Below are 72,089 nucleotides of genomic sequence, written 5' to 3'. Positions count from 1 at the left end.
GAGAAGTCAGTGTGCTCCAGTGAATACAGCGGGCCCCAGCGGGAGCCTTCGGGTGCCTGCTTTGGGATCTGAACAGCCTGGGCAGCAGCAGCACACTGTCTACAAGCAGTGCAGGAGGTAAGCTGTGCACCAGAGGCCAACTGGGAAGGGGCAGCTTGCACTGGTGAGTCCAGCACTGACAAGATAAACTAACACCAGTGAGAACTAGATGGCAAAAGGCAAACGCAGGAACGTCACTAACAGAAATCAAGGCAATATGGCAACATCTGAACCCAATTCTCCTCTACCAACATGTCCTGGATACCCCATCACACCAGTAAAACAAGATTTGGATTTAAATTCACTGGTCATGATGCTGGTACAGGAACACATGAAGGACATACATAAAGAAATTCAGGAGAAAATGGATGAAAAGTTAGAAGCCCTTGCAAGGGAAACACAAAAATCATTGAAAGAAATCCAGGAGAATACAAAAGCCAACAAGGAGGAAATGCAAAAAACACTTAAAGAAATACAGGAGAACTTTGGTCAACAGGCTGAGGTCATGAAAGACGAAACACAAAAATCTCTTAAAGAAATACAGGAGAACTTTGGTCAACAGGCTGAGGTCATGAAAGACGAAACACAAAAATTACAGGAAAACACAAACATGCAAGTGAAGGAGCTAAGCAAAACCATCCAGGATCTAAAATCAGAAGTAGAAACAACTAAGAAAACTCAAAGGGAGACAACTTTGGAGATAGAAAGCCTTGGGAAGAAATCAGGGGACAGAGATGCAAATATCAACAACAGAATACAAGAGATAGAAGAAAGAATCTCAGATGCTGAAGATTCCATAGAAACCATGGACTCAACAGTTAAAGAAAATGCAAAATGCAAAAAGCTTGTAACCCAAAATATCCAGGAAATCCAGGACACAATGAGAAGACCAAACCTAAGGATTATAGGCATAGATGAGAGTGAAGATTTACAACTTAAAGGGCCAGCAAACATCTTCAATAAAATTATGGAAGAAAACTTCCCTAACCTAAAGAGAGAGATGCCCATGAATATACAAGAAGCCTACAGAACTCCAAACAGACTGGACCAGAACAGAAATACTTCCCGTCACATAATAATCAAAACACCAAATGTTCTAAACAAAGAAAGAATACTAAAGGCAGTAAGAGAAAAAGGCCAAGTAACATATAAAGGAAGACCTATCAGAATCACAGCAGACTTTTCACCTGAGACTATGAAGGCTAGAAGGTCCTGGGCAGATCTCATGGAGACTCTAAGAGAACACAAATGCCAACCAAAACTACTATATCCAGCAAAACTCTCAATCACCATAGATGGAGAAACTAAGATATTTCATGACAAAACCAAGTTTACCCAATATCTATCCACAAACCCGGCCCTAAAAAGGATAATAGGAGGACAACACCAATACAAGGAGGGAAACTTCACCCTGGAAAAAGCAAGATAGTAACCTTTCATCAAACCCAAAAGAAGTTAAGCATTCAAATTTAAAAAATAACGTCAAAAATGATAGGAAGTAACAATCACTATTCCTTAATATCTCTTAACATCAATGGACTTAATGCCCCAATAAAAAGACACAGACTAACTGAATGGATACGTAAACAGGACCCTACATTTTTCTGCTTACAGGAAACACACCTCAGGGTCAAAGACAAACACTACCTTAGAGTAAAAGGCTGGAAGACAATTTTACAAGCAAATGGTCTCAGGAAACAAGCTGGAGTAGCCATTTTAATATCAGATAAAATTGACTTTCAACCCAAAGTCATCAAAAGAGACCCTGAGGGACACTTCTTGCTGGTCAAAGGAAAAATACAAAAAGAAGAACTGTCAATCCTGAACATCTATGCCCAAATGCAAGGGCACCCTCTTTCGTAAAAGAAACTTTATTAAAACTAAAAGCACACATTGCACCTAACACAATAATTGTGGGTGACTTCAACACTGCACTTTCCTCAATGGACCGATCAGGAAAACAGAAACTAAACAGGGACACAATGAAACTAATTGAAGCTTTGGACCAATTAGATTTAACAGATATATATAGAACATTCTATCCTAAAACAAAAGAATATACCTTTTTCTCGGCACCTCATGGTACCTTTTCCAAAATCGACCATATAATTGGTCACAAGACAGACCTCAACAAATATAAGAAGATAGAACTAATCCCATGCCTCCTATCTGATCACTATGGAGTAAAAGTGGTCTTCAATAGCAACAGAAACAACAGAAAGCCCACATACACGTGGAAACTGAACAATACTCTACTCAATGATACCTTGGTCAAGGAAGAAATAAAGAAAGAAATTAAAGACTCTTTAGAACACAATGAAAATGAAAACACAACATACCCAAATCTATGGGACACAATGAAAGCAGTGCTAAGAGGAAAACTCATAGCCCTGAGTGCCTCCAAAAAGAAAATGGAGAGAGCATACATTACCAGCTTAATGACACACCTGAAAGCCCTGGAACAAAAAGAAGCTATTTCGCCCAGGAGGAGTAGAAGGCAGGAAATCATCAAACTCAGGGCCGAAATCAATCAAGTAGAAACAAAGAGAACCATACAAAAAATCAACAATACCAGGAGCTGTTTCTTTGAGAAAATCAACAAGATAGATAAACCCTTAGCCAGAATGACCAAAGGGCACAGAGAAAGTATCCAAATTAACAAACTTAGAAATGAAAAGGGAGATATAACAACGGAAACTGAGGAAATCCAAAAAATCATCAGATCCTACTACAAGAGCCTATACTCAACACAACTGGAGAATCTGGAGGAAATGGACAATTTCCTTGACAGATACCAAATACCAAAATTAAATCAGGACCAACTAGACCATCTAAACAGTCCCATAATGCCTAAAGAAATAGAAGGAGTCATAGAAAGTCTTCCAACCAAAAAAAGCACAGGACCAGATGGCTTCAGTGCAGAATTCTACCAGACCTTCAAAGAAGAGTTAACACCAATACTCTTCAAACTATTCCACAAAATAGAAACAGAAGGAACACTACCCAATTCCTTCTACGAAGCCACAATTATGCTGATACGAAAGCCACACAAAGATCCAACAAAGAAAGAGAACTTCAGACCAATTTCCCTTATGAACATCGATGCAAAAATACTCAATAAAATTCTTGCCAACCGAATCCAAGAACACATCAAAACAATCATCCACCATGATCAAGTAGGCTTTATCCCGGGAATGCAGGGTTGGTTCAATATACGGAAATCCATCAATACAATCCACTACATAAACAAACTCAAAGAACAAAACCACATGGTCATTTCATTGGATGCTGAAAAAGCATTTGACAAAATTCAGCATCCCTTCATGCTTAAAGTCTTGGAGAGAACAGGAATTCAAGGCCCATACCTAAACATAGTAAAAGCAATATACAGCAAACCGGTAGCCAGCATCAAACTAAATGGAGAGAAACTTGAAGCAATCCCACTGAAATCAGGGACCAGACAAGGCTGCCCCCTTTCTCCTTATCTTTTCAATATTGTACTTGAGGTACTAGCTCGGGCAATTCGACAACATAAGGAGGTCAAAGGGATACAAATTGGAAAGGAAGAAGTCAAACTATCATTATTTGCAGACGACATGATCGTCTACCTAAGTGACCCAAAGAACTCCACTAGAGAGCTCCTACAGCTGATAAACAACTTCAGCAAAGTGGCAGGTTATAAAATCAACTCAAGCAAATCAGTGGCCTTCCTATACTCAAAGGATAAGCAGGCTGAGAAAGAAATTAGGGAAATGGCCCCCTTCACAATAGCCACAAACAGTATAATGTATCTTGGGGTGACTCTTACCAAACATGTGAAAGATCTGTATGACAAGAACTTCAAGACTCTGAAGAAGGAAATGGAAGAAGACCTCAAAAAATGGGAAAACCTCCCATGCTCATGGATCGGTAGAATCAATATAGTTAAAATGGCCATTTTGCCTAAAGCACTATACAGATTCAATGCAATACCCATCAAAATACCAACTCAATTCTTCACAGAGTTAGAAAGAGCAATTATCAAATTCATCTGGAACAACAAAAAACCCAGGATAGCTAAAACTATTCTCAGCAACAAAAGGAAATCTGGGGGAATCAGTATCCCTGACCTCAAGCAATACTACAGAGCAATAGTGTTAAAAACTGCATGGTATTGGTACAGTGACAGGCAGGAGGATCAATGGAACAGGATTGAAGATCCAGAAATGAACCCACACACCTATGGACACTTGATCCTCGACAAAGAGGCTGAAAACATCCAATGGAAAAAAGATAGCCTTTTCAACAAATGGTGCTGGTTCAACTGGAGGTCAGCATGCAGAAGAATGCGAATTGATCCATCCTTGTCTCCTTGTACTAAGCTCAAATCCAAATGGATCAAGGACCTCCACATAAAGCCAGACACTCTGAAGTTAATAGAAAAGAAACTGGGGAAGACCCTTGAGGACATCGGTACAGGGAGAAAGTTTCTGAACAGAACACCAATAGCGTATGCTCTAAGAGCAAGAATTGACAAATGGGACCTCATAAAATTACAAAGTTTCTGTAAGGCAAAGGACACCATCAAGAGGACAAATCGGCAACCAACAAATTGGGAAAAGATCTTCACCAATCCTACATCAGATAGAGGGCTAATATCCAATATATAAAGAACTCAAGAAGTTAGACTCCAGAAAACCAAACAACCCTATTAAAAAGTGGGGTACAGAGTTAAACAAAGAATTCTCACCTGAAGAACTTCGGATGGCAGAGAAGCATCTTAAAAAATGCTCAACTTCATTAGTCATTAGGGAAATGCAAATCAAAACAACCTTAAGATTTCATCTTACACCAGTCAGAATGGCTAAGATTAAAAATTCAGGAGACAGCAGGTGTTGGAGAGGGTGTGGAGAAAGAGGAACACTCCTCCACTGCTGGTGGGGTTGCAAATTGGTACAACCACTCTGGAAATCAGTCTGGCGGTTCCTCCGAAAAGTGGGCACCTTACTTCCAGAAGATCCTGCTATACCACTCCTGGGCATATACCCAGAAGACTCCCCACCATGTAATAAGTATACATGTTCTACTATGTTCATAGCAGCCCTATTTGTAATTGCCAGATGCTGGAAAGAACCCAGGTATCCCTCAACAGAAGAGTGGATGCAAAAAATGTGGTATATCTACACAATGGAGTACTATTCAGCCATTAGAAACAATGAATTCATGAAATTCTTAGGCAATGGATGGAGCTAGAGAATATCATACTAAGTGAGGTAACCCAGACTCAAAAGGTGAATCATGGTATGCACTCACTAATAAGTGGATATTAACCTAGAAAACTGGAATACCCAAAACATAATCCACACATCAAATGAGGTACAAGAAGAAAGGAGGAGTGGCCCCTGGTTCTGGAAAGACTCAGTGAAACAGTATTCAGCAAAACCAGAACGGGGAAGTGGGAAGGGGTGGGTGGGAGGACAGGGGAAGAGAAGGGGGCTTGTGGGACTTTCGGGGAGTGGGGGGGCTAGAAAAGGGGAAATCATTTGAAATGTAAATAAATTATATCGAAAAATAAAAAAAAAAATAGACATTACCTAAGAGAAAAGAAAATGTTTCAATCCCTATTAGCTTTGGGTGTCTAGGTAATTTTTTTAAATCTTTTTTTCTTTTTTTTTCTTTTATTTGATATATTTTTTATTTACATTTCAGATAATATCCCCTTTCCTGGATCCCGCCTAGCCAAAAGTCCCATAAGTTCTCTTACCTTCCCCTGTTCCCCAATCACCACCATCCTGTTTCCCTATCCTGGTATTCCCCTACACTGCTACACTGAGCCTTTCCAGGACCAGAGGCCTCTCTTTCCTTCTTCTTAGGCATCATTTGATATATGAATTGTTTCTTGGGTATTCTGAAATTCTGGGCTAATATCCACTTATCAGTGAGTGCATACCATGTATATTCTTTTGTGATTGGGTCTCCTCACTCCAGATGACATTCTCCAGTTCTACCCACTTGCCTAAGAATTTCATAATTTCCTTGTTTTTAATAGCTGAGTAGTATACCATAGTGTAAATATACCACATTTTCTGTATCCATTCCTCCATTGAGGAATATCTGGGTTCTTTCCAGCTTCTGGCTATTATAAATGGGGCTGCTATGAACATAGTGGAGCATGTGTCCTTATTATATGCTGGGGAATCCTCTGAGTGTATGCCCAGGAGTGGTATAGCAGGGTTCTCTGGTAGTATCATGCCCAGTTTTCTGAGGAACTGCCAGACTGATTTCCAGAGTAGTTGTACCAGCTTGCAACCCCACAGCAGTAGAGGAGTGTTTCTCTTTCTCTACATCCTCACCAGCACATGTTTTCTTCTGAATATTTGACCTTAGCCATTCTGACTGGTGTGAGGTGAAATCTCAACGTTGTTTTGAATTGCATTTCCCTAAGGATGGTGAACATATCTTTAGGTGTTTTTCAGCCATTCAATATTCCTCAAGTGAAAATTCTTTCTTTAGCTCTGTGTACCCCATTTTTAAAAGGGTTATTTGGCTCCCTGGAGTCTACCTTGTTGAGTTTTTTATATGTCTTGGATATTAGCCCTTTGTCCGGATATAGGGTTGGTAAAGATATTTTCCCAATTTGTTCATTGCTGTTTTGCCATTTTGTCTTTTTTCTCTCTCTCTCTTTTTTGGTTTTTCAAGACAGGGTTTTTCTGTGTAGTCTGGGTTGTTCTGGAACTCACTCTGTAGACCAGGTTGACCTCAAACTCAGAAATCCACCTGTCTCTGCCTCCCAAATGCTGGGACTAAAGGCGTGCGCCACCACCACCCAGCTCATTTTGTTCTTTTGACAGTGTCCTTTGCCTTACAGATACTTTGTAATTTTATGAGGTCCCATTTGTCAATGCTTGATCTTAGACCATAAGCTATTGGTGTTCTGTTCAAGAACATTTCCCTTGTGCCCGTGTTCTTAAGGGTCTTCCCCAGTTTCTTTTCTATCAGTTTCAGTGTTTCTGGTTTTATGTGGAGGTCCTTTATGCACTTTGACTTGAGCTTAGTACAAGGAGATAAGAATGGATCGATTTGTATTCCTTTGCATGCTGACCTCCAGTTGAACCAGCACCATTTGTTGAAAAGGCTGTATTTTTTTCCCACTGGATGGCTGTAGCTCCTTTATGGAAGATCAAGTGACCGTAATTGTGTGGGTTCATTTCTGGGTCTTCAATTCTATTCCATTGATTGACCTGCCTGTCACTGTACCAATACCATGTGGTTATTAACACTATTGCTCTCTAGTACTGCCTGAGGTTGGGGATACTGATTCCCCCAGAAGTTCTTTTATTGTTGAGAATAGTTTTAGCTATTCTGGGTTTATGTTATTCCAGATGAATTTGGGAATTGTTCTTTCTAAATCTATGAAGAATTGAGTTGGGATTTTGATGGGGATTACATTGAATCTGTATATTGCTTTTGGCAAGATGCTCATTTTTATTATATTAATCCTGCCAATCCAAGAGCATGGAAAATGTTTCCATCTTCTGAGGTCTTCTTCGATTTCTTTCTTCAAAGACTTGAAGTTCCTGTCATATAGATCTTTCACTTGTTTGGTTAGAGTAGCACCAAGATACTTTATATTGTTTGTGGCTATTGTGAAGGTTGTCATTTCCCTAATTTCTTTCTCAGCCTGTTTATCATTTGAGTATAGGAAGGATACTGATTTGTTTCAGTTAATTTTATATCCAGCTTCTTTGCTGAAGTTGTTTATCAGCTGTAGGAGTTCTCTGGTGGAGGTTTTTGGGTCACTGAACTATAGTTATCTTAATCATCTGCAAATAGTGATAATTTGACATCTTTCTTTCCAATTTGTATCCTGTTGACCTCCTTCTATTGTCTAATTGATCTAGCTAGAACTTCAAGTAGTATATTGAACAAGCATGGAGAGAGAGGGCAGCCTTGTCTATTCCCTGATTTTCGTGGGATTGCTTCAATTTTCTCTCCATTTAGTTTGATGTTGGCTACTGGTTTGCTGTGTATTGCTTTTATTATGTCTAGGTATGGGGCTTGAATTCCTTTTCTTTCCAACACCTTTAACACAAAAGGATGCTGAATTTTGTCAAATGCTTTTTCAGCATCTAGTCAAATGACCATGTGGCTTTTTTCTTTGAGTTTGTTTTTGTAGTGGATTATATTGATGGATTTCCACATATTGAACCATCCTTACATCCCTGGGATGAAGCCTACTTGATCATGGTGAATGATTGTTTTGATGTGTTCTTGGATTAGGTTGGCAAGAATATTATTGAGTATTATTTCATTGATATTTATAAGAGAAATTATTCTAATTACTCTTTGTTGGATCTTTGGTTTTGGTGTCAGTGAAATTGTGACTTCATAGAACAGGTTGGGTAGTGTTACTTCTGTTTCTATTTTGTGGAATAGTTAGAAGAGTATTGGTGTTAGGTCTTCTTTGAAGGTCTGATGGAATTCTGCATTAAAACCATCTGGTCCTGTTTTTTTATTTTTTTTTTTATTTTTTTTATTTTTTTTTTTTTTTTTTTTTTTGGTTAGGAGACTGTCAATGACCACTTCTATTTCTTTAAGGGTTATGGGACCATTTAGATTGTCTATCTGATCATGATTAAACTTTGGTAGTTGGTGCCTGTCTAGGAAATTGTCCATTTCATCCAGATTTTCCAGTTGTGTTGAGTATAGGCTTTTGTAGTAGGATATGATAATTTTTTGGATTTCCTCAGTTTCTGTTGTTATTTCCCCCTTTTCATTTCTGATTTTGTTAATTTGGATACTGTCTCCATGCCCTCTGGTTAGTCTGACTAAAGTTTTATCTATCTTTTTGATTTTCTCAAAGAACCAGCTCCTGGTTTTTGTGGATTGTTTGTATAGTTCTATTTGTTTCAACTTGGTTGATTTCAGTCCTGAGTTTTATGATTTCCTGCCTTCTATTCCTCTTGGGTATATTAGCTTCTTTCTGTTCTAAAGCTTTCAGGTGCGCTATTAAGCTGCTAGTGTATGCTCTCTCCACCTTCTTTTTGGAGGCACTCAGAGCTTTGAGTTTTCCTCTTAGCACTGCCTTCATTGTGTCCTATATATTTGGGTATGTTGTGCCTTCATTTTCATGAAACTCTAAAAATGGTTTTGATTTCTTTCCTTATTTCTTCTTTGACCAAGGTATCATTGACTAGAGTATTGTTCAGCTTCTATGTGTATGTGTGGGCTTTCTGTTATCTTTGTTACTATTGAAGACCACCTTTACTCCATAGTGATCTGATTGGAGGCATGGAATTGGTTCGATCTTCTTATATCTGTTCAGGTCTATTTTGTGAGGAATTATATGGTCAATTTTGGAGAGGTACCATGACGTGCTAGAAGAAGGTATATTCTTTTGATTTAGGATGAAATGTTCTGTAGACACCTATTAAATCCATTTGGTCCAAAACTTCTGTTAATTTCACTGTGTCTCTGTTTAGTTTGTGTTTCCCTGATCTGTCCATTGATAAGAGTGAGGTATTTAAGTCACCCACAATTATTGTGTGGGGTGCAATGTGTGCTTTAAGCTTTAATAAAGTTTCCTTTACAAGTGAGGGTGCCCTTGTATTCAGAGCATAGATTTCTATAATTGAGAGTTCTTCCTGGTAGATTTTTTCCTTTGATGAGTATAAAGTGTCCTTCTGTGTCTTTTTCCTTGACTTTTGTTGAAAGTCTGTTTTATTAGATATCAGATATCAAGCTTGTTCTTGGGACCATATGCTTAGAAAACTATTTTCCAGCCTTTACTCTGAGGTAATGTTTGCATTTGACAAAGAGATGCTTTTCCTGTATGCAGTAAAATGTTGGATCTTGTTTACATATCCAATCTGTTAGTCTCTGTCTTTTTATTGGTGAACTGAGTCCATTGATATTAAGAGATATTGAGGAATAGTGATTGTTGCTTCCTGCTATTTTTGATGTAATTTTTATGTTTGTGTTGTTATCTTCTTTTGGCTTTGTTCAAAGGAGTTTAATTTCTTGCTTTTTCTAATGTATATTTCTCTCCTTTTTTGGTGTCTTCCATTCATTATCTTTGAAGGGCTGGATTTGTGGAGTGATACTGTGTAAATTTGGTTTTGTCATGAAAACCTTCGTTTCTCCATCTATGGTAATTGAGAGATTTGCTGGATATAGCAGTCTGGGTTGGCGTTTGTGCTCCCTTAGGGTCTGCATGACATCAGCCCAGGCTCTTCTGGCTTTCATAGTCTCTGGTGAGAAATCTGGTGTAATTCTGATATTTCTACTTTTATATGTTACTTGAACTTTTTCCCTTACTACTTTTAATATTTTTTTGTTTCGTACATTTGGTGTTTTAATTATTATGTGATGGAAGGAATTTCTTTTCTGGTCAAATCTTTTTGGAGTTCTGTAGGCTTCTTGTATGTTCATGGGCATCTCTTTCTTTAGGTTAGGGAAGTTTTCTTCTATAATTTTGTTGAAGACATTTACTGGCCCTTTAAGTTGGAAATCTTCACTATCTTCTATACCTATAATCCTTAGGTTTGGTCTTCTCATTGTGTCCTGGATTTCCTGGATATTTTGGGTCAGGAGGTTTTGCATTTTTCATTTTCTTCGACTGTTGTATCAATGCTTTCTATGGTATCTTCTGTATCTGAAATTCTTTCTTCTATCTCTTGTATTCTGTTGTTGATTCTTGGATCCATGACTCCTGACTTCTTTACTAAGTTTTCTATGTCCCAAGTTATCTCACTTTGTGATTTCACTATTGTTTCTACCTCCTTCTTTAGATTCTGGATGGCTTTGTTCAATTTCTTCACCTGTTTTGTTGTTTTCCTTTAATTCCTCAAGGGCTTCTCCCTGTTTACTTGTATTCTTCTGTGTTTTTTTAAGGGAGTTATTTATGTCCTTCTTGAAGTCCTCTATGAAGCCCTCCATCAGTCTCCTGACTTGTGATTTTAAATCCAAACCTTGCTTTCCTGGTGTATTGGGTTATCTTGTGGGAGAATTGGATTCAGATGGTGCCATATTTTCTTGATTTCTGTTAACAACATTCCTACATTTGCCTTTTGCCATCTGATTATCACTGGTGTTAGTTGGTCCTGCTGTCACTGGTTGGTGCTTGTCCCTCTTGTTTGACAGCAAGCCTATCTCAGCAAACCTGGGTGACCTGCTATCCCCTGGCACAGATTGCTGTGGTGCTGCAGAGCACCTGGATGCAGGAGGAGTCCTGGTGGGGGTGTGTCCCAAGAGATCCTCTACTTTTTTGATCCCTGCTTATCAGTCTGCCCCTCCACATTGACACAGGAGCAAAGATGGCAACCCTTTTCCCCAAGTGCAGGACTCACTCTAACTGCCTCCCTGCAGAGTGGACATCCCCCAGCAGGGTAGGTGCCCAGATGGCTGGCTGTGGATCTGCAGAGCTCTTTGGTGCAGAAGGAGTCTTGGCAGGGCACATTCCATGGGATCCTTCACTCTGGTGATTCCTGCCTACCAATCTGCCCCTCCACACAGTCACAGGAGCAAAGATGGTGGCTCCCCACCTCCAAGCAAGGGAATCCCTCCAACCACCTCCCTTCAGGTCAGATGCTCTTTGGCAGGATAGGTGCCCAGATGACTGTGGGGCTGCCCAGCTCCTAAGTGCAGGTGGAGCCCTGGCAGGCTGTGTCCAGAACAACCTTTTACTCTGGTGTTCCCTGTGTATCTGGCTGACCTGACAGCTTGGTCACAGGAGCAAAGATGGTGGCGGCCTCACCTCTGAACACAGGACTCCCTCCAACCTTGGGACTCCCTGCAGGTCAGATGTTCCCTGGCAGGGTAGGTGCCCAGATGACTGTGGGACTGTCCATCTCCTAAGTGCAGGTGGAGCCCTGGCAGGCAGTGTCATGAGTGATCTTTCACTCTGGTGTTCTCTGCGTACCTGGTTGACCTGTCTGCTTGGTCACAGAATCAAAGATGGTGGCGGCCTCCTTTTATATCTTTTTGATACTCTATAGCTTTTGGAGTGATCATAGTCAGCCTAAGAGGTGTGTGTGTGTGTGTTTGTGTGTGTGTTTGTGTGTATACTTACATGTCAATTTTGTAATTTTAGATAAATGTTTTGATTATAGATTTTAAAAATATCATTTATGTTTTTTTCCTAACTCTTCTTTTTCTTGTATTGGTTTTATTGTCCTCACCATAGATAAAGTGACTCCATTATTCCCAGTATTCCATTTGTAGTGGATTTGTCCTATTAATCGACCTGCTACTACTCTCCCCATAATCTCTCTTTGTAGAGAAATTTTAATCTAGAAACACAGTTCATCTGGAAAGAAATGCCTTCTAGCTCTATGTGATCAGGGTAGAATGTACCTTTACTCTAAATTACTACATGATCTGGCTTGAATAGAGATAAACCCTCAGTTCACATCTTTATTGCAAATATTGAAAGGCTAGTTTATAGAGGGAGGCAGCCATGCTGAAAGTGACATCTAATTGAGGTGCAGGTAGGTTTGATAAGAGAAAGAATTGACAGAATGAGTCAAAGATAGGATATGCCCAACTCTCATAAGAACAGACAGGAGAGGATACTTAAGAGCACAGTGCAGAGAAAGAAACAGGATAAAGAGATACACACACACACACACACACACACACACACAGAGAGAGAGAGAGAGAGAGAGAGAGAGAGAGAGAGAGAGAGAGAGAGAGAGAGAGAAACAGAGAGACAGAGAGACAGAGACACAGAGATAGACAGAGACACAGAGAATCAGAGAGACAGAGACACAGAGAGTCAGAGAGACAGACAGAGACAGAGACAGAGTTCTTGAGAAAGGAGGCAGTTTTCATAGCATAGCAGTTTTAAGAAAATGAGAAGGAATCAGAATATTAGATCAAATTTCCAGAATTAGTTTCAGAACAAGCAGAGCAATTCATTCAGAAGGTAAGAAAAGCCAGTTTGAATCAGTCAGCTTGGAGAGGAGATTGTGCCAGAACAGCTGAACTGAACCAAACAGACAGAGTTCAGAAAGAGCTAGAAAGGTTTAGATTATCAACAGTAAGCACTACAAATAAAAATTACATTTGGCAAATAAAAGTTACTTTTAAACATTTTTATTTTTTGCTTTATTTCTCTAGGCAAAAATAGCATAAAATTATATTGCTTTTATCAATTTTCCTATATTGTTAGCTCACCATAATGCTTATTAAGTTTAAATCATAGTTTTGGATTTATGAGAATCTTTACTTACTGAGGTAAAGGCCATTCAATGTATTTTAACTAATTTATTTAACACTTCCTTGATAGAAATTTTAGTACAATGAAAGAAATTTAAATGGACACTCATATCCTAAATTTTATTGTAGACTGCAGACATTGACCTTCATAAAATTGCCTACTGGTATTTTCCCAGGTGACAACCATATACTACAGAAGCAATAGTTGTTTTATAAAGCTGATGATGTAGCTTATTACAGTAGTTAGGGTAAAGACCTGAGTTCAGGTTACCAGACCCTATCAAACTTTAGACACAATAGCTCCCACATCTATAATCTAAGTATTTCTCTGATGAAATGAGATGTAGGGACAGAAGATTGAACAGCACTCCTGGTCAATGTGAAAGAGAGTCACTGACCCTGCCTCAAAACTGGTAGAATGTGAATACTCACACTTAAATGTGACCTGCCCGGGTGTATCATGGCATCTGCTCAGCTTTACAACACACACACACACACACACACACACACACACACACACACACACACACACTCATGGTTCCCAAAGGTAACCTCAATTATAGAGAAAAGACAATTCCCTGTTTGCCTGTCCCCTATTGCTTTGATAAGATTCTTTGATTTTTTTTTCATTAACTCATTTTCCACAAATTTCCCATTTCTTTGTCATGAATTCTTTCTCTAATGTGACCTAGGTCCTCTGAAATTGTCAATACTATGGAAAGACTAAAGAGTTTTTTTTTTTCACAGTTAAAGATACAGCTAATTTAAAACTGCAGATATATATGTCTCAGTATTTTTTATATCTTAAACTTTTTTGAAAGAGTATTATAGCTTTAAATTTTTTATTTAAGTAATGACATGCTGTACACTAACTTTTGTGTGTAGTGAGCATTGTTCTTTTTATTATAAATCTTAAGCAACTTTTTTCATGTGTCCAATGATGGTTTTTTTCTTCAAAGTAGTTTCCCATGAGAAAATATACTTAAGCAGCACATATTCTGAGCCCACTGTCTACGCAATGTACACGTGATATCAAATAAATATCACAGTATATGCATATATATAGTGATGAGAAATAGAGCATGAAATAGAATAGCAGGGACCAAATATTCCTTTTGTCTCTATTATGTAGCACACTAAAGCAAGAATTTATCTTTTCCAACTGTGCCAAAAATGGACAACTTTATTTATCTTAGTAAGAATGTAAACAGTATGAGAGAACTAACCCATGCTAGTATATTTTCATGTATTTAATAACTTTCTGATATACTGTATACATTTTCTCAAAATATAATAATTTTTTATTTTATGCATTTGAATTTGTTATTGTATACAAAAAATCCCAGAATTTTCTGTATGATAACCAAGAATGTTACTAATGTTCCACAATTTAATCCCATATTTTTGCATCTATTTTCAAGTTATTCATAAGAAGAATCACATATATACAAACCTGGGTAGTCTATTTTCATGGCCTAGGAATGAAAAGTTCTAATGTCAATTGATACAAACTTGAGAACCTGTTCAAAATATTTTATTACTTTTCTTCAAGTGTTTTTGTACAGTATTAATCTTTTGTCAAGAGTTTATTAATGAAATCATAGAGAAGTTCAAGATGGCAAGTGAGTATGTCCCTGGATGTTTCTTCTTGTAGAGCTGTGCAGAGCTTAATGAAGAGAATAACAAAGGGGCCAACTTACAGTTTTGCTCTGGGGACCAGATATCATGCTGGAAAGTTATAAATTGAGTAGAATGTTGAATCTCTAAAGGACTGATGTTAGTTCTCTGGTACAAACTCAACAATTTAACTCTCAAGGGACTCATCGAACATGGAGACTATCTTAAAGAAAAAAAATACTTTTCTATGATTCTAATAAATTTTCTCAAAAATTTTGACCTTGAGACTTCAGAGACTCATAAGATAGCTATTTTCTTTTTTGTATGAGACAAGAATCTTTGTGAGACCCTCAAAGAGTGTTGTTCATGTGATTTTCCCCAAGGGAACTTCTTGTAGCAAGTGAGATGCGTTTTCTGCACTGATTGTAATTACCTGCTTCATTATTAACAACTTTGGCCCTTTGTGCACAGTGTGGAGGTTACCATGAATTTCAGTGTCAGGGAAGGCTCCAGGTGAACCAAGGTGAGCACTGAATAATATTTATCTTGACATTTGGTCCTCATTCCCACTGCTATATAAATAATAAATTCTGAAAAAAAAAGTGCATGCATTTCACTTTTCAACCTTAAATGTTTGCAAACACTAAGTGAAAGGAAGGATGTTTTATATGAGGAAATTGAAGTTTCCCAGCATCTTTCTGGAGTGTTATACATAGGATATAAGGAGAAAGAGGAAATAGGAATTTCTCAAGACTGTATATAACTCAGGCATAGACAACAATAAGTCTAGTTCTGCCCTTGGAGTGAAAAATAATTTATGTGTTAATATTGCCTTCTACACTTACAGATGCCACACATGAAACAAATGACTATGGAAAATGATTCTTCTGTTTCTGAGTTTATTCTTATGGGACTGACAGACCAACCTGAGCTCCAGCTGCCCTTATTTGTTCTGTTCTTGATGAACTACACAGCCACTGTGATGGGTAACTTGAGCTTAATGAGTCTCATTTCCCTAAACTCAAGCCTTCACACCCCCATGTACTTTTTCATCTTCAATCTGTCCTTCATTGACTTCTGTTATTCAATGGTCTTTACCCCCAAAATGCTGATGAGTTTCTTTTTAGAGCAGAACAAGATCTCCTTCAGTGGATGCATGACTCAGCTGTTTTTCTTCTTATTTTTTGTGAACTCTGAGAGTTATGTGTTGACAGCCATGGCCTATGATCGTTATGTGGCCATCTGTCAGCCACTGCTCTACAAAGTTGTTATGTCGCCTGGGATCTGTTGTCTGTTGATATTTGGTACTTATTTGATGGGGTTTGTTAGTGCCTTGTTCCACACAGGTTTTATGATAAGGCTAAACTTTTGTGATTCTAACATCATCAACCACTACATGTGTGACATCTTTCCTCTCCTTCGGCTCTCCTGCAGTAGCACTTATCTCAATGAACTCGTGAGTTCTGCTGTGGTAGGTACAGCTATTATTTTATGTTGCCTCATTATCTTAATCTCTTATGGTATGATCCTTTACAATATTATTCATATGTCATCAGGTAAGGGTTGGTCCAAAGCCTTGGGTACTTGTGGTTCTCACATTATAACTGTTAGTTTGTTCTATGTAACTGGGCTGCTTGCTTATGTCAAGCCATCATCTTCTGAGAATGTGGGCCAGGGAAAGTTTTTCTCAGTATTTTACACATTTTTGGTGCCCATGCTGAATCCTCTTATTTACAGCCTTAGAAACAAGGATGTCAAACTTGCTGTGAAAAAAACATGGAAGAGATTCACATGTTAATTTACCCATTGATATGTTGCTTAGGCTTATCCAATCTAGTTTGATGTGTTTTTCTCCTATTCTCTTGTACTTATAGTGTGCAAATTCTATTATTTTCTCTGCTCTTGTCCTTCAGCCTAGATAGAATTTACACTATACAAATATATCCTTTCTTTCCTCCATGTACAATGTATCTATGTTTATGTGAGGGTATGACACATCTTTAGATTCAATGTGTTTAGCATGATGTCATGTCTACTGCCTCTATAAGATTAACAGCTTTTGCATTTTTCATTTTATATTACCTTCAAATACATATTCTTAGTACCTTCCTATGGAAAAATAATTGTATATTTATTTTAAAATTATATTTATGTGTGTGAGCATCCCTGAGTTTATGCGTACTATGAGAATGCAGGGGTCTGAGGTGGAGAGAAGAGGTCATTAGATTAACCCCATTAGTGGGGTTACAGGAATCTGCAACTACCATGTTAATTCTGGGAATTGATCTGAGATATTTTGTAAGAAAACTTAACTGCTGAATTCTCTTCCTGACACCGGTTGCAATTTTCCCTCAGGTATTGAAATAGTTGGTATTCTGTGCTTTATTTCTAATTTGGTTTCTTTTTCTGTTTTGTTTGTAAAATTTTGTCATTTTTCCTTATTTACAGGGCTTATTACCTGGACATTCATTCAAAATTATGAAAAGACAATTTAATTGTGTTCTTATTCTAAAATTTTAACTTCAAATAGATAGTAGAAATTTTTAAGTTACTGCAATATGGTTTTGCTTTTACAGAGTTAATTATTTGCCTTTTTTTAGTTTTTTTTTTTATTATCTGTGTTGGATAGGAGATACTCTCTGTAGTTAGTGTTCACTGAAGAACTCCTAGAAGCATTGAGGTTGAATGTCTAATGTCCCTTGGCAAAGCTCCCTGCTCATCTTGTAGTTAGCTTTGTTTTACAGTCTGTTTTCCTCCAGAAGCTGTATGCTGATAATATGGTATTAGGCAGTGCCTTATGAAGACGATAGATTTTGTAAATTTCCTGAGTATTATAAGCACTTGACTTATCTCCAGGAGGGAATATTTCAATTTTATGAAAATAATTACAAAATAATAGATATATAATGCTTAATGTTCTATGTAACTTGGATGTTTGCTTATGTCAAGCCATCATCTGCTGAGAATGTGGGCCAGGGAAAATTCCTCTCTCAGTGTCATGAATCTAAAGTGAGCAGTCTTTTTAAACAGGCTTGTATCACTTTGGTGCTCATAAGCAACCAAGGGTAGCAATGATAATAGCCTTTTTTCTTATTGGAGTTTCTTGGATTTCTCTAGCCAATAACACGTGAAAGGCATTTTAAACTTGACCCTGAGATTATTATTTAATTGACCCTGACGTCTGGAAACAGCATAACAGCTGCCTTTTCTTTGGTATGTTAACTTGAAATATAGTTATATTTGAGTTTATTAATTTTTTTCTTATGTATTAAAACATTATTATTTATGTACAGTTTAATCAAGCTTTGAATTGCATTCATGTAATTTGAAGTACACTTTGCCTTGTTTGTAAGTTGAAATTATCTATCATAAAATGAGGATATGTTGCTGTGACAAACTGATCTATGGGAGCCTTGCCATAAGAGGTACGTTAACAACACAATTCTTGTACATAAAGCTCAAGGAACATCAAAAAAGGCAGACATAATGATCTTAAGAGGAGCCTTTCTGCACCTCTACTTTTCAAAGGCATTGTCATGATCACGTGTAGTGCCAGTCAAGTCCTTGAGACTCAAATGTGAAGGTAGGACTGAATGAATCTGGCAGTTTTGGATGCTGGGTCATCAGGGTTGCCTTCAATTCTGGCCAAGTAGATATTTTTGCCATCAGTGCACACTCATTGACCTTAGCTTACATGGTCTACATATCCTAGTATGACTTTACTCATAGTAAGTTTCATGGTGCAGTGAAGGCTGAGAATGGAAACTTGTTATCACAAAGAAAGCCATCGCCATCTGCTAAAAGTTTGATACTATCAACATCAAATGATGGAAAGCTCAGTGACATAACCTTCTGGCGTTCCTATCCTCAATGCATCCAACATGGAACTGACATGCAACCTGGAAAAAACTTCCAACTATGATGACATCAAGCAGTTGTTGAAGCAGGCTTCAGAGGGCCCACTAAAGGACATGCTGGGCTTTACTGTGGACCAGTTTGCCTTCCACAAATTTAAAAGTGAAGTACATTTTTGTTGTCATTTTTAAAGGCACCAGTTTGAAAGGGTTAATTTGTAGTTCTGTCTTTAATACGTAAACTACACTGTATCATAAGTACTCATTAGTATATGCATTTTACCAATGTATATAACAAATAATAGTGACATCAGCTTATGAATGGGAATGGGCATGAGGGAAGACAGAGAAGGAGAAAGGGATGCCATTCTATTTCTTTTCTTTATTTTTTACATAATAGGTCAACTGACTTATGCATTTAATGCCTCCTTTTACTGAAAATAGAATTTTCTTCTAAAATATATCCTAATTATAGTTTCTCCTGCAACCATTACCATTTGGATCTATTTTCTTTCTGTCTCCTTAGGAAATAAAGGTTTATAAGAGATAACAACAAAACATAAAAAACAAAATATGATTTAAAAATTCATTACATCAAGCTTGGAGAAGGAAAATACACAAAAGGAAAAGAGTCCCAAGAGAAGTCACACAATCAGAGACCCACTCATTCACACACTCAAGAGTCCTTTAAAAACACTAAAGCCATAAAGTATGTGCAAAGGAAATGGTGCAGACCAGTGCAATCCATGGGCATAATTATCAATATCTGTGAATTCATATTAGCTCTGTTTGGTTGATTTAGAAGACTGTTATCTTGGTGTCTTCAACCACATCTAGCTCTTACACTCTTTCAGCCTCCTCTTCTGATGGGTTCTCTAAGCTCTGTGGGGAGATACTTGATGGAGACATCCCATTTAGAGTATAGTCCAAGGTCTCTCTGTCTTTCTGTCTCTGTCTCTGTTTCTCTCTCTCTGTATAATGTCTGACTGTGGGTATATGCTTTTCTTCCCATCTGCAGATGATCATAGCTAAATAAGACATTGATATATGAGTATAGCATATTTATTATCATTATTTTTATTAATTTAATTTTTATACTAACATGTGTTATTCTCCCCACTCTCTGTCTACCCTCTGACTATTCCACATTCCTAACTCCTCACCACACTCCAGTCTCCAAGTGGATGTCCCTACCCCAACCTCTAAACTCCCTGGGGCCTCCTATTATTATTTTTTTAACACCAATAGTATTTGCTTTTACATAGGTTTCTGGGATACTTAGACTCTGGTTCCTGATCACGTAAACTGTGTTGGGTATATATTCTTTCTCATGAAGTGGGCCTTAAGCCAAATGAGATATTGGTTGGTTACTTCCAAGAACATTGCTCCAATATTGCTTTAGCATATTTTATAGGCAGAATAGCATCGTAGGTCAAAGATTTTATGGTTGCATAATAGTATACATTTCTCTTATGGAATCCTAAAGGGTATGTTCCTGTATTAATGACAGTAAAAGACAGGGGTGAGGGATCTATGTAGGTGCTAGCTTGATATTAACATATTCAGTGACTTGTGTGGGTGTTGTCTTCAACAATGTGGTCTTGCTGTAAGTTTGGCAACAGACAGGGATGTTTGTGAATTTCCATAGTGACTCTTTGGCCAACAAACCAATCGAATGTTCTTGTACTGAAAGTTTTGTTTGATGGCAAAATATAGTTAATTGAAGCCCTCCTGTTATTTGGAGACTTGATTAGGATCAACTTCATATGCTTTAGGAAGTTTCCACTGCACTAGATTTCTATTCCACCACTTAAATGTTGCTCAGTTACATCTGTTTCTCCCCATATTTCTTACACCTATCTACCTGATCCTCCCATTCCAATTTCCCGCACTCCCAGTCCACTCAGAAAAATCTATTGTATACATCTCTCCCAGGAAGTTCTATGTATCCATCTAGTGTCATCCTCTATAGATAACCTTTCTTCATTTGTATATTTTACTTGGTTATTTATTTAATAGCTAATATCTACATAAATGGAATGCATACCATATTTATTTTTTTGGTTCTGTACTTTTTATAATTATAACCATTATTCTACTAATTGTATTATGTCATTTTTTGACAGCTGAATAATGGTCCTTTATGTAAATGTACATTTTCTTTATCCATTCATCTGTTGAAGAACATCTAGGTTGTTTCAAATTTCTGGCTCCTGTGAGTAGAGCATCAGTGAACATTCCAACAAGACACTTTGGGCACCTACCAAGAAGTGGTATAATTGGATCATGAGGTAGATTGACTCCATATATTCTAAGGAACCAGCATAATGATTTCCATAGATGCAGTACAACTGTGCATTCTCACCAGAAATATTGGCATGTTATTCTTACTCCACAACATTGTCAACATGATTGGTCACTTGTATTATTGATCTTAGCCATTGTGGTAGGTGAAATCATATAGTAGTTTGATTTGAAATTTCTTGATGGCTAAGAATGTTGAATATTTTTAAGTGTTTTTATTTATTGATTTATTTATTTACTTATTTACTTATTTATTTATTTTGTACCCAATCACTGGCCCCATTCCTAATCTCCGCTCCCACAGTCCCTTCACTCATCCCCCTCTCCTTTTTCCTCTGAGAGAATGGAATGGAGGCCTTCCATGGCTATACCCCGACCCTGTCACACAAGTCTTTGCAGGGCAAGGCACATCTTCTCCCACTGAGATCAGACAAAACAGCCCAGGTAGAAGAACCTTTTTCAAAGGCAGGCAACAATTTTAGGGTATTCTGAATATTTTGGTTAAAAATCTACTTGCTACTGAGTGTATACCATGTATGTTCTTTTGCATCTGTATTGCCTCACTCAGCATGAGTTTTCCTAGTTGCATCTGTTTGCCTGAAAAATTCATGATGCCTTTGTTTTTAAAAGCTGACTAGTATTTCATTGTGGAAATGTACAACAATTTCTATATCTATTCTTCTACTGAGGAACTTCTGGGCTGTTTCCAGCTTCTGACTATTATCAATAAGGCTGTTATGAACAAAGCAGAGCATGTGTCCTTGTGATATGGTGAAGCTTTATTTCCAATATGCCCAGAAGTTATCTGGGTCTTCAGGTAGAAATATTTCCAATTTTCTGAGGAACCACCAGCTTGATTTCCAGACTGGTTGTACCAGTTTGCAGTTCCAACAACAGTGGAGGCATGTTCATCTTTCTCTACATTCTCATGAATTTTAAGTTTGCTTTTTTTAGCATGTTGATGTTCTAGGTCACTCAGGATGATCAAAGAAAGTCATTCCTCAATGAAATATGGCCTTTCATGCAACAGGAAGGTCAAAGTTTGATGAGCTGAACCTCATACAACAGCACAGACATTTATTTATCATTACACAAAAGTTGTTTTTTTTGGCAAAACAATTTCCTCACATCAAAGCTCCTAATCTAATATATATGTAGAAGTACTTTGACTCTGAGAATAATTCTAGAAAACAGTGATTGTTTTATGTAATCTACAGAGTTGTTTTCCTAAAGAAGCTTTACAGCCATTATATGACTTAATCTAAAGATCATTCTTGCACACCTTTCTAGAATTATTCTCAGAGTCAAAGTACTTCTACAAAATAACAGTTCATTTGGATAGTTAGAGTAGACACATGGGAAAACAACTATTTCATTCTAACAGTTACCTTAGATTGAATAACTCTGCTAGAATTTCACTATCATTTGCCCATATAAGATCTCTCCAATTTTTAAGTAGGTACTTAGTGCTATGAACATTTTGCTCAGGACTGTTTCATTGTGCCCCAGAAGTTTGTGTATTTTATTTATTATTTGTCATTCAACTGTAGAAAGTCCTGAATTATTATTCATTTCTGTCATGATTCAGTTTCCAAGAGCTTGTAAGTTTTCTGTTGTTTCTCTTGTGGTTAATAATCCATGGTGGTTTAATAGGAGGAAAGAAGTAATTTCAATTTCTTCTGGATCCCCTGAGACATGCTTTGTGTCTGAGTATGCACTAGGTTTTGAGAAAGCCTCATGAGGTACAGAGAAGAAGGTATATGCTTTTGTCTTTTGGTAAAATGTTTTGTACTTACGTTAGGTCTATTTGATTTATAATTTCTGTTGTATCAAGAATTTCTCTGGATTACCTATTGATGGTAACAGTGATGTACAGAAGTCTCCCACTATCAGGGTGTGAGGGTCAATAAGTGATGTAAGCTATAGTGGTGTTTAGTTTAAAAACTTGGTTTTCCTTGTGTTTGAGATGTAGATTTTAATAGTTGAAATGTCAGTTTGGTCCCCCCCTTTGGTGAGTTTGTAGTGTCATCTGGATTATTTTTTTTTTGAAGTCTATTGTGTTTGAAATTAAAATGGCTTCACTTGCTTCTTAGGTATATTAATTTGGAATATATTTCTCTAACTCATTAACCTGAGGTAATATCTCTCCTTGATGTTGCTTAGATGCAAGAAAACAATGAATCCTGTGTTTTCACACACTCTGTTACTTTGTGTCTTTTATTTTGAGAATTAAGACTTTTGTTGAGAAATATAAATTAGCATTTGCTTATTCTTGCAATTTTGTTGTTGTGGTAGTTGTTATTAGTGGTGGTGGGGGTGGTATGTGTGTGTGTGTGTGTGTGTGTTATAGTTATTTGATTTTGCTTATCTGAGATTATTTCTTGTGTTTTCATGGTTGTCGTTAATATCTTTATGTTGGAGTTTTCTTTTTGTATCCTGTGGGGCTGGATTTGTATGTAGATATTGCTTAAATTTGGTTTTTATCATGAAATGATTAATTTTCTCCATCTATGATGATTGAAATCTTCATGAATGTTGTGGTCTAGGCTAACATCTCTGGTGTGTTAAAAGTTGCATCTCATTTGCCCAGGCCCTTATGGCTTTTATAGTCTGAATTGAAAAGCACAGGGCCAGGTTTATTCAATGAAGAATTCTTCCTTCAGAGAATATTCCTCAAATTATTTCACAAAGAGGAAACTGAAGGAACATTGTCTAATTCTGTTTACAAAGCCACAGATACCCTAATATCTAAACTACTCAAAAATCCAACAAAAATTATAGACTAATTTTCCTTATCAACATAGATGAAAACTTTTCAATAAAATACTTGCAAACTTATCATCTTTCTATCTTTTAATTAATGAATTTTTTTATCATTAAGACATTGTGTATGTGTATGTATATGCCCACACACATTTATGTGTGTGTATGTGTGTACTTATGTGTGAAATTCTAAATTAACTTATTTTCAAAGTGACCTCTCAATTGGTTCCAGGAAAAATATTCCACATTAAAAGAAGACTCTGAGGATGCTTCTTGTCTTACATTTATGGCTTACATGTCAGAAAGCTCACTATAACATGTTGACCATTAGACTATGCCATGACATATTCTCTGTCTTTTATATTACAAAATAAGAATGGCCAGTATTCACATGTAGTGTTTTGAATTAAGTAATACATACCCAATAATTATTCTATTCACCATCTTTGATATAAGTTAAGTGTTATAAACTGAAGTTCCAAGAAAAAATTGCATCTGTGTTAGAGATTCTATAAGACTGGGAGAATGTATATTGTGGAAAGTTTCTAGTCCAGAGCCATACTCTCTTGGTCAACATTTACCCCTCTTAATATCCATTTCTTGTAGATGCGTTTGACATGCCATTCTTGGGGCCATTACTAAAGCAGGAGAATTATGTTGTTTATGGAGATCTGAAATTTTCCTGGGTGAGAAGGGTATAGGGAATCTGTTTAATGTGCAAATATTTTCATTTTTCAAGATAAAAATGTTTTGGAAATGATTTTGTTCCTCCTTCTTGACAGGAGGCAGAGGGAGGGACGGATCTGGGTGGGAGGGGAAAGGGGAAGGGCAAAAAGAGGGGAAGGATCACTTATAAAAGACACAGGAGAGAAGTCCAGAGGGTCAGGAGAATTAAGAGAAATATGTAGCAGCAGAGGTGGATGCAGGGGATGGAACCACTAGAAAGTCCCAGATGCCAGGAATGCAAAAGGCTCCCAGGAACCTCCTGTGGGGATACATTAATGAAATGCCTTACAGCTGGGAGATAGTACCTGAAGAGACTATTCCCAGTAGATAAACATGGTCCTTAATTGAGGTATGGGACCACCTATGCATTAGAACATTTTTAACCCTGAATTCTTCCTGTCTAAAAGAAACAGGGAGGCAAAAGTGGTTAGAGACTGAAGGAAAGACCACCCAGATATCACCCCACCTTGGGAACCATCACATCCATAGGCACCAAATCCCAACACTATTGCTGATGCTAAGATGTGCTTGCAGACAAGAGCCTGGTATGGCTGTCCTCTGAGAGGTTCTGCCAGCACCTGACTAGACAGATGCAGATACTCACAGTTAACCATAGGACTGACCATGAGGACCCAATGGAAGAGCTAGTGGGAGGACTGAAGTAGTTGAAAGGGATTGCAACCCCATAGGAAGAACAACAGTATCAACTAAGCAGACCTCTCAGAGCCCCCAAGGACTAAACCACCAATCGAAAAGTATCAATGGGTAAGTCCATGGCTCCAGCTACATATATAGCAGATGACTGCCTTATCTGGAATCAGTGGGAGAGTAGACACTGGTCCTTTTGAGGCTTGATGTCGCAAAGAAGTCAGATGATAGAGGAGTGAGGAGGGTGCGGATTGGGGGGGGGCAAGCACTCTCTTAGGGGGATAGGAGAGAGGGTGGGTAGTTTCTGGAAAGAGGCACTACAGGGCAAAAACATTTGAATGAAACAATAACATAATTAAGAAAAAAGAAAAAATGTTTTGAAGATAGAGAGTTGATTAGCTAAATTTTTGTTGCTGTGATAAAATACCATGTTCTATATAACTTACAGAAGAAATAATTTATATTAGCTTATGGTTATAGAGGTTTTATGCTCATAAAGGTGGAAACAGCACAGAAACAGGTCCCAGGTGTCACAGCAGGAGTGGGAAACTGAGATCTTATATTTTAAACTACAAGAATAAAGCAAAAAGAACAACTAAGCAAGATTTTGAACCTACTCTCAAGTGACATAATTATTTCATCAAGAACACATCACTTAGTCTTCTCAAAACAGTGTTATCAACTCGGGACCACATGTTCCAATGCCTGCAATTAAGAAGAACATTTCTCAATTAAATCTTCATACAGCTCAAGGAAGTTAATGTAGAAAGTTATGCAAAGAGTCATATTATACACAGAATCAAGAATAGAGAGAATAAACATACCATCACTTGCTTGCTTACTCTCTTAGACCTTTTTTCCATTCACAGTGTTTGTGATACTTATGGAGTAGTGTTGTCCAAAATGGGTTGTCTTCCTATATTAGATAACAATCACGACAAATAGACATGTCCACCGGCCAACATGATCTAGGAAGTTTTCTTTAAGATTACCTCCTCAGATAAATCTAGATTTTGCTAGTTGAAAGTTAAGACTAAGGAACACCTAAGTGAATATGAACAAAATCCATTGTATGCGTATGTGTTTTAAAGGGTAAAAAAATCTGTAAAAACAAAAACAAAACTTTATGCTGTGATTAAAATATCCTTTGCAAATAACTCTCATAATTGGTATTATGAAATTTTTCTGATATGTACCTTTTTTCTTTTTTTCTTTGATTTATTTTTTATTTACATTTAAAATGATTTCCCCCTTTCTGGCTCCCCACTTCCTGAAAGTTTTATAAGCCCTCTTCCCTCGCTCTGTTCCCCCATCCACCCCGTCCCACTTCCCTGTTCTGGTATTGCCCTAGACTGCTGCACTGAGCCTTTCCAGAACCAGGGGCTACTTATTTGTATTTCACACCTAAAATGTCAAAATTAGCATTCCACATGTAATCCATTTATTAAAATGTCATAATTCATGATGAATGTTCTAAAAATTATGCATTGCATTAATCTTTTATGTTTGTCATTATGTACATTAAAAATACAGATAATATTGTCTATCTTGGTTTTAATTTGTTAAAAAGATGTGAAACTTTTTGGGGTTTCTTCTTCCTGAAAGTTGTGTAAGTGAATCAAATACATTTACCAAAACTCTATTCGATCTGAGACATGTTAAGAACATGTAAGGTGATATACTAAATTTTTCATTATTGCAATATCATGTAAGTAAAATTAACCAATATGAAATTGTAAACCATCTGAATGATCACTTTTTTAAATTGTGGTTGTAATCCCCAAAACATAGTTTGAATATGTTTTCTCCAAAGATATACATTTAAGTTTTAATTTTCCCCCGGAAATTAAATCACATTGGGAATACACACCCATATATTATTAACATGAGAAATATTTACACGAGTCAAACTTGAGTTGTGAAAATATTGTGGTTATTTTCACAGAGGAGAGGTCATAGAATCTGAATACTTTGTAAGAAAAAAAGCATGGAAATACTTTTTAAAACAAAATGTTTACATCATTTAGTTTACCGCTTAAACTCTGTAACTTTGTAGGATTACAAAAGACAAAAACCTAAAATATGAAAAATCAGCTGTGTCAGTAAACCAACTACTTAGTAACACACTTTCAAGGAACTGGTCATGAAATCAAGATTTAAAACAACAGCAAAAATGACAACAACAACAGCAATAACGGTAGCAACAACAACAATAAAATTATCTTAGAAATGTCCTTCAGAAAGTAACTTTTCTAATCTATGTAGACATACAATTGAATTAATATTAATCCCTTCTTAAAGGGATTTATACTAAGTAGATGATTATGACAAGGAGGGAACCTAAAACTTGTTAGCAATTTCGAATTAGTGTGTTTGAATAAGCTGATTGAGATTTCAGCACAATTATGTAATGGGTAAACATAGTTTAGATGCACATGCGAGAACAGGCAGTACTTGTCTTTCTGCATTTATTGAAGTCACAGAAATAGAAAGTAGAATCATGCTTACCATGGGAGTGGAGTAAGCTGGATAGGACGAGGGTGATACTGACCCCCAGGTAATGTCTCAGTTATGTTACATACACAAAATATATAGTCCATGTATATGTAACGTAATCCAAATTTGCTTAAAATTTTTCTATACCCATAAATTATGAAAAATATTTAAGCTGATGAATAGGTTCATTTACATGGTTTAGTCACTTTTTCTGTCTCACATAAAATATGCTGTTTGTGGTTTCCTCTTTCTTTGTTGCTCTTAGTTCCTTCCTACTTCTCCTCCTCTCTGAATCTTCTCCCTTTATAATATATACCTGTGTGATGTAACCTATAGATAGATAGAATTTTTCAATTGAAATTAAACATAAACTAAGCAAACATTTTCATTCATAGTTCTATACAGTGATTATAAAGGAATTTGTAGATTTAACTATTAAATTCTTAATCAAGAATTGCCAAGCAGTAGCTGTTTCTACCAAAAGAAACATGATGTACTCAATTATGCTTAGAAAAAACATCTAATTATTAACAGTGGATATATTATTTTGAAAACAATACATTATAAAATTAGCTTGTCTAAGAGATATATATCTTGAATAATTGGACAAAATGAATATACCATTTCAAAGTAATCCACAGTTAGATAGAGCAAACATTACCAAGGACATGGTAATGTCTCTGAAGCACGGGAGACAGGGCTATAAAAATATTGCATCTATGTTCCTTAAATTGTCAGTTTTCAAACATTTTGCTGCTTTATATAGATGTTCTGATCCTAAATTTAGATTTATAAACTATCACATAGTGTGGCCTAAGCAATGTGCCTATCTGCACATTGTCTCCTAATCTGCATATGTCATCTGAGCAGTGAACACAATTTGTATTTATTGTGAAACTCTGTATTCTAGTCTGAAGAATTTAGTTTACATAATTTAATCCCAATGGCTGTGACTTTCTACAGGATTCCTGATTGTGCATATTGATGTACTGGCACCCCACTTTGGGCTTTCTGACATTTATTCACATTTCTAGAGAATTGTGGTCTATGATCTTAGAAATTAATCTCTTTGCTTATTAAATTCTACAAGGTATACTTTAAAGAAATACTTATCTTACTTTGAAAAAAGTACATTGTCTACAAATATCCAAATTTTCAAAAAAAAAATCTGTCATCTTGACTGTATTCCCAGAGGCCTTCTGGCACTAGGAATATTCATATGAGACCAACCTGCATCCCCTCCTGCACCCCAATTCCCTGTCTGTCAATATGTCAGTAGAGAGGCCAGTAGTGGTGAGATGCATCCAGAACCCTGCACTTTATTTTCTGTCCCACAACTCAGCTCATGTTCCCAGAGGCCTGCCGGAATCAGCAACAACCAGATGGCTAAAAGTCAATGTAGTAACACAACTAATAAGAGCCAGGAAACTATGGCGCCATCAGAGTCCAGCTAACTCACTACAGTACACTCTGGGAATCCTAACACAGACAAAACTCTAGAAAATAAACTTAAATATAATTTTCTGAAGATAATAGAGGCCTTTAAAGAGAAAATGAATATTTTTCTGTATATTAATTTTCAGTAATTTTATTTATTTACTCATTCATTCATTCACTTATTTATTTACATCCCTAATGTTGGTCCCCCTCCTAGTTCATCCCAGTTCCTTCCAGTCTCTCCTTCACAGATTCCTCCCAAAACTCCATCCTCCTCTTCTCTGAGAGGGTAGAGCAACCCTGGGTATACTTCTACCTTGGAACATCAAGATTCTGCCAGATTAGTTGCATCCTCTCCACTTGAGCGCATACAAGGTTACCATGGACTCAGCTGCATATCTGCTACATATCAGTAGGAGCCTCGTTCCAGCCCTTGCATGTGCTTTGGTTGTTTATGCAGTCTCTGGTAGCTCTCAGGGATCAGGTTAGTTGACTTTGTTGGTCTTCTGTGGTCTTGGGGTTTCCCCCATTTCAGTGCATTCAGTCCTTTTGTCAGCTCTTCTATAAGTATGCCCAACCTCCATTTAATGTTTGGCTATGGGTGTCTACATCTATTCCAGTCTCCTGCTGGGTAGAATCTCTCAAATGACAGTTTTTCTAGGCTCCTGTTATGTTAGCAAGCATAACAGAGTATCATTAATAGTAAAAGGGATATTTGCTTGCCCATAGGATGGGTTTCAAGTTAGGATGTTTATTGGCTGGTCTTTCTTTAAGTATCTATTTGCTCCAATTCTGCATTTCTTTTTAGACAGGATAAATTTTGGGTCAAAATTTTTGTGGGTGGCTTGATGGCCCTATCTCACTACTGAGGGTGTGCCTGGCGACCAGAAGTAGCTTCTTCAGATTCCATGTCCCTACTGTTAGGCATTTTGGCTAAGGTCTCCTGTATTGATTCCTGGGATCTTCTCCTATCCCAGGTTTCTGGAACTTCCTAAAGATTTTCTCCTCCTCCACAACTGCCAAATTCCATTAATTCTCTTGGTCTTCTGAGCCTCCCTCCTGCTACACCACACACCTATTTCTGCCTGCCCATTCCACTCCCTCTACCCTCTCCCTCCTTACCTCCCTCTGCCTCCTTTGAATATTTTGTTTCCCCTTCTTATTATGATTCAAGCATCTTTGTTCTGGCCTTCCTTCTTGTTTAATTTCTATGGGTCTTTGGGTCTGCTACATATCTGTCAGGGCTTTATTCCAGCCATAAATTTACCAGTGAGAAAATACCATGACTGTCCTTTTAGATATGGGCTACATCACTCAGGATATTATTTTCTAGTTCCGTCCACTTGCTTGCAAAATTTGTGATACCCTTGTTTTTAATAGCTCTTTAGTATTCCATTGTGTAAATGAACCACATTTTCTGAATCCAGTTTTTGGTTGAGGAACACTTGGGTAGTTTCCGGTTTCTGGCTATTATGAATAAAACTGCTATGAACATAGTAGAATATGTGTCCTTGTGGTATGGTAGAACATCTTTTGTGTATATGCCCAGGAGCAGTATAGCTGGCTCTTCAGATAGAACTATTTCCAATTTTCTGAGAAACTGCCAAATTTCCAGAGTGGTTGTACAAGTTTGTACTCCCATCAGCAATGGCGTAGTGATCCTCTTTTTCCACACCCTCTACAGCATGTGGTGTCCCTTTAGCTGTTGGTCTTGGTCTTTCTGACTGGAGTAAATTTCAAATTCAGGGTCATTTTGTTTTATATTTCCTTGATGAGTAAGGATGTTTAGTATTTTTTTAAGAGCTTCTGTACAATTCAAGGACTTCTTTCGTGAATTGTCTGTTTGTTCTATGCTCCAAATTTAATTGAGTTCATTGGTTTCTCATACTAATAGGATATAATGAAGGCAGTGCAAAGAAGAAACTTCATAACACTAAATGACATCATAAAGAAAATGGAGAGATCTTATAATAGTATCTAAACATCATACCTGAATGCTCTAGAACAAAAAGAAACAAATATAGCCAATATCAGTAGATAAAAAAATTATCAATCTCAGGCCAAAAATCAATAAATTAGAAACAAAGAGAACAATATAAAGAATCAACAATACCAATAGTTGGCTCTTTGAGAAAATAAAAAGATAAACCCTTAACTAAAAGGTAGAGCATGAATATCTGTGGGGTGCTAAGCTGTGCACAGACAGCTTGTTCCCAGGGAGAGCTCTGGCTTTGAACCCCAGGGCATGCCCAGCAGGTGCTTGTTGCCTGCAAAGGGACAGCAGGTTTTTGTCTATGCCCCTTGGGCCTCAGTTGCAACAACAGCCTCCCACAGGCCACTAGTCACATAGGAGCAGCACCAAGCCCTCCCACATACAAATAAGGTTTCCCCAAGCTCTAAAACCAAACCAATGGGAAGTACACTGTCAGACACTGAACCACTCCAAAATTGTATACAAGAATCTTATCCGCATTAAAGGTGTTAAAGAACTACTCCATCATCTGAGAGCTTCTGTCATAAGAGTTGCCACACTGCCCTTTGGGAAGAGATCTGCTCTCCTGAGGCACTGAAGCCCCTTAACTAAAAAATGGATAATGAAAATGTGGTACATATACACTATGCAACATTACTTAAGTGTTAAAATCAAGGACATAATTAAACTTGCAGGCAAATGGATGGGACAAGAAATTATCATCCTGATTGAAGTAATCTAGATCCAGAAAGACAAAGATGGTAAGTGCTAATATAGGCTATCAATGCTACATTCCCCAGAATAAAATAAGTAACAAGGAGGGCCCATGGGAGCATGTGTGAATCTCAAAGAGAAGGGGAATTGCAATATACATCAGGGGTGTTTACAGGGAGAGAATTGTTTGACAGAAGGGTTAGGGAGAGGAGCAAGAGGTATTAAGTGAGAAGTAGAAGGGAGAGAGAACAGGAATCTCTGGGATAAGCTAGAAACCTAGGATGATAGAAACTCCCAGGAATTCATGAGTGGGACATGTGCTAAGATCTCTAACAATAGAGGATATGAATATGAAGAGTCTACTGTTCAGATTTTGTCCTTTAATCTCTATTGTAATGATAAGTGATTTACCTGAAGACCCAAGTAGCCCTTGAGACTCTGTCCTCAAGTTAATTCTGACCGATGAATAAAGTTGCCAACAGCTAATAGCTGGGCAGAAGAAACAGGTGGGGTTAAGGTTTAGTGATCTTGGGAGAAGGAGCAAGTAACAGCCATGGAATTGATGAAGAATTGCAGGAGAGGAGAAAGGATGAGTTAGTTGAGCTGAGCCGAGTTAGTTGAGCAGTAACAATGTGGCTATGTGGGCTTAGCAATTTGAGATAAGAGCATCCTAGAAGGAACAATGAAATGTAGGAAGCAATAACTTGGGGTATGGATAGGGAGGTCTATTATAACAGGATGGAGGGTAGTCTTTTGCCTAGATATTGTGCCGCCAAACGCAGTTTTAACACATAATGTGCTAATCTTTATATCAAAACCACAACAAAATATCCCTAAAATTTTATTTAGTAATTTTATTATTTTTACAGCATGAATCCCAACAAACTTTTATAAGGGAGAAATTTACAGTGAGTCTACAACTCATGTTACTCTCCTTTTTCTGAGTCTGATTTATAGGCATACTTAAGAATATGATGATATAATTATAAATAATCAGAGCTTATGTGGAGAAGTGAGTATAAACTCAGGCTGATTTGAGAGATTGCTTCTATCTTTTCAACTTCTCTGTAGAATTTATTTTTGTACAGTATTAAACAACTAGTCTAATGTACATAACTGCAAAGATACCCATAGGAAAATTACAAATGGCAGATGAGCATGTCCCTAGACACTCTTCTTGTAGAGTTCTGAAAAGCATAAGGGAGAAAGACAAAGAGGAAAGCTCACAACTCTATAAAAGGAACTAGGGATTCCTAGTGGGAAATCAAAATTCACTAAAACTTTTGAATCTTAAAAGATCCAAATATTAGTTCTGTAGCAACGAATACAGACACAAGCTCACTATCTCTAGGCACACATCCAGCAGAGACGTAGTCATAAAGAAGAGGATAACTGTTTGTGGTGGTAATGATTTTTCTCACTAATCTTGGCCTCAAATTAGATATTCTCATTTGAGTAAGGCAATGCTTTGGAGACTTAAGCAATTTTGCTATTTTATTTTGTGTCTATGAAAAATACATTTGCCAAGAATTTCAAATGAAAGTCTTCTAGAAGTTCATAACCAAATTTGTGGTGCTATCCATAATTTTCTTTATTATTGAATATTTGATCCTCTCAGTACTGAATACAGGGAGGCTCTAAGAGTTACAAAATGAAAGAAGGCTTCGGGAGAAGAAAGGCATGCATAAAATCATCTTCGACTTGGCATTGTATCTTCAAACCTGAAGGTATGTAAATTATAAACACTGCATAAAAGTTCTTGTGTATTGCTCTTTTCAGGTTTTAATTGGTAGTAAAGACACAGGAAAGAGATGAAATTTCTATAACTAATTCAGATGTTTATTTGCATACTTTCTGGATAGATATATTACAGTGAGTATAAAAAGGAAATAGAGGATCCTGAAAAATTAAAATGAGTTCCTGAGAAAATAAAATGAGTTCCTGTGAATCTTTCTATGACTTGCTATATGTATCTTCAACCCAAACGATGTTACACACGAAGTAAATAATGATTGAAAATCGCTCTTTTGTGTCTGAATTTATTCTTATGGGACTGACAGACCAACCTGAGCTCCAGCTGCCCTTATTTTTTCTGTTCTTGATGAACAACACAGCCACTGTGATGGGAAACTTGAGCTTAATGAGTCTCATTTTCTTGAATGCAAACCTTCACACCCCCATGTACTTTTTCATCTTCAATCTGTCCTTCATTGACTTCTGTTATTCATATGTCTTTACCCCCAAAATGCTGATGAGCTTCTTTTTAGAGCAGAACACAATCTCCCTCAGAGGATGCATGACTCAGCTGTTCTTCTTCTGCTTCTTTGTGAACTCTGAGAGTTATGTGCTGACAGCCATGGCCTATGATCGCTATGTGGCCATCTGCAAGCCTTTACTGTACAAGGCTATCATGGTACCTAGGATCTGTTGTCTTCTGATGTTTGTTTCATATTTGATAGGGTTTGCTAGTGCCATGATCCTCACAGGTTTAATGTTTAGGCTCAACTTTTGTAATAACTACATCATCAATCACTATATGTGTGACATCTTCCCTGTCATTCGGATCTCCTGCAGTGACACCTATGTCAATGAGCTTGTGAGCTCTGCTGTGGTGGGTATAGGTATCATTTTATGCTGCCTTCTTATCTTAATCTCTTATGCTATGATCCTTTTCAATATCCTTCATATGTCCTCAGGTAAGGGTTGGTCCAAAGCCGTGGGAACCTGTGGGTCGCACATCATTACTGTTAGCCTCTTCTATGGATCTGGGCTCCTTGCTTATGTCAAGCCACCATCTGCTGAGACTGTGGGCCATGGAAAATTTTTCTCAGTGTTTTATACATTTCTGGTGCCCATGTTGAATCCTCTCATTTACAGTCTCCAGAACAAAGATGTCAAAGTTGCTGTGAAGAAAACCTTGAAGAGAATCACAAGTTAACTGAACCAGTGGTGCTTTACAGAGCCCTGTCCTCAGTGGATTTCTGTGTCTTTTTCATTATCTATCCTTTGTTCTTTCTGCTTCTCCTTACATTTCCACAAAGTCAGAATGATATCGATTATATCATTTTTCTTCTCATTATGAATTGTAAATATGTGTGTACCTGTTTTGGGACTTAATATGCTTAGATTTATACAGGTGTTGTGCTATGTAATCTCACATATATATATATTCTTAGTAATTCCTTTCTTTCTAACTTTTGGAAACTATATTTATAACTATTCTCTTATTTGATGGTATTATGATCTACAGATATATTTAATAAAAAAATTATGAGAAAAATTGTAGGCTTGGAATAACTCCCAAAATTTTAGTTATTATCCCAACTCTTTTTGAGGAATTTTACTTCAAAGCTATGATGGATGTCTATAATTTGTTAAAATAAGGTTTCAATCTTATAGATATTTGATTATGCATTAGGACAATTTCTCTGGCAAATTTCTCAAATCTTTCAATTATGATAATAGATGTTAATGTCTAGTGTATTTTCTGTGTTGCCTCAAATAGATACTATGCTGTAAAAACAAAAGCAAAAATAAAAATAAAAGTAATAATAAGTAAAAATAAAACAGATAAGGTTACTTCTGGAAAACAAAACCTTCTTAATGCTTAGGGATATAGTTGATAGATGGTTTTGTTTGTGGTTTCAATTCAAATTCAAAAGGGATTTATTCCAAAATAAATCTCTACTTCTGCTTATCTATTTATCTATCTATGCATCTATCTATCTATCTATCTATCTATCTATCTATCTATCTATCTATCTGTCTGTCTATCTTGTGTGTTTAAATATATGCCACTGTGACATTTGTAAGGACATAACAAATGATAACAGATCCAATTTAGAACCTTTTGTATCTTATGAAAAGATGAATAGGGGCAGGAATAGAAGAGATTGCTTAGTGAATAAAAATGTTCTTCTCGCAGAAGACCCAGGTTTAGTCTTCAGCACCCACATTGTCGCTCACCACAGCTGTTTGTAACTGCAGTTCAAGGGGTCTCAATGCCTTCGTTGGGCCTCGATGTGTGACAAGCATATATTATTTTTCTGCCTTTCTATTTGACCTTTCTAACATTAATGTGCCCTGAGAAATGGCTTCGTAGGTAATGCAACTTGCCAGATAGTTGAAAGAGACATCTCACTTTTGTTTTTTACACATGCACCATGGCTAGTCTGTGCATGAACACAAATCCACCCACATCTGCAGTATAAAAATGTGGAAATGATATGAACAAGAATTAGGTGAAAAGTAAAAACTATTTGAAGTCAGGGGAAAAACTATCACTTTTATTCTGTCCTAAGATAATTACTAAACATCGTTCTCGTGACATAAATCATGAAATAGGATATTTAATTTAAAGTATTGTTAGAACTCTTTGGCTATTAGTCTGAAAATAAGTTTTAGTGAACTGTTCTTTATATATCTATGATATCAAATTTGTTATATTGTTGCCATTAAACAAGCAGGATATATTTGTGAAAAATTTTCACAAGTATTTTTGTTATCTGTTGCTCTTTACTACAATAAATAAAATGTAAGTGATTATTTTCATTTCTGTGTGTGTTTGGGATAGAAGATGTGCCCCTGATGTCACACATTTATCTGATGAATTATTGACAGTCTATGGCTATTGAAGGGAAAACGCATGCTTTTATTTACGAGTGACCACTAATTGGTTCCTAATGCCTTAGTGGATACCTAACATACTAGTATACATATGTGCAGCATTAAGTGGATTCAGGGATTATTAAAACAATAAAAGTACATAAATAAAAGACATAAAACTGGAAGCAAGAATAACTGAGAAAATTAAGTGTAGTTGGAGATCAATAGTATTGGATCGATATATATCAATATATACAAGGATATACCCTGTATAAATGAATGAAACTTTCATAGGATAAAATATTATTTTACAAAATAATTTTGAGACAAAAGACAAAGAAAAGATGCAAAATATTTTCAGTAAAATTCAGTTATTGGGGTTACATTTAATGGCATTTCAATTGAAATTAGGAAAGGGGAAAACATTTGAAATGTAAATAAAGAAAATATATAATAAAAATAAATAAATAAAAAATTAACTAGTAAGTATTCCAAGAATTACAAAAAGAATTCAAACTTGAAAAATAAAACAAGAAAATATTAATAATAATTTCCTAAAATTTAAAATAAGAAACCATACCATATGGGAATATTGCAAATAATAGAACACTAAAAATATTAGAAAATTTCAGTCATTTCTCAGGGGAATGTAAATGATAACAAATAATTGGCTGAGAAATTGTTACTTTCTGACAGAAGTCAGCAGTGTTATATCTCAATTTATCTTCTCCTTCATTTTCACTCTTAACTAATCTGAAACACACATCGTTGTTGTTGACACTTATTCGTCACTCTTCTTGTGTTTAATTTAATGTATTGCTATGTCAAAACATTATACTTCGGAGTCTCACTTTCTGATCTCTACTGGTATCTATAACATATTCGATACTGTCAAAGGCATTTTATTGTCTCCAACTGACATGTGTGGGTGGTGGGGAGGAGAGACTGGCATAGATTTAGGAGCCAAGCATGCTGTTTATTTTCTTTTCTACACAGGGCAACTGCACCACAATAAAAGTGTATTTCATTGAGAACTGACCAGTTTAGAACACTGCTGAATCTGAACAACAAAATGAAACAGGAAAATAAAACATTTACCCAGTGTCTATTCTTATGTTTAATACATTTTACATACATTATGTGTACCATCTTCATAACAGCAGTGAGATATCATTTTGTTTAATTTCATTATCGATTTTACATAATTAGCCCTAAAAGACGTATATAAGCAAGAACTTTACCATTAGTTCAAAACTCAAGCACCCCTATTTTTCTATTTTACATGCATGCATACAATATGCATATATATATATATATATAAATCAAGGGTCAAGAAAATGTATACTTTCTTTTTTTAATATTTTATTTTTTATATTCTTTGTTTACATTCCAAATGATTTCCCCTTTCCCGGATCCCCGCTCCCTATATGTCCCATATACCTTCTTCTCTCCATCCCTTCTCCAATCACCTCCCTCCTTTTTCTCTGTCCTTATATTCCCTTCCCATGCTAGATCAATCCTTTCCAGGATCAGGACCCTCTCCATACTTCTTCATGGGAGTCATTTGTTATGCAATTTGTGCCTTGGGTATTCAGGGCTTCTGGGCTAATTAATATCCACTTATCAGAGATTGCATTCCATGTGTATTCTTTTGTGATTGGGTTACATCACTTAGGATGATATTTTCCAGATCAAACCATTTGCCTAAAAATTTTGTGAATTCATTGTTTCTAATTGCTGAGTAGTATTCCATTGTGTAAATATACCACATTTTCTGTGTCCATTCCTCCTTTGAGGGCCATCTGGGTTCTTTCCAGCTTCTGGCTATTATAAATAATGCTGCTATGAACATAATGGAGCATGTGTCTTTATTGCATGCCGGGTAATCCTTTGGGTATATGCCCAGGAATGGTATAGCAGGGTCCTCTGGAAGTCTCATGTCCAGTTTTCTAGGAACCTCCAGACTGATTTCCACAGTGGTTGTACCATCTTACAGCCCCACCAGCAGTGCAGGAGTGTTCCTCTTTCTCCGCGTTCTCGCCAACACCTGCTGTCTCCTGAGTTTTTGACCTTAGCCATTCTGACTGGTGTAAGGTGAAATCTCAGGGTTGTTTTGATCTGCATTTCCCTAATGACTAATGGTGTTGAGCACTTCTTAAGGTGCCTCTCGGCCATCCGAATTTCTTCATGTGAAAATTCTTTGTTAAGATCTGTACCCCATTTTGTAATAGGGTTATTTGGTTCCCTGGGTTATAACTTCTTGAGTTCTTTGTATATATTGGATATTAGCCCTCTATCAGATGTGGGGTTGGTGAATATCCTTTCCTAAATAGGAAGAAGAGGAGTGAGTATAAACTTAGGCTGATTTGAGAGACTATTTAAAAAAATCAAAAATCCTTTCAAAAGCTTTGTAGAACTTATTTGTATAATGTGAAACCAATGATTTGGTGTGTATTCTTGCAATTAGAGGTGTCCATAGAAAAGCTGTGAATGTTAACAGATGAGGATGTTCCTGGACACGCTCCTTATGGAGTTTTACAAACTGTAATGGCTATTCCTGGTTGTCAACTTGACTACATCTGGAATGAACTACAATACAGAAATGGAAGGTTCACCTGTGATCCAGATATTGATGTTGGGCGATTAAAGTTTCTGATGTGAATTTTGATATGTAGATCTTGAGGCATAGCAGCTATGAATCCCAGGAAACTAAGGCAAGGATATCTCTAAGATCAAGGTCAGCCTGGGACAAAACAAGTCCCAGATTCAGATGTGCTGGTACATACATTTAATTTGTGACACAGCTTCTGCTGGAGACCTGCATAAGGACATTGGAAGAATGAAGATTTACTCTTCTTTGCCTTCATGAATTTACTTTGCCAGCACATCTGTTAGAATCTAGTAGCCTTGTAGGGCTGAGCAGCTACTAGATCTTTGGACTTCCCGTTCATAGCTGCCCATTGTTGGGGAGCTAGACTACAGACTGTAAATCATCATAACAAATATGCTTGCTCTATAGAGAATATCCATAAGTTCTGTGACTCTAGAGAACCCCGACTAATACAGTATTTGGCACTGGGATTGGTTCAAGAGTAGCAGAAGTATAAGGATCTTTAAGAAACTGGAGTTGGCTAAGAATTTCATGAATTCATTGTTTCCAATGGCTGAATAGTACTCCATTGTGTAGATATACCACATTTTTTGCATCCACTCTTCTGTTGAGGGATACCTGGGTTCTTTCCAGCATCTGGCAATTACAAATAGGGCTGCTATGAACATAGTAGAACATGTATCCTTATTACATGGGAGTCTTCTGGGTATATGCCCAGGAGTGGTATAGCAGGATCTTCTGGAAGTGAGGAAAAAAAAAAAAAAGAAACTGGAGTTGGTTTAATAATTCACCAGCACCTTCAACTACTGAAACCTCTCAAGAAACTTTCTCTCCTGAGAGTTCAGAAAATATTGAAGGCCCGTGGTGGAAAATATATTTCAAACTTAAAGAAGCTAATGCATTTTATTATCTTTTTTAATTAGATATTTGCTATATATTTTTTTATTCGATATAATTTATTTACATTTCAAATGATTTCCCCTTTTCTAGCCCCCCCCTCCCCGAAAGTCCCGTAAGCCCCCTTCTCTTCCCCTGTCCTCCCTCCCACCCCTTCCCAGTTCCCCGTTCTGGTTTTGCCAAATACTGTTTCACTGAGTCTTTCCAGAACCAGGGACCACTCCTGCTTTCTTCTTGTATCTCATTTGATGTGTGGATTATGTTTTGGGTATTCCAGTTTTCTAGGTTAATAACCACTTATTAGTGAGTGCATACCATGATTCACCTTTTGAGTCTGGGTTACCTCACTTAGTATGATGTTCTCTAGCTCCATCCATTTGCCTAAGAATTTCATGAATTCATTGTTTCTAATGGCTAAATAGTACTCCATTGTGTAGATATACCACATTTTTTGTATCCACTCTTCTGTTGAGGGATACCTGGGTTCTTTCCAGCATCTGGCAATTATAAATAGGGCTGCTATGAACATAGTTATTTGCTATATTTACATTTAAAATGTTATCCACTTTCCACAATTCTCCTCAGAAAATCCCCTATCCCATCCCCTCTTCCTGGTTTACCAATCTTCCTGGCTTACCAATCTACCCACTTCCCTGACATGGTATTCCCCTACACTGGGTCATCGAGCCTTCACAGGACCAATGACCCATCCTCACATTGATGTCTGAAAATACCATCCTCTGCTACATATGTAACTTAAGCCATGGGTTCCCTCAATGTGTACTCTTTTGTTGGTCCCTGGGACCTCAGGGGTACTGCTTGGTTCATAGTCTTGTTACTCTAATGGAGCTACAAACCCCTTCAGCTCCTTTGGTCCTTTCTCTAGCTCCTCCATTGAGTACCCTGTGTTCAGTTCATTGGTTGTCTGTGAGTATCAACTTCTGTATTTTCAGGCACTGGCTGAGCCTCTCAAGAGACATTTATATCAGACTCCTGTCAGCTAGCACTTCTTGGCATCCACAATAGTGTCTGGGTTTGGTAACTCTATATGGGATGGATGCCCAGGTGGGATAGTCTCTAAATGATCTTTCCTTCAATCTCTGCTCCACACATTGTCTCTGAATCTCTTCCTATGGGTATTTTGATCTCCATTCTTTTTTTATTGGATATTTTCTTTATTTACATTTGAAATGTTATCCCCTTTCCTTGTTTCCCCTCTGAAAACACCCTATCCCATTCCTGCACCCACAGTCACTCCTGCTTCCCTGTCCTGGCATTCCCCTATACTGGGATATAGAGAGTTCTCAGGACCAAGGGCTCTCCTTCCTTTGATGTCCAACAAGGCCATCCTCTGCTACGTATGCAACTGAAGCCATGGGTCCCTCCAGGTGTACACTTTGGTTGGTAGCTCCTGGGAACTCTGGTTGGGAGCTACTGGTTGGTTCATATTGTTCTTCCTCCTATGAAGCTATAAGTTCCTTCAGCTCCTTGGGTCTTTTCTCTAGCTCCTCCATTGGGGAACTTGTACTCAGTGCAATGGTTGGCTGAGAGCACCCACCTCTGCATTTGTCAGGTAGTGGCAGAGCCTCTCAGGAGACAGCTATATTAGGCTCTTGTTAGGAAATGCTTGTTGAAATCCACAATAGTGTCTGGGGTTGGTGACTGTATATGGGATGGAACCTCAGGTGGGGCAGTCTCTGAATAGTCTTTCCTTCAGTCTCTACTCCACACTTTGTATCTCCTTCCATGGGTATTTTTGTCCCCCTTCTAAGAAGGACCAAAGTATCCATACTTTGGTCTTCCTTCTCCTTGACGTTCCTTTGGTCTTCGAATTATAACTTGGGCATTCCAAGCTTCTGGGCTAATAGCCACTTATCAGTGAATGGATATTGTATATGTTCTTTTGAGATTGTATTACCTCACTTAGGATGATATTTTCTAGTTCCATCCATTTGCATAAGAATTTCAGAAATTCATTGTTTTTAATAGCTGAGTAGTATTTCATTGTATAAATGTACCACATTTTCTGTATCCATTCCTCTGTTGAAGGACATCTGGGTTCTTTCCAGATTCTGGCTATTATAAATAAAGCGTCTATGAGCATAGGGGAGCTTGTGACCTAATATATAACCTGTTGGAGCATCTTCTGGGTGTATGTCCAGGATTGATAGAGCTGTGTACTCAAGTAGTAGTATGTCAAATTTCCTGAGGAATCACCAAACTGATTTCCAGAGTCATTGTACCAGATTGCCATCTCACCAACAATGGAGGAGTGCTCCTTTTTCTCTACATCCTCACCACCATCTACTGTCCCCTGAATTTTTGACCTTCGCCATTCTTATTGTTGTGAGGTGGAATCTCAGTGTTGTTTGATTTGCATTTCTATGATTATTATGGATATTGAACATTTCTTTAGGTACTTCTCTGTCATTCTGTCTTCCTCAGCTAAGAATTCCTTATTTCTCTCAGTACCCCATTTTTAATAGGTTTGTTTGGTTCTGCGGAGTCTATCTTCTTGAATTCCCTGTATGTATTGGATATTAGCCCCTTTATCAGATGTAGGATTGGTAAAAAAAAAATTTCCAATCTGTTGGTTGCCATTTTGTCCTATTGACAGTGTTCTTTGCCTTATAGAAACTTTGCAATTTTATGAGGTCCCACTTGTCAATTCTTGATATTAGAGAATAAGCTATTGGGGTTCTGTTAAGGAAATTTTTCTCTGTGGCAATGTGCTTGAGGCTCTTCTCCATTTTCTCTTTTATTAGATTCAGTGTGTCTGATTTTATGTGGAGGTCCTTGATCCACTTGAACTTGAACTTTGTATAGGGAGATGAGAATGGATCAATTTGCATTTTTCTACATGTTGACTGTCAGTTGGACCAGCACATTTGTTGAAAATTCTGTCATTTTTCACCTGGATGGTATTAGTTCCTTTGTCAAAGATCAAGTGACCTTAGGTGTGTGGGTTCATTTCTGGATCTTCAGTTCTTTTCCATTGGTCTACCTGCCTGTCACAGTACCAATATCATGCAGTTTTTATCACAATTGCTCTGCATTATAGCTTGACATCAGGGATGGTGATTCTACCAGAAGTTCTTTTATTGTTAAGAATAGTTTTCACTATTTTGCTTTTTTTGTTATTCTTAATGAAATTGAAAATTGCTCTTTTTAACTCTAAGAAGAATTGATTTGGAATTTTGATGGAGATTGCATTGAATCTGTAGATTGCTTTAGGCAAGATGGCCATTTGTACTATATTAACCCTGCCAATCCATGAGCATGGGAGATCTTTTCATCTTCTGAGATCTTCAATTTCTTTCTTCAGAGACTTGAAGTTCTTGTCATACAGATCTTTCACTTGTTTGGTTAGAGTCAAATCAAGGCAGTTTTTTTTTATTATTATTTGTGACTATTGTGAAGGGTGTCATTTCCCTACTTTCATTCTCAGCCATTTTACCTTTTTAGTAGAGCAAGGCTACTGATTTGTTTGAGTTAAATTTATATCCAGCCACTTTGCCGAAGAAGTTCTTTATCAGGTTTAGGAGTTTTTGGGGTCTTTAAGTATACTGTCGTATTTTGACTTATTCCTTTCCAATTTGTACCCATTTGACCTCCTCTTGTTGTCTAATTGCTCTTGCTAGGACATCGAGTACTATTTTGAGAGAATAGACAGCCTTGTCTAGACTCTGATTTCAGTGTGGTTGCTTCAAGTTTCTCTCCATTTAGTTTGATGTCGGCTACTGGTTTTCTGTGTAATGCTTTTACTATGTTTAGGTATGGGCCTTGAATTCATGATCTTTCCAAAACTTTTTTTATGAAGGGGTGTTGCATTTTGTCAAATGCTTTTTCAACATCTAGTGAAATGATCATATGGTTTTTTTTCTTTGAGTTTGTTTATGTGGAGACTTATGTTGATGGATTTCTGTGTATTGAACCATCCTTGCATCCCTGGGAAGAAGCCTACTTGATTGTGGTGAATGATCATTTTGATGTTTTCTTGGATTTGGTTGGCAAGAATATTATTGAGTATTTTCACATAGATATTCATAAGGGAAATAGGCCTGAAGTTCTCTTTATTTTTTTGTGTGGTTCATGGATCAGAGTAATTATGGCTTCATAGAACAAATTGAGTAGTATTCCTTCTGTTTCTATTTTGTGGAATAGTTTGAAGAGTATTGGTATTAGGTTTTCACTGAAGATCTGGTAGAACCCTGCATTAAACCCATCTGGTCCTGGGCCTTTTTTTGGTTGGGAGACTATTAATGACTACTTCTATTTCTTTAAGGGTTTTTGGATAGTTTAGATTGCTTATCTAATCCTGATCTAACATTTGTACCATGTACCTGTCTAGAAAACTGTTCATTTCATCTAGATTTTCCAGTTTTGTTGAGTATAGGCTTTTGTAGTGATTTTTTTTTTTAATTTCATCACTGTATGTTGTTATGCCTCCCTTTTCATTTCTGATTTTGTTGATTTGGATAATGTCTCTGTGCCCTATGGTTAATTTACCTAAGAGTTTATCTATCTTGTTGTTTTGTTTTTTTTTTTCCACAGAAGTAGCTCCTGATTCGTTTGATTCTTCTATAGTTTTTTTTTGTTTGTTTGTTTCTACTTGGCTGATTTCAGCCCTGAGTTTGATTATTTCCTTCTGTCTATTCCTCTTCTATGTACTTGCTTTTTATTCAAGAGCCTTCAGATATGTTGTCAAGCTGCTAGTGCATGCTCTTTCCCATTTCTTTTTGTAGGCACTCAGAGCTATGAATGTTCCTCTTAGCTCCATTTTCATTGTGTCCCATAAATTTCAATATGCTGTGCTTTCATTTTCATTAAATTTGAAAAGTCTTTAATTTCTTTTTTATTTCTTTCTTGACCAATTAATCATTGAGTAGAGCCTTGTTCAGCTTCCATGTATATGTGGGTTTACTATTATTTTTGTTGTTATTGAAGACCAGCCTTAGACCATGGTGATCTGGTAGGATGCATGGGATTATTTCAGTTTTTTATATCTGTTGTGGTCTGTTTTGTGACCAATTATGTGGTCAATTTTGGAGAAGGTACTTAGTGGTGCTGAGAATTAGGATATATTCATTTGTTTTAGGATAAAAACTTCTATAGATATCTGTTAAAAACTATTTGGTTCATATATTCTGCTAATTTCACTGTGTCTCTCTTTAGTTTCTATTTCCATGATCTATTCATTGATGAGAGTAGGATGTTGAAGTCTCCCACTATTATTGTGTTAGTTGAAATTTGTGCTTTGAGCTTTAATAAAGTGTCTTTTATGAATGTGGGTGCCCTTGCATTTGGAGCATAGATACTCAGAATTGAGAGTTCACCTTGGTAGATTTTTCCTTTGATGTGTATGAAGTGTCCTTCCTTATCTTTTTTTAAATTTTAGGTTGAAATTTTATTTTTATTCGATATTAGAATGGGTTTCCAGAATGCTTCTTTGGGCCATTTTTCTTGGACACTTGCTTTCCAGCCTTTTACTCTGAGGTAGTTTCCACCTTTATACCTGAGGTGAGTTTCCTGTATGCAGCAAAATGTTGGGACCTGTCTAGGTATCTAATCTGTTAGTTTGTGTCTTTTTATTGGGGAATTGAGTCCATTTGTATTAAGAGACACTGAAGAAAACTGAGTGTTGCTTCCTGTCAGTTTTGTTATTAGAGGTAAAATTATGTTTATGTGGCTATCTTCTGTTTGGTTTGTTAAAAGATTATTTTCTTGCTTTTTCTAGGGTGCAGTTTCCATCCTTTTGTTGGTGTTTTCCATTCATTATGCTTTGAAAGGCTGGATTTGTGGATAGATATTGTATAAATTTGTTTTTGTCATGGAATACCTTGGTTTCTCCATCTATGGTTTTTAAGAGCTTTGCTGGGTATAGTAGCCTAGGTTGACATTTGTCTTCCATTGTGGTCTGTATGACATTTGCCCAGGATATTCTGGCTTTCATAGTCTCTGGTGAAAATTCTGGTGTACTTTTGATAGGTATGCCTTTATATGTTACTTGACCATTTTCCTTTACTGCTTCTAATATTCTTTCTTTGTTTAGTGCATTTGGTCTTTTGATTATTATGTGATGAGAGGAATTTCCTTTCTGGTCCAATCTCTTAGGAGTTCTGTAGGCTTCTTGTATGTCCATGGGCATCTCTTTCTTTAGGTTAGAGAAGTTTTTTTTCTATAATTTTGTTGAAGACATTTACTGGCCCTGTAAGCTGAAAATCTTCATTCTGTTCTATACCTACAATCCCTAGGTTTGGTCTTCTTATTGTGTCCTGGATTCCCTGGATGTTTTGGGTTATGTGTGTTTGCATTTTGGGGGGGGTTGCCTTTTGCACTTTTTTTTTTACTTGTGTCAATGTTTTCTATGGTATCTTCTGCATCTGAGATTCTCTCTTTTGTCTCTTGTATTTTGTTGTTGATGCTTGCATCTATAATTCTTGATTCCTTTCCCAGGCTTTCTATCTACAGAGTTGTCTCCCTTTGTGATTTATTTGCTGTTTCTACTTCCATTTTCAGATCATGGATGATTTTGTTCAATTCATTCACCTGTTTGGTTCTGTTTTCCTGTAGTTCTTTAAGATATTTTGTGTTTTCTATTTGAGGACTTCTACCTGTTTACCTGTGTTCTCCTGTATTTCTTTAAGGGAGTTATTTATGTCCTTCTTAAATTCCTCTTTCACCACTGTGAGATGTGATTTGAAATCCATATCTTGCTTTTCCAGTGTGTTTGGGTATCCAGAATTTGCTGTTGTGGGAAAACTGGGTTCAGGTGAAGCAATGTTGCCTTGATTTCTGTTGGTAACATTCTCTTGTTTGCCTTTTGCCATCTGGTTATCTCTGGTATTAATAGTCCCACCATCTCTGGATGGAGCTTGACCTACCTATGAGCCTCCACGCCTGTCTCCCCACCCCTGGGAGACCAGTTCTTCCCTGGCATGGAGGGCTCTGGCACAGCCCAGTTCCTGGGTGCAGATGGCAACTGGAAGGACTGTGTCCCAGATGCTCTGCCACTCATGTACCCTTTGTGTTTCTGATTGTATCTTCCTTGGACAGTTTCAGGAGAGAAAATACCTGTGATTATCTTGATCAACCAATTTCAATTGGCCATGAATTAGATGACCAAGTGTACTAAAAATTTTACAAGTTGGGGGAAAAATTGGGAAATGATTTTTCTGGCTTGTTGCTCTTAGTATCTCTGGAAAAATTGATGAAAGAAAAGACTGAGCTCTATGATAAAATTGAATGGCTCCATATGCAAATGAACAATCTAAAGACTTTTAAATGAGCTCTTGAAGAGAAACTTCTGTCCAGTAAACTCAGTGCTGAGTTGCAGAAAATCAAACTGAATCTGTCATTATAAGGTTGGCTGAATTACATCAAAAATTCAAGTCACAACCTCAAAAGATGTCAGCAGTTAAAGACATTAATAGGCAAAGAATGGGATCCTATAACTTGGAATGGAGATTTGTGGGAAGATCCTGTGTAGCTGAGAACTTCGAATCTTCAGATTTTCAAGGGTTTTGATCACCTGAGGAAGTAGTACTCCTAACCGTACTCTTGAAATAATGACCTTTCACATGAGGAAATTAATCCATCAGAGTCTGATAAACTAGAAGTGACTTTCTCTGAAGAAAATGCTAGACAATACTAATGTTCTTCAAGGCCCACCAATAGTTTCTTCTAGACTTATAACCAGACTAATTCAAAACAGGCCTCTAGAGGAGAGGTAGAAAGTGTAGTCCATGAAGAAATGCACTACACTACTAAGGAGCTTAGTGAGTTTGCTAATTCATTCAAGCAGAATACTGGAGAATATATTTGGGAATGAATTTTAGGGTGTGGAATGATGATGGTGGAAGGAACATAAAACTAATTGGGCTGAGTTTATTCACATGAACCTCTGGGTGGAGATTCTAGGATTATGATAGAAGCTTGCATGGTTAAAAATAAGGTTTCAGAAGTTTGTTTGAGTGGTTGGCTAATTCATTTATCAAAACATGGCCTACTAATAAAAATGTAGGAGATTCCTGATATCCCTTGTCTTAGTGTTAATGAAGGGATTTTACGGCTCAGGGAAAATGTGGATTCATTGTGTAAAACCTAATCCTCCATAATAGGAAGGCCCACAAGATATGTCCTTCAGGAATCCTATCAGACACAAATTGGTGAGAGGGGCACGAACAAATTTGAAGAGTTTTGTCTTTGTTCTTTTCCTGTGCCAAACCTTAGAGTTGGAGATGCTTCTGCTGCTCAATTAGATGAATTAAATACAATGGGTTTAATTGGGCCTGGAGGTAGCAAGGGCCAGGTGCAGCATTAAATTGCCAAAGGCAAAGTTATAATGGGCAGCATATTGAAAATAAAACTTATAATGACCTGGCTTATAATAATCAGCACAGGAGAGGTGAAATTTATAATGACATGACTTGTATGGTTCTTTGGTACTGGCTAATCAGTCATGGTGTTTCCAGGCATGAAATAAAGAGGAAGCCTACTGCATATCTGTTTGATCTGTATAAGCAGAAAAATTCTCAAAAAAAAAATAAATAAAAGAAAGACTATATTGGATCATGGCGAAAGGCATTCTTGGCCAGTGAATCAGTTTCCAGACTTGAGCCAGATTGCAGACTCAGAATCCCTTAAATAAATGGGTAGCCAGGTTCTCCTGATAGAGAATCTTGACAAGACACCTAAAAGTTTTGCTGTTAGCCTTTTTCCAGTTCTTCCTGAGAGGGACCTATTGCTTTTTACAAAGGTAACTGTATACACTAGAGGAAAGGAAATAATCGGATTTTCCATGGTCTGTTGGATACTGGTTCTGACTTGGCAATGATCCCAGGAGATCCCAAGAAACAATGTGGCCCTCCAGGTAAGTAGTGGCTTATGGAGTAAGGTGAGTCTGAGAGTTTTGACTGATATCAGACTCCCAGTAGGTCCAGTAGATTCCTGACCACATCCTGTGCTCATTTCTCCAATTCCAGAATGTATAATTCGGATAGAAAAAACTTACAAATTTGCAGAATTTTCGCATTGGTTCTTTAACCTGTGAAATGAGGGCTATTATGGTTGGAAAGTCTAAATGGAAGCCATTAGAATTGTCTCTGCCAAAGAAAATAGTGAATCAAAAACAATTTCACATTCCTGGAGCAATTGCAGAAAGTATTGCCACTGTCAAGGACTTGGAAGATACAGGGGTGATGATTCCCACCACATCTCCCTTTAACTCTTCTATCTGGCAAGTGCAGAAGACAAATAGATCATGGAGAATGACAGTTGACTATCAAAAACTATATCTGGTAGTACCTCTGATTGCAGCTGCCGTACCAGATGTAGTTTTGTTACTTGAGTAAATTAGCACATCTCCTTGTAGCTGGTTATTAACCTAGCAAATGCCTTCTTCTCAGTACCTGTCCATAAGGACCACCAGAAGCAATTTGCTTTCAGTTGACAAGGCCAGCAATGTACCTTTATAGTTTTGCCTCAAGGATAAATATATCTCTCTCCCTGTGCCATAACTTAATTAGAAGGGATCTTGATCATCTGTGTCTTCCACAAAATATCACATTGATGCAGTACATTGATGACATTATGCTAATTAGTCCAAATGAGCAGGAAGTAGCATCCACTTTGGACTCATTGATAACACATATGTGTATCAAAGGATGGGAAATAAATCCAACCAAAATATAAGGACTATCTACCTCAGTCAAATTCTTAGAAGTTCAGTGGTGTGGGGCATGCAGATCAGATATTCATTCTAAGGTAAAAGATAAGTTTTTGCACCTAGCCGCCCCCCCCCACCACCAAGAAAAAAGCACAATGTTTGGGAGGTCTATTTGGATTCTGGAGATACATTCCTCACTTGGGTGTGTTACTCAGGCTCCTTTACCAAGCGACTTGGAAAGCTGCTAGCTTTGTATGGGTCCTGGGAAAGAAGAAGGCTCTTCAACAGGTCTAGGCTACTGTGCAGGCTGCACTACCACTTGGACCATATGATCCAGCAGACCCAATGGTACTTGAAGTGTTAGTGGCAAATAGAGATACTCTTTGGAGCCTCTGGCAAGCCCCTGTAGGTGAATCACAGAAGACACCTTTGGGATTTTGGAGCAAAGCTCTACCATCATCAGCAGACAATTACTCTCCCTTTGAAGAATAGCTCTTAGTCTGCTATTGGACCTTAGTGGAAATTTAATGATTGACAATAGGACACAAAATTACCATGAGACTTGAACTGCCCATCATGAGCTGGGTATTATCAGACCCTCCCAGTCATAAAGTAGGACATGCACATCAGCAGTCTATTATCAAATGGAAGTAGTATATATGTGATTGTGTCCGAGCAGGTACTGAAGACACAGCAAGTTACATGAAGAAGTAGCTCAAATGTCTATGACTTCTACTCCTCTTACAATGACATTTGCTCCTAAGTATGCACCTATAGCCTCATGGGGTGTTCCCTATGACCAGTTGACTGAAGAAGAGAAGACTAGGATCTGGTTTACTGATGGCTTTAAATATTATGCAGGCACCACCTAGAAGTAGACAGTTGCAGCATTACAACCCCTTTCTGGGAAAACCCTGAAAGATACAGGTGAAGGATAATCTTCACAGTAGGCAGAACTTGGGGCAGTATATATGGTATTACAGTTTGTTTGGATGAAGAAATGGCCAGATGTCTGATTGTTCACTGATTAATGGACTGTAGACAATATCTTGTCTAGACAGTCAGGAACTTGGAAAGATCACAATTGGAAAATGGGTGAGAAAGACATATGGGGAAACCGTATTTGGACAGATCTTTCCAAATGGGCAAAAGTATATGAAGATATATGTGTCCCATATGAATGATCAACAAAAGGTGGCTTCAGCTGAAGCCAACAGCAGAAACCAAAACTGAGCCCCAAATATGGCACCATTCCTCTAGGTAGCCAGCCAGCAACCTGGTGGCAGGCTCACTACACTGGACTACTTCTTCCATGGAAAGGACAATGTTTTGTTCTTACTATAGTAGATACTAATTCTGATTATGGATTTTCCTTTGTTGCATGTAATGCTTCTGTATAAACCACCATCTGTCAACTTACAGAATACCTTATCTATCCTCATGATATTCCATCCATGATTGCTTCTGTCTAAGAAACTCAATTCACAGTTAGAGAAGTGAGACAGTGGGCCCTATAATCATGAAATCCACTGGTTTTACCATGTTCCCCATCATCCTGAAGCAGCTGGTCTGGTAAAAAGATGGAATGGCTTTTTGAAGATAAAGTTACAGAGTCAATAGGTGGCAGCATCATGGAGGGCAGGGGTAAAGTTCTTCATAAGGTAGTATATGCTTTGAAACAGCATCTGATATTTGGTACAGTTTCTCCCATAGTCAGGATTCATGGGTCCAGGAATCAAGGGATGGAAAAGTGTCCACTTACTATCACCCCTAGCGACCCTCTAGAAAAGTTTTACTTCCTGTCCCCACAATCCTAGGTTCTGCTGGCCTAGAAGTTTGGTTATAGAGCAGGAGTGGTCCTACCAGAAGCCACAACAAGCATTCTACTGAACTGGAAGAGAAGATACACCCCCCCCCGGTCATTTTGGGCTTGCAAAGCTCTTAAAGAAACAGGCTAACAAAGGAATAAAAGTGTTTGGAGGGGTGATAGATCCATATTAACAGGGGGAAATTGGATTGCCTCTCCATGAGGTAAGAAAGATTATGTTTTGAGTACAGGAGATTTCTTAGGCATCTCTTAGTATTAACATGTGCTGTGATTAAAGTCAATGGGAAATTACAACAGCCCAAGCCAAGAAGGATGACAAAGGACACAGACCCTTCAGGAATGAAAGTATGTACTACTTCTCTAGGAAAAGAGCCAAGACCTGCTGAGGTGCTTGCAGAGTATGGAGGAAATACAGAATGGGCAGTAAAAGAAGGTAGCTATAATTATCGGTGTAAGGCCATGTAATCAGTTGCAGAAAGGAGAATTATAAAGTAATGTGAACGTTCCTGCTTTGTTTTGTTAAGAACACATTTGTATAGCTATTTGTGCTTTCTTCCAATTTCTTTAACACCAATTGGTATTTAAGTTGAGATACTAAAAGAGTGTTCCCAAAGCACATTGGCCCATTGTAAATTTACAAATCCATTTGTGATTGTTAAGAGGAATAGTTATATCATCTTAGCCATATTTGTGACCTTGTTATTATTTCACTTTGACATGAGATACTATTTGTGGCAAGTTGACAAGGGAGGATTGTAATGGTTATTCCAAGCTATCAATGTGAGTATATTAGGAATGAACGACAATCTAGAATTGGAAGGCTAACCTATGATCCAACTTTTGAGGTTGGGAGATATATGTTTCTGACCTAGGTCTTGGCATGGAGACCTTGAGGCATACTAGCTATGAATTCCAGGAGACTCTGAGTTCAAGGCTAACCTGGGCTAAAACAAGTCCCAAATACAGGAGTGGTGGTACATACCTTTAATCTAGGCCTAGGCTTCTGTTGGAGACCTACATAAGGACGTTGGAAGAATGAAGATTTTTTTCTTCTTTGCCTTCTTGAATTTATTGCCAGCACATCTCTTATAATCTACTAGACTTGTGGGACTGAGCAATTACTAGATGTCTTGACTTCCCATTCACAGCTGACCATAGTTGGGGAGTTACACTACAGACTGTAAGTCATCATAATAAATGTCCTTAGTTATATAGAGAATATCTGTAAGTTCTGTGACTCTAGAGAAACCTCACTAATACACAAAGCACGGAGGAAAAAGACAAAGAGGAGCACTCATAACTCTGACAAAGGGATTAGGTATCCCTTGAGGGAAGTAACAAATTGACTAGAACTTTGAATCTCCAAAGATCCAATGTTAGTTCTGAAATGGCACTGAATCTAATTTCCCCTTTCACTGAAATGGCACTGAATGCAAGCACAATTTACTAATTAAGACTCTCCAGACACACATCCAATAGAGAGAAAATCATAAAGAAGAGAATAATTTCTTGCAATCCTAATGAATTTTCTCAGAATTCTTGGCTTTGGAATACATATTCTTATTTGACTGAGACAAAGTTTTAGAGACTTACATAAGATTGCTATTTAATTTGTGTATGTGAAATGAAATTTGTGGAGAAAATTTCAAACAGAAATTCCATGTGTACCTCTGCTTGGAATTCATAAACATATGTTTGTTGATACCTACAACTTTTTTTTTAAATTATTGAATGATTGGTCCTCTCAGTACAGTAAGGAGAAAGGTTCTAAGAAATCCAAAGAGCAAAGACGCTCCAGGTGAACAAAGGTAAGCACAAAACTTTCCTTGTCCTGACTATGTATATTGAAACTGAAATTTATGAAAATTATGAATGCTGCATAAATGTCCTTATGCATTACTCTCTTCAGTTTTAATTGTCAGTAAATAGTAACCAATAAGGAAAGGGATGGAACTACATTAAAAATGCATGCCTTCTGCATAGATACACACATTTTTTATGAGGATAGAGAGGAAATAAGGGCTCCACAGAGTTGACATGAATAGTTGCAGATCTTTGTATGATTTGCTGTATGCCCCTTTGACACTAATTAAAAGCCAATAATTTAAAAGCCAATAATTTAAGCTTATCCCTCTGGAGTCAAAGATAAATTGCTTGGTAATATAACCTTATATTCTTACAGAGGCTATCCATGAAGCAAATGGCTACAGAAAATGATTCTTCAGTGTCTGAATTTATTCTTATGGGACTGACAGACCAACCTGAACTCCAGTTGCCCCTGTTTGCTCTGTTTTTGCTGAACTACACAGCCACAATGGTGGGAAACTTAAGCTTAATGAGTCTCATTTTCTTGAATTCGAACCTTCATACCCCTATGTACTTTTTCATCTTCAATCTGTCCTTTATTGATTTTTGTTACTCATTTGTCTTTACCCCCAAAATGTTGATGAAGTTTTTTTTAGAGAAGAACATCATATCCTTCAAAGGATGTATGACTCAGCTGTTTTTCTTCTGCTTCTTTGTGAACTCTGAGAGTTATGTGCTGACAGCCATGGCCTATGATCGCTACGTGGCCATCTGTAAGCCTTTACTGTACAAGGCTATCATGTTACCTAGGATCTGTTGTCTTCTGATGTTTATGTCATATTTGATGGGTTTTGCTAGTGCCATGATCCTCACAGGCTTAATGTTTAGGCTAAAATTTTGCAATAGCAACCTCATCAACCACTACATGTGTGACATCTTCCCTCTCCTTTGGATCTCCTGCAGTAACATCTATGTCAATGAGCTTGTGAGCTCTGCTGTGGTGGGTACAGCTATCATTTTATGTAGTCTCCTCATCTTAATCTCTTATGCTCTGATCCTTTTCAATATCCTTCATATGTCTTCAGGTAAGGGTTGGTCCAAAGCCTTGGGCACTTGTGGGTCCCACATCATTACTGTTAGTCTTTTTTATGGATCTGGGCTGCTTGCTTATGTCAAGCCATCTTCTGCTGAGACTGTGGGCCAGGGAAAATTTCTCACAGTGTTTTATACATGTCTTGTGCCCATGCTGAATCCTCTCATTTACAGTCTCCAGAACAAAGATGTAAAAATTGCTGTGAAGAAAACCTTGAAGAGAATCACAGTTTAATCAAACCAGTGGCACGTCCCAGAGCCCTGTCTCCAATGAGTTGCTCATTCTTTTTCATTACCTTCTCTTCTTTCTCCTGCTTATATTTCCCCAAGCTCAACAGGATTTCTACTATATCATTTTTCTTCTCATTATGAACTATAAATATATGTGTACCTATTTTGAGACTTAATATGCTTAGATTTATGCTGGTGTTTTACTATATAATCTCACATATGTAATTCATTTCCTTCTAACTTTTGGAAACTACATTTATTACTATTCACTGATTTGATGGGTTTTTTTTTTTTTTGGTTTTTTTGATTTTGTTTTTTCTATACAGGGTTTCTCTGTGTAGCCCTGGCTGTCCTGGAACTCACTCTGTAGACCAGGCTGGCCCCTAACTCAGAAATCCACCTGCCTCTGCCCCCAGAACGCTGGGATTACAGGCATGCGCCACTACAGGTGGGGTGATTTGATGGTCTTATGACCTACATATGTATTTTGCAAAGGAGATGTTGATAAAAGCTGTAGGACTGACATAACTCCCAAAATTTTAGTTATTATCCAGTTTCTTTTTGAGCATCATTCATATTCTAGGCTGTGATAGAAGTCTGTAATTTGTTGAAATAAGGTTTTATTTGTATAGATATTTGAGTATGTATTAAACCTATTTCTCTGCTCAATATATCAAATCATTAAATTCTGATAATACATGTTAAAGTCTAGTTATTTTCTGTGTTGCCTCCAATGGATACTATGTTTTAAAAATAAAAATAAGAATAAAAAGCACAAGGAAACTTTCTGCTGAAAAACAAAACCTGATTAATTCTTATGAGTGTAGTTGATAAATTCTCTTGTTTGTGGTTTCAGTTCCAAGGAAATTTATTCCAAAATAAATCTCTACTTTTGGTATGTATGTATGCATGTATCTATTTATCAATGTCATATAGTTAAATAAATGCCTCTGCAACTTTTGTATGGCTGAACAATGAATGATGCAGATCCTAATTCAGTACCTTATATATCTTATGAAGAAATGAATAGGAGTAGGAATGCAAGAGATGACTCAGTTAATGAAGGCATATGCTCTTCTCTCAGAAGAACTAGACTTAAGTCTTTAGCACCCACAATATGACTTACCCCAACTGCCTATAAACTCAGTTCAAGGGAGCTCAATGCCAACTTTGGCATCTTTGGGTCTCCATGTGTGCCACACATGTCCATGACACACATACATAAATTCAAGCAAAAGCATTCATACACATATTAAAAATGACTGAAAAGACTTGAAAGAAATGCACCGGAATGACACAGAATTCTAAAGAAATAGAGGCAACTTACGAGTTGTTCCCAAAGATTACAAGTTAGGAAAATGTAAGCAAATATGAACTAACACAGTGATTTGGGGGCAGAATGTATAAGAATATGGCTTATTACAGAGATTAGATGGACTATGAGAATATAGACTACTGCAAAGATTAGGGTTGTATAAAAATTTAGATGATTATTAAAAGTACTTATCTATAGGAATTTGGAGTAAAAATAATACCATTCACACTTTTTTTTACTAGAGTAGCATATTAAAATGTCACAAATATGATGAACATCAAAATTATTTTTAATGTTGTTTATGGTATAGTATATGTTTTACCTGTGATTTTTATGGTCCTGGAAAGGCTTGATGCAGCATTGTATGGGATTACCAGGACAGAGAAGTGGGAGGGGGTTGATTGGGGAAAAGGCACAGGGAAGAGGGCATATGGGACATATGGGGAGGAGGGAACCTGGAAAAGGGAAAGCATTTGAAATGTAAACAATGAATATAGAATATAAAAAATAGCCTAATTTAAATGATTTGTTACAGAGAGCTCATCGTTTGAATTAATTTTAATATTGAATAGATCACTACAATGTTTTCTGCATTATGAGGGTGTTTTTACCCAATTACTTACATGGAAAGGTAAGAAAAACACAGTATTTCTTTTTCAGATTTTTTTTGGAAGTTTTATCTTTTGTCCATTTTGTAACTATAATCCAATTAATGCCATATTTGTTTACATGCATATAGATACACATGAAATAGTATTGGCAAACATTAATAAAAATGTTTTAAATAGAAAAGAAATAGAAGTATCTACTTCCTAAGTTTAAGTAAGCATTTGTACTAGTCAAGGTTCTCTATGTAGCCCTGGCTGTACTACTGGAACTCACTTGTTACAACAGGCTGGACTCAAACTCGGAGATCCTGCCTACCTCTTCCTTCCATTTGCTGGGATTAAAAGTGTGTACCGTTGCCATCTTGTGTCAAGGTTCTCCAGGATAACAGGACTTATAAAATAAATCTCTTTATCTCTTCCTTCACACACACACACACACACACACACACACACACACACACACACACACACATACTGTGGACGAGCTTATCCAACAATGGCAACCTCTGTTCAGAAGTTCCAATAATCCAGTAGCTATTCAGTCCATAAGTTTAGATGTCTCAGTTGGTCTTAAGAATATGGTGGAATTACCAGAAGTAGGTTCTAATACCAGTGAAGCAATGGATTTGCTAATGAGGGCAGGAGGAAGAAAACAAACTGAGAGAATTTCCCTTTTCCTCTCTCTTTGTAAAGATTTTCAGGAGAAAGAGTGGGCCAGATGAGAGCTGAATTAAAGGTATGTGGTCATATATCAATGAGTTGGATTTTAAGTGGATCATCCTACTTGAAATAATCCATTAAGCAAAAAAAAAAAAAATCTTTACAGGTGTGCTCAAGTATTTTTGAGATATTTCACATGTGTTTATGGTGACAACCAAGAATAAAATTTACAGGAATGAGTTTTAAGGAAAAAAGTAGATATTTAACAAAATAATCATTATGTTAGATAATTTAAGCTATTGTACCCATAATAACCAATCAACATGTTTTCCCTGAGTTCATGAGCTCTTGGTGTCATCTTACTTCCATCTTCAGGTGCTTTTCAACATAAGACTGTGTAGTATTGAAAGTCTACGAAAGCAATTTTCAAACATATTGTGTGGATGATGTTTCTTATTTGTTTATATTATTTTTCTGCTTTTATAATGTTAATGTGGCCTGAGAAATTGCTTGGTAGGTAATGAGACTTGCCACAGAGTTGAAAGAGACATCTCATTTCTGAAAGTTGTTTTCTCTTTTACATACATGCACTGTGACTTGCTTGTGTACAAACACAAATTCACTCACATCCACAGTATAAAACATGTGTAGATGATATGAACAAGAACTAGGTGAAAAGAATAACCGTTTAGGTCAGGGGAAATACTATCTCTTTTATTCTGCCCTGAGATAATTACTAAACATCTTTCTTGTTGTGGTATAAATCATTAAATAGGATATTTAATTTAAAGTATTAACAAAACTCTTAAGCATTTGGTCTGAAAATAAATTTTAGAGAAGTGCACTTTATATCTGTGACATAAATACATCTGTGATATCAAATATTTGGCATTTTGTTGTGTTTTAATCCCACGGGGTATGATTTATTAATGAAGTTTGTCCACAAATAATTTTGTTTGCTGTCTGTCCCTTTATACTACAATAAATAAAACTTAAATGATTATTTTAATTTTTGTGTGTGTTTGGGCTTGGAGAAATGTCCCTGATGTCACACACCTATCTGAGGAATTATTGGCAATTGATGGCTGATGAAGGGAAAACATATGCTTTCCTTTAGAAGTGGCCCCTGATAGGATCCTAATGCTGTAGTGGATACCTGACATACTCATATACATATTTTCAGCATTAAGTGAATTTGGGGATTATTAATAACAGTATAAAGTACATAAATAAAAAGATATAAATTGGAAGCAAGATAAAGTTGGAGCATTAAGTGTATTTAGAGAGCAGAAGTAGTGGATTGACATTATAGATACACATTGTATAAATGAATGAGACTTTCATAGGATAAAATATTATTTTATAAAGAACTTTGATACAAAACAAGACAAAGAAAAGATGCAAACTATTTTCAGTAAAATTCAATTTTGGGAGTTACCTTTAATGGCATTTAAATTTTACTAATAAGTATTCAAAGAATTGCAAAAAGAATAAGAACTTGAAAAATAAAACAAGAAAGCATTAATAATCATCTATTAAGTTATTAAAATAAGAAACTATGACAAATATGAATTTTACAAAGCATAGAACGCTAAAAATATTAGAAAATTTCACTCATTTCTCAGAGGAAGGTAAATGATACACACAATTGGTGGAGAATATGTTAGAGTCTTACAGAAATAAGCAGTGTTATATCTCAATCTATCTTCTCCATGATCATCACTCTTAACTAATTTGAAAATGCAGAATGTTATTGTTGACACTCATTTCTTCACTTTTCTGATGTTCTTTTTTTCAATGTAGTTATCATGTCAAAACATTGTACTTCCTGTTTCACTTTCTAATTGTATCCATAGCACCTTTGACAATGTCTAAAGACATTTTATTGGCTCCAACTGATATGTGTGGGTGGTGGGGAGGAGAGACTGGCATGGAATAAGGATCTAGGTGTGGGGCCATGAAAGGCTTAACCTCCAGAGACTCAACAGATACTCTACAAGGGACAGACCCATTGACCATGCTTCTAGACTCTAGGCTTCTGACATGAGGCCCTCAACTCCACAGTCCTGTGGCAATCAGTCAATTGTGGCAATGCCCCAAATCCCTGGTATTCTGTCTGGACTCCACCCACGACAGTCACCTGGCAACAGCCAGTTATGCTCCTTCCCATGGTTACCTGGCTATTGCCAGGTAGAGCCAGTCCACTATAAAAGGGGATGCTTGCCCCCTCCCCTTCTTTTTCTCTTTTGTCCTCTCTTATTCGTTTTCCTATTTCTTGCCACCATAGTCCCCCTTTCTCTATGTGGCCATGGCCAGCCTCTACTTCCCTACTTTCTCTCTCTCTACATCTTTCCAATAAACTCTCTAAAACCATGGTCTACATTGTCTCATCTAGACCCCATGCTGGAGCAACTGGACAGATCTTTAGCTGAAGGGCTGCCTCTAATCTTCCACTTAGGCCTCCCAACATTCCCAGCCATGGCCATCACCAACATAAGCCATCTGCCAAACAAGCCAAGGACACTCTTGTCCTCTTGCACCCAGCTGGTGCTCTCCCCTACCCCTTTTCCTTTAGCCCTACATCAGAGTCTAGCCCCATGGGCCCACACTCTGTTCTCAGCTCTTCTGCGACATCCCGCTGCATCTGTGGTGTTCAAAGACTGTGGACCTGTCGCCCTCGAGCTCTGCCCTGCTTCTCCCTGGGGACCCCAAGGACCCCTGCTGCTCTTCCCCACCCCTAAGTAGGGTTCTGCAGTTTATCAAAGCCTGAAGCCCTTCTGGTGGTTCTCTGGGGGATGTGAGCAGTCCAACTACCTGCTTCTGCCTTAACCAGTGGCCTAAGTTCTGGGCAGAGCGTGGGACCCCACTTCAATCCCAAGCCAAGCAAGTAGCTTATTATTTTCTATACAGGGCAACTACACCACAATAAAAGTGTATTTCATTCAAATGTGACCAGGTTACAACTTTGATGTATGTAAACAAGATTGTGACACAGAATAGGGAGCAAACATTTTCCCAGTATCTTTTCTTATTTTTATTTTTTATTCTTTTAAATTTTTATTGGTTATTTTATTTATTTACATTTCAAATGTTATCCCTTTCCTGATTTCCCCTCCACAAATCCCATATATCATCTCCCCTGATTCTATGAGGGTGCTTTCCCAACCCTAGAAAATACCTTACTGCCCTAGAATTCCCCTATGCTGGGGCATCGAGTCTTCCAAGAATCAAAGGCCTCTCTTCCCATTGATACCAGATAAGGCTATCCTCTGCTACATAGAGAGCTGGAGCCATGGGTCACACCATGTACATTCTTTGGGTGGCGATTTAGTCCCTGGGAGCTTTGGTATTTCTGGTTGGTTGATATTGTTCTCCCTATGGGGTTGCAAACCCCTTTAGCTCCTTCAATCTTTCCCTTAACTCCTCCAGTGGGATCCAGATACTTGGCCTGATAGGTGGCTGCAATCTGCCTCTGTATTGATAAGACTCTGGCAGAGTCTCTCAAAAGACAACTGTATCAGGATCCTATCTGCAAGCACTTCTTGGCATCAGTAATAGTGCCTGAGTTTGGTGTATGTGTATGGGATGGATCCCTAGGTGGGGCAGCTTCTGGATGCCCTTTCCTTCAGTCTTTGTTCCAGTCTTTGTCAGGGATAGGGAACAAACAGGATAGGGAACAAACATTTACCGAGCATCTTTTCTTATGTATAATGCATTTCAACACATTATGTAAATCAACTTCATAAAAGCAATGAGATATCACTTGCATTTGGTTTAATAATTGTTTTATTCATTTTTCATAATTAGCCCTAACAGACTTCTATAAGCAAGAGTTTTACAATTGGTCCAAAGCCCTGTTTCCCCCTATTTTGTAGGGATGCATAAAATATGCAGAAATAATTATAAATAATCAATGGTTAGGGAAATCTACATTTTCATAGATAGGAAGTGGGAGTAGTAAGTATAAACTCAGGCTGATTTGAGAGACTGTTCCTTCCTTTCAAAGGCTTTGTAGAACACCTTTGTATATTATTAAACCATTGGTCTGATGTGTATTATTGCAATCAGAAAGGTATGAATGGCAGATAAAGGTGCTTCTGGATACTCTTCTTAGCAAGTTTTACAAATCATAGACCAAAATGACAAAGTCATAACTCGGACAAAGGGATTACATCTGATGGGAAATAAATTGTCTACAACTTTGAATCTCTAAAGATCCAATATTAGTTCTGTGGCACTAAATGCAAGCACAAGATGCTAATTAAGACTCTCTAGGCACACATCCAACAGGGAGGAAATCACAAAGAAGAGAATAATTTCCTATGATCCTAATGAATTTTCTCAGAAATCTTGACTTTGGAATAGATATTCTTATTTGACTGAGACAAAGTTTTAGAGACTTACATAAGATTGTTATTTAATTTGTATATGTGAAATGAAATTTGTGGAGAAAATTTCAAACAGAAATTCCCTGTGTACCTCTGCTTGGAATTCATATATGTTTGTTGATACCTACAACTTTTTTTTTTTATTATTGAATGATTGGTCCTCTCAGTACAGTAAGGAGAAAGGTTCTAAAAGATCCAAAGAGCAAAGACACTCCAGGTGAACAAAGGTAAGCACAAAACTCTCCTTGTCCTGACTATGTATATTGAAACTGAAATTTATGAAAATTATGAATGCTACATAAATGTCCTTATGCATTACTCTCTTCAGTTTTAATTGTTAGTAAATAGTAACTATAAGGAAAAGGATGGAATTGCATCAAAAATACATGCTTTCTGTACAGATACACACATTTTTAGGAGAATAAGAGGAAATAAGGGCTCCACAGAGTTGACATGAATAGTTACAGATCTTTGAATGGCTTGCCGTATGCCCCTTTGATGCAAGCTTAAAAGCCGATAATTTAAGCTTATCCCTCTGGAGTCAAAAATGAATTTCTTGGTAATATAACTTTCTATTCTTACAGAGTCTATCCATGAAGCAAATGGCTACAGAAAATGACTCTTCTGTGTCTGAGTTTATTCTTATGGGACTGACAGACCAGCCTGGACTTCAGTTGCCCCTGTTTTTCCTGTTCTTGGTGAACCATACAGCAATAGTGGTGGGTAATTTGAGCTTAATGAGTCTTATCTTCTTAAACTCAAATCTCCACACTCCTATGTACTTTTTCCTTTTCAATCTATCCTTCATTGATTTTTGTTATTCATTTGTTTTTACACCCAAAATGCTGATGAGTTTTGTTTCAGAGAAGAATACCATCCCTTTTGCAGGTTGCATGACACAGCTGTTTTTCTTCTGTTTTTTTGCTCATTCTGAGAGTTACGTACTGACAGTCATGGCCTATGATCGCTATGTGGCCATCTGTAAGCCTTTACTATACAAAGCTATCATGTTACCTAGGATATGTTGTCTACTGATGTTTGTGTCATATTTGATAGGGTTTTCTAGTGCCATGGTCCTTGCAGGCTTAATGATTAGGCTTAACTTTTGTAACAACAACATGATCAATCACTACATGTGTGATATCTTCCCTGTCCTTCGGATCTCCTGCAGTAACACCTATGTCAATGAGCTTGTGAGTACTGCTGTGGTGGGTACAGCTATCATTTTATGTAGCCTGATTATCTTAGTCTCATATGCTATGATCCTTTTCAATATCATTCATATGTCATCAGGTAAGGGTTGGTCGAAAGCCTTGGGCACCTGTGGATCTCATATTGTCACTGTTAGCTTCTTCTATGGATCTGGACTCCTTGCTTATGTGAAGCCATCATCTGCTGAGACTGTGGGTCAGGGAAAATTTTTCTCAGTGTTTTATACATTTTTGGTGCCCATGTTAAATCCCCTCATTTATAGCCTCAGGAACAAGGATGTCAAAGTTGCTGTGAAGAAAACCTTAAATAAAATCAGAAGTTAATGGATCCAGTTAGGCTGGTTTGCTTTCATTACTTGTCTTACATTCTTTTTCCTTTTCTTCATATTTCTTCAAAATCAGTAGAAGTCCTTCTATATCCTTTTTTTCTTCTTATCATGGATTGTAAATCTGTATATGACTAATTTGGAAATTGACACTTTCAGATTCAAGATGATTTTTATTATCTGTGTCAGACTATGAATCTATTGTGCTAATAATCTCACATATGTGTTATTTGTAATCCAGTCCTTTCTCACTTTTTGAAGTCACTTTAAAAGCTAGTCACTGATTTGAAAGTTATATTACCTACAGATATGTTTTAAAATGATAAAGAGGAGAATAGTAGGTTTGTCAGAACTACCACAATTTCAGAAATTATTTGGTGTCTTTTTTAGTGTGGTTCTTATTCTAGGCTTTAGCTTCATGGCTATGATTGAATTTTGCAATTCATTGTAGCTAGGTTTTATTTTTAAACTTGAATATGTATTAGGAGCACTTCTCTGCTAAATGTCTCAAATCACTCAATGCTGATTATCACATTGTCATAATTATGTTTTGTTATGTATTAAATTGAACTTGTCACTTTCTTTTTCTTGATATTGGGTTTAAGTCAATAATCCTTTTTAAGAAACACATATATTCTTAACTATATAACAAAGAACAAAATTTCATGGTAATATATAGGTTATTTTCTCTGTTGCCTCAGATGAATGCTATGTTGTAAAAAATAAAAATAAAAAGAAGATGACTTACTCATGTAAAACAAACTCTGCTGGGCTATTGCTTAGGCATATCATCTGTAAGTGTTCTCATTTATCAGTTCAATGCCAAAGAACAAAAGAATTCTTTACTTCTCTGTCTCTCTATATATCTACCATGTAACTGAATAAATGCCTGTATGATTTCTGTAAGACCATGAAATGAATAATTCAGAATCTAATTTAGAACCTTATGTATCTTAAAAAGAAAACATGTGGGGGATGATGATAGAGATGGCTGAATAAAGGTAAAATACTATTCTGGCAGATGACCTTGGTTTGGTTTCTAGCACCCACATGGTAGCTCAGAACTGCATTTATATGGCACACATATATACATGCAATCAAAGACACTCATAAACATAACTGACAAAAGAAAAGACAGAAATGCATAGGAGAGAACAAAATTCTAATGAAATATAATGTATTTCAGGAGAATTCTTCCTAGTGGTTGCAAGTTAGAGAGTGTAAGAGAATATAAACTATCAAAGAAATTGAGGGATTTCTAAAAATATAGAGTATTGCAGAGACTGGGAGGGTATAAGAATATCAATTATTATTGCAGAGCGCTTATCTATAGAGATTTTAAGTACAATTTTTTAAATGTGCACATTCCTTATAAGAGTCTCAAATTAAAGTGTCACAAGCATGGTGAATGTCAAAATAATGATTCATGTTCTTCTTTTCCATAAGTAATTTTTTTTTGGTGTGTGAATGAGGAATTTGGTTAAACTTTCTGGTAATGCATGTCACTATAATGTATAAGTTACATTTATACTTTAAGAAGTCTGTTACATGGAATATCTTTATTTTGACAGAAAATTATTTATGCATAAAATACATAATAGAAATTTGCATTCTGTTGCACATTTATTATTGTGTCTGCTGGTCAGAAAATGTATCATTACTGTTCAGCACAACCAAAAGTGAGCTGATGCTCCTCAGTGAATGTTACTTCTCCTAGGAAAACAATAGTAAACTTTATTTACTCCATATGGCAAACCAAGAAAAAATGTGGAACAATCCTAGTTGGTGAAACAATGGCTATTTTTGAGTTATTTGTATAGACCTAGACAAGAAGTTACAGTCAGAAATACGGGATTTATAGGCAGATATCTCACTGAAGAATTCGCAGAAGCATGCTATTTTACTAAAGCTGCCTCGCTGAGGCTCTCTGTTTACAGTGCAGTCAACTCTCTGCATTCTGCCCTCTTCCAGGAACTGTTTACTGCTAATATGTTCTTAGGGGACTGACTGCCTTTTCTATATGGAGAGTTTTGAAAGATGCCAGAGTATCATGAGTCTCTTTTATGATTGAATGCTTTGTTTTTGAGGTATCTACAAAATATTGAATATGTCCTATTTGTGGTACAGTACATCTTTAAACTGTAACCTTTATGTTACTATTTGATGGATTCCAAGAGGTTTTGTTTCAAAATATGGGTTTGGAAAAAACAATGATGTAAATCAACCTAATTCAAATGATAAGTATCAGAGAATTAAGCATTGGGATTTATTTTAATATTGAATAGATTACTATATTGTTTAAGTTGTCAGTGTCACCTCTGGTTCTTTCATTCATTAGAGAACATGATAAATGGAGGTGTGTAATATGGTTTGTATTTTTCTTAGAAACCCACATTTTCACAGACAAAGGACATTTATTAAATACATAGAATAAGATATGAAACAATTCATATCTATAAAGCTTTGATACTTCATCAGAAAGTGAGTGTGAGTTATAACTGTGGACTGAGTTCTGTATTTCAGTCAGTATCCGTCTGATGTAGAATGAATTATGAAATTACTTGGCTCAGTTCTATCAAGTCACTAGCTTCTTTTGATTTTCTCATTAGATATATTACCATGAGGAATTAAAAAAATTTACTATTTTGATAAAATACATTTTAAAAACATTTATTGTTATGATACCAGCAATAATTTTTTAAGCATCACACAGATAGCACTACCTAATAAAGCATATTTGGTAATTACTGAAGGTATGATGTCTTGTGTTTGTATTTTTTAAATTATGTATATAATCTGTACACATTGCTTATATTATTCTGCCATCACAGGTTCCTCAAATATATAGCTGGAATTAACTAAATTCTTTATACTTTATATTAACATATACTGGATTCATATTGAATCTCTTTCAAACAAAAACATAATTATATTTATTCATGAAAATTAAGTATCATCAACATAAAGGTAATATTCATATGCTGAGCTGTCAAAATATAAAATTAAAGAGTTCCATTAACAACATTTTTGTACCCATGAATGGTGTTCATTTACCCACCTAGTTCATTCCTTCTCACTAAATAATTGAGATGTTCATGGATTGTTGATTTACTGCATTCATCTTTTCAAATATTTCTCTCTGTAGTTCTTTCTATCTTTGTAGTTCATCAATGAGCATCAAAAAAGACCTTTGCAACAACTTGAATCTTAGATGAAGTGGTACTGGGCCCAAGTCAGTCAAAGGTTACCTGTCACATTTGGCATTTCAGGTGGGTTGCTCTGTCAGAATGTTGGCTAGAAAGGAGTATCCTGGGGTTCAAGGTAATGAGCCCTGATATGTTAGTACCCCATGGCTATGGCAATAGCAAGAATAATGAAAAAAATGACATCATGTATTCTACTGCAACAACCTAAGGCAATGCTCATTCTATACCTGACAGCAGCTGTGGTGGTCAAGGAAGAAGGGTGTCTGTACCTTGGCTTGATTCATGTGCTCAACGATGATCAGCTTCATGTGCTGTCTTTGCTGTGATGAGATGCCAGTCAGAAGTTTTAAGGGCTGCCTCATGACACAGAAAACTTAAACTCTTCCTTTCTAGGTAGATATTTCTGTTCGCTTCTAGCTTACATAGATCTTTGGTTGCCTTAGAAATAGTTGCAGCATGGCTACTCCTACAGTGGAGTGGTTTTGTGTTAACTAGGTGGATTATGTGTATGTGAGTAAGCAAAATTAGTTTAAATTGATTTTAAAATATCTGAAGTCCAATGTGCTGAAAGAGCAAGTGCTTAAATGTGATACAACATCAATATTTTAAGTGTTGTAAATAACATTTGAAACTATGCCACTGCATTGGGTCCTATCTATGAATGTAGTTACATAGAAGTTTTCTTTCTGTGTCCTTTGAACAGATCTAAACTGTAAGATAAGAATGATGCTTTCCAGTGAACACTATAGGTCATGATCAAAAATGACAGTTTATTTGAGAAATAAATAAATTGCAAATCTGGGAATTGTAGTCAATAATCATTTTATGTATTTCACTGACTGATACAACGGAGTTTTAAATAATCTATGTACAAATAAAGATGTGAAGAGATAGGTCCAATACTTTGCAGGATTTAATCACTACTTACTATTTATATCTTTTAACAGTGTCACGAAGCCTCCAAAAACTAACCATACTATCTGAATATCATTTTGACATTCAAATTCTCATTGATGATGTTGAAAAGTAATTTAGAGATATGAGTCATAATACCAAAGTAAAAATCTAACAATATGAATGGCATGGGGCCTGCTTTACTTTGTTTTGTCTCTTCTTGCCTCCCTGTCTTCAATTCTCCTCCTCCACATCTCCTTCCTGTTGTTTACCTTTTTTTCTGCCTTTGTATCAACATCTACCCTATTTCTATTGACAATGGCATTTGTCTAATGTAAAACAGTATCGGGTTGATATATTTTGCATAGGAAAAGGAGTCTCTGCCAATAACTGGTTATAGTTGTGAAAATTTATGTTTAAGTTTTAAGAATTTACCCTATTTTCAAATTGAGAATTGAACTTTCCATTACTAGCTGATATTCAGGGAAATAATTGGGTCAGCTTAGAGCAACTTAATCATTCACAGTATAATAGACAGTATTCATACTCATACTGTCAACTAACTTCTTCCATCTTTGTATCTAGTAGAGCTAATGTGAAGAAAGCTGACAGATGGTACTATATATTTTACAGCCTCCATCTTGAGGAACTATCAGTGTTAGGGGCTGTTGATAAATGGGTCCCAACTTTCCAAATATTAGAAAATTCCTTTTAAAACTTTTATTAAATAAATCCATTCTTTTTCTGGGAGTAAAGTCTGTCTCCATCTTTGCAACATTGTTTGATGAATAGTCTTGGAAAGACAACTCAGAACAAGACTGTAAATTCTTCATCATGATATATGTAGAATTGAATAATAACCTCCTACCAATTGCCAAATTAGATAAATATGATGCAGTTATATAAATTCCTTATTCTTTTTCTTTCAATAGCCATTATTTAGTCTCTATTTTGTTTTCTTCTAAGGTTTCCTAAATAAGGGCCAGTGTCATAAATAAGCTTCATAATACTGTGAAAAGTGTGCATTAAAGAACATCATTTACATTTTAAATGTTCCTGTTTCTTGATTGATGTCTTATATTCTGCCTTACATAAATACATTTTGTTACAAAACTCTTATTTAATTTTAGCATTTTTCAAATAGAGATCATGTTACTTTCTAACTTCATATATGCATAAACAATCATAACAGCAACAACACACACACATACACACACACAAATGACTGACATGTGAAATAAGTTGTGCAAGGGTAATTCTCAGTGCTTGTAAGATAAATTCAAGAAAAAAGGATTATAGTCCTTTGACTACTGTTTCTTCAAAAACATGAAATTTTACATAGAATGTGCTGTGTATTCTTTCCAGGTATAGCAAATTGGTTGAGTTTACTACAGCTGTTGTATTCATATAACTCCATGGGAAAACATGGTTTTGCTGTGGCTTGTCCTTGAGATTGACAATACTAATTGTGACAACACAATATTAATCTGATTCTTCTTAACCACCAGAGAATAAATTGTCTAGTGTTCTGAATAAATTTGGCTATTGGGTGATAATTTAGCTAGCACTTAAAGTACTATATTGAATAGATATGGGAGAGTGGGCATCTTTGTCTTGTCCCTGATTTTAGTGGGATTGCTTCAAGTATGTCTGCATTTAATTTGATATTGGCTGTTGGTTTGCAGTAAACTGCTTTTATTATGTTTAGGTATGCACCATGATTTCCTGATCTCTCCAATACTTTTATCATGAAGGGGTTTTGTATTTTATCAAATGCTTTTTCTGCATCTAAGGGGATGATCATGTGATTTCTTTTTGAGTTTTTTTAATATAATGGATTATATTATGAATTTTTGCATATTGAACCAACCCTGCATCCCTGGGATGAAGCCTACTTGATCATGGTGAATGATAATTTTGATGTGTTCTTGAATTCAGTTTTCAAGAATTGAGTATTTTTGCATCAATATTAATAATAAAGATTGGTCTGAAGTTCTCTTTTTTGGTTGGGTCCTTGTGTAGTTTAGATATCAGAGTAAGTGGAGAAAGAGGAACAAAACTCTCCTCCATTGTTCTGGGATTGCAAAATGGTAAAAAGAGATCAAGGTAATACAACTGGCAAAGAACAAATAAAGGTATCACTATCTGAAGATAGTATACATAAGCAACCCCAAAATTTCTACCAGCTGACATACAACTTCAGCAAAGTGGCTGGGTATGAAATTAACTCAAATAAATCAGTAGCCTTCCTTTATACAAATGATACACAGGCTCAGAAAGATATTAAGGAAATAACTCCCTTTGCAAAAGTCACAAAAAATATAAAATATCTTGGGGAAACTCTAACCATACAAGTGAAAGACCTATATGACACTAATTTCAAGTCTTTCAAGAAAGAAATCAAAGAAGATCTCTTCAAGGGTGTGAAAATCTTATTTCTATAAAGGTTGATACCTTACAATAAAGTGAATGTGAGTTACAAATATGGACTGAGTTCTGTATTTTAGTCAGCATCATAGCCAGGTCCTGTCTACGACTCTAATTACATAGAGCTTGTCTTTCTGTGTACTTTGAACTTTTCTAAACTGTGGGAAGAATGATGCTTACCAGCATGAGGAAAAGGTGCTTAGAAGTGAATATCAAAATCTATGGTGAATACACAGTTTATTTCAGAAAGAATAATTTTATTTTATTGTAATTCTGACAGGTTTGGTAAATAATCATTTTGTATATTTCACTGACTGGTACAATGGAGGTTTAAATAATCTCATCACATATAAAGATGTGAAATGATAGATATGTTACTTCTCAGGATTTAATCACCGACAACGTTTACATCTACTAACACTGCCACACAGCTTCCAAAAATTAGCCACCCTATCTAAATGTCATTTTCATATACAAATTCTCAATAATGGTGTCTAAAAGTATTTAGAGATATGAGTCCTAACACCAAGTTAAAAATCTAATTATAAGACTGACTTAAGACCTACTTAACATTCTTTTCTCCCTCCTCTCCTCCCTTCATTCCTTTCTTCTCATTTCCTTCCTCTTATTTCTTACCTTTCTTTCTGCCTTTGTAATAACATCTACCATATTTCTATTGATAATGCCATTTGTGTGCTGTAAAACAGTCTTGAATTGATATAATTTGCATAGCAAAAGGAGTCTTTGCAAATACCTGCATACAGTTGGAAGAATTCATATTTAAAAGCTTGTGAATTTATCTTCCTTTCAGGTTCACTATTGAACCTGCCACTGTTAATTGATATTTAGAGAAATCACAAAACACTTGGGTCAGCTTCAAGCAACTTCATCATTTACAGTATAATAAACACTATTCATACTGTCAATTAAGAACTTATCTCTTTTTTTAAAATTTTATTCGATATATTTTTTATTTACATTTCAAATGATTTCCCCTTTTCTGTTTCCCCACTCCCCGAAAGTCACATAAGCCCCCTTCCCTCCCTCTGTTCTCCCAACCATCCCTTCCCACTTCCCTGTTCTGACTTTGTCTTATACTGCTACACTGGGTCTTTCCAGAACTAGGGGCCACTCCTTCGTTCTTGTACCTCATTTGAAGTGTGGATTATGTTTTGCATATTCCAGTTTTCCAAGCTAATATCCACTTATTAGTGAGTGCATACCATGATTGATCTTTTGAGACTGGGTTACCTCACTTAGTATGATGTTCTCCAGCTCCATCGATTTGCCTAAGAATTTCATGAATTCATTGTTTCTAATGGCTGAATACTTCCCATTTCATAGGGCTAGTGTGGAGAAAGCTGACAGACTGTACACAGTGCTGTATGTGTCCCAGCTTCAATCATAGGGAACTCTCAATTTTAGGAGCTGCCGCTAAATATACCCCAATTTTGTAACATTCGGAAATGTACTTTTGAGAGCCCACCTCCAGCTGGAAGGCAGGGCATCAAATGAGAGAGAGGGGGTCATCCTACAGTCATAACTCTGACCCACAATTGTTCCCATCTGAAAGAATTACAGGGATGAAATGCAGAGGAGCCTGGGAAAAGGAAGGTCCAGAGACAGACCCAAAGTTGGATCCAGCTCAAGGGGAGGTCCAAAGTCCTGACACTATTATTGAGTCTATGGAGTGCTCACAAAAATGGACAGAGTCTGACTCTGCTCCAGAAGGTCCAACAAGCACCTGAAAGTGTCATTTGCAGATATTTGCACCCAACCAATGCACAGAAGCTGCTGACCTCTGTTGTTGGATTAGAGAAAGCTGAAAGAATCTGAGGAGAAGGGCAATCTTGTGTAGGACAAGCAACCTCATTTAATCAGGACCCCTGAGATCTCTCAAGCACTGGACCACCAAATAGTCAATATATAGCTGGTGCTGATATGAGGCCCCCAATGCACATACAGTAGAGGACTTCCAGGTCTGTGTTCATTCAGAGGTGGTGTACCTAACCCTCAAGAGACTGGAGGCCCCAGAGAGTTTAAGAGGTCAGGTTGGGTGAGGGATGAGGACATCCATCTGGAGAGAGGGGGTGGGTATGAGGTACTGGTGTGAAAGAGTCAGAGTGAAATGGGGTGGGGGGAATAAAATAAGCAGTGTAATAAATAAAGTAAGTAATTAATAATTCAAAAAAAGAAAAAAAACAATAAATTCTTTTTTCTGGGAGGAAGTTCTATCTCCATCTTCTCAAGGTTGTTTGTTGCATATTCCTGAAAAGATAACTCAAAACAAAGTTGTTAATTTCTCATCATGAAAAATGAAGAACTGAATTGTAATATCTCTGTTATAACCAGACCAGATAAAAATAATGCATGCTTATGAATTCATATTTTTTTTATTCAATAGCCATTACTTAGGCTGCATTTTGCCTTGTTCTAAGTTTGCTTAAAATGAGATAATGTAAATAAACTTCACAATGCTCTGAAAAATAATGCATTAAATAATAAAGATTATCATTTACATTTTAAATGTCCCTTTCTCTCGAATGATGC

At 36.8% G+C, this 72,089-nt stretch overlaps 4 protein-coding genes across 4 annotated transcripts; all 4 read left to right on the top strand.

Moving 5' to 3' along the window:
• Positions 1 to 15,694: 15,694 nt before the first annotated feature.
• Positions 15,695 to 16,651, top strand: LOC127690073 (olfactory receptor 143-like). The gene has a single exon (XM_052189629.1). It carries the CDS (start codon positions 15,701 to 15,703, stop codon positions 16,649 to 16,651), a length of 951 nt encoding a protein of 316 aa, XP_052045589.1. The 5' UTR covers positions 15,695 to 15,700.
• A 17,124-nt stretch (positions 16,652 to 33,775) lies between these two features.
• On the top strand, positions 33,776 to 34,705 carry LOC127690072 (olfactory receptor 143-like). Its single transcript, XM_052189627.1, has one exon. It carries the CDS (start codon positions 33,776 to 33,778, stop codon positions 34,703 to 34,705), a length of 930 nt encoding a protein of 309 aa, XP_052045587.1.
• An 18,861-nt stretch (positions 34,706 to 53,566) lies between these two features.
• LOC127690071 (olfactory receptor 143-like) lies at positions 53,567 to 54,508 on the top strand. The gene has a single exon (XM_052189626.1). The coding sequence runs from the start codon at positions 53,567 to 53,569 to the stop codon at positions 54,506 to 54,508; it is 942 nt and encodes a 313-aa protein (XP_052045586.1).
• Positions 54,509 to 62,068: 7,560 nt separating this feature from the next.
• Positions 62,069 to 63,010, top strand: LOC127690070 (olfactory receptor 143-like). Its single transcript, XM_052189625.1, has one exon. It carries the CDS (start codon positions 62,069 to 62,071, stop codon positions 63,008 to 63,010), a length of 942 nt encoding a protein of 313 aa, XP_052045585.1.
• The last annotated feature ends 9,079 nt before the right edge of the window (positions 63,011 to 72,089 follow it).

The sequence above is a fragment of the Apodemus sylvaticus genome, chromosome 7 (assembly GCF_947179515.1).
Source record: "Apodemus sylvaticus chromosome 7, mApoSyl1.1, whole genome shotgun sequence".
Classification (NCBI taxonomy): domain Eukaryota; kingdom Metazoa; phylum Chordata; class Mammalia; order Rodentia; family Muridae; genus Apodemus; species Apodemus sylvaticus.
Note: the sequence above shows the minus strand (reverse complement) of the source record. Positions and strands in the feature narration are given on the sequence as shown.

Excerpts from the sequence above, each read along its gene's own strand:
- LOC127690073 (XM_052189629.1), top strand. The coding sequence starts at position 15,701 with ATGCCACACATGAAACAAATGACTATGGAAAATGATTCTTCTGTTTCT.
- LOC127690072 (XM_052189627.1), top strand. The coding sequence starts at position 33,776 with ATGATTGAAAATCGCTCTTTTGTGTCTGAATTTATTCTTATGGGACTG.
- LOC127690071 (XM_052189626.1), top strand. The coding sequence starts at position 53,567 with ATGAAGCAAATGGCTACAGAAAATGATTCTTCAGTGTCTGAATTTATT.
- LOC127690070 (XM_052189625.1), top strand. The coding sequence starts at position 62,069 with ATGAAGCAAATGGCTACAGAAAATGACTCTTCTGTGTCTGAGTTTATT.